General features: G+C 32.9%; 9 protein-coding genes and 1 non-coding gene across 18 annotated transcripts in view; 5 read left to right on the forward strand and 5 right to left on the reverse strand.

The window, feature by feature from the left end:
- LOC114167184 (GDSL esterase/lipase EXL3-like) overlaps positions 1-296 on the forward strand; it is a 2,806-nt gene extending 2,510 nt beyond the window's left edge. The window contains exon 5 of the mRNA XM_028052184.2: positions 19-296. Within this exon, the coding sequence (XP_027907985.1) occupies positions 19-212 (194 nt within the window). The 3' untranslated portion in view covers positions 213-296. The remainder of the gene's footprint in view (positions 1-18) is intronic.
- A 328-nt stretch (positions 297-624) lies between these two features.
- FSD3 (Fe superoxide dismutase 3) lies at positions 625-10,488 on the reverse strand. Of its 5 annotated transcripts, none has more exons than XM_028056565.2 (9): positions 10,244-10,484; positions 6,906-7,051; positions 6,032-6,112; positions 3,572-3,763; positions 1,792-1,963; positions 1,418-1,491; positions 1,311-1,337; positions 1,153-1,176; positions 625-1,075 (listed from the first exon to the last, which is right to left on the reverse strand). In XM_028056565.2, the coding sequence occupies exons 2-9, from the start codon at positions 7,020-7,022 to the stop codon at positions 950-952; spliced, it is 813 nt and encodes a 270-aa protein (XP_027912366.1). In that variant the 5' UTR covers positions 7,023-7,051; positions 10,244-10,484; the 3' UTR covers positions 625-949. The 5 variants fall into 5 exon arrangements, with proteins under 5 accessions (XP_027912366.1, XP_027912380.1, XP_027912373.1 ...); XM_028056579.2 differs by having other exon boundaries at positions 6,906-7,015; positions 10,244-10,483; XM_028056572.2 differs by having other exon boundaries at positions 6,032-6,109; positions 10,244-10,483.
- A 2,879-nt stretch (positions 10,489-13,367) lies between these two features.
- LOC114173504 (vacuolar protein sorting-associated protein 35A-like) lies at positions 13,368-24,350 on the forward strand. The gene is made up of 21 exons (XM_028057954.2): positions 13,368-13,664; positions 13,788-13,884; positions 14,019-14,142; positions 14,573-14,758; positions 15,182-15,269; positions 15,469-15,525; positions 15,635-15,724; positions 15,823-15,945; positions 16,779-16,913; positions 20,058-20,174; positions 20,461-20,700; positions 20,772-20,837; positions 21,005-21,094; positions 21,522-21,611; positions 21,883-21,972; positions 22,244-22,312; positions 22,395-22,475; positions 22,594-22,701; positions 22,790-22,893; positions 23,631-23,744; positions 23,831-24,350. Exons 1-21 carry the CDS (start codon positions 13,572-13,574, stop codon positions 24,051-24,053), a joined length of 2,385 nt encoding a protein of 794 aa, XP_027913755.2. The 5' UTR covers positions 13,368-13,571; the 3' UTR covers positions 24,054-24,350.
- Positions 24,351-25,716: 1,366 nt separating this feature from the next.
- On the reverse strand, positions 25,717-28,552 carry LOC114173408 (rac-like GTP-binding protein RHO1). 4 transcript variants are annotated; one of them, XM_028057778.2, is made up of 9 exons: positions 28,506-28,524; positions 28,352-28,412; positions 27,874-28,093; positions 27,488-27,575; positions 27,291-27,400; positions 27,047-27,110; positions 26,400-26,464; positions 26,255-26,320; positions 25,717-26,154 (listed from the first exon to the last, which is right to left on the reverse strand). In XM_028057778.2, the coding sequence occupies exons 3-9, from the start codon at positions 27,970-27,972 to the stop codon at positions 26,053-26,055; spliced, it is 594 nt and encodes a 197-aa protein (XP_027913579.1). In that variant the 5' UTR covers positions 27,973-28,093; positions 28,352-28,412; positions 28,506-28,524; the 3' UTR covers positions 25,717-26,052. The 4 variants fall into 4 exon arrangements, with proteins under 4 accessions (XP_027913579.1, XP_027913580.1, XP_085526271.1 ...); XM_028057779.2 differs by lacking the exon at positions 28,506-28,524 and adding an exon at positions 28,201-28,273 and having other exon boundaries at positions 28,352-28,427; XM_085670145.1 differs by having other exon boundaries at positions 28,352-28,552.
- A 3,095-nt stretch (positions 28,553-31,647) lies between these two features.
- Positions 31,648-35,323, reverse strand: LOC114173404 (3-dehydroquinate synthase). The gene is made up of 8 exons (XM_028057773.2): positions 34,924-35,323; positions 34,290-34,440; positions 34,036-34,203; positions 33,665-33,891; positions 32,895-33,018; positions 32,408-32,470; positions 32,154-32,297; positions 31,648-32,069 (listed from the first exon to the last, which is right to left on the reverse strand). The coding sequence occupies exons 1-8, from the start codon at positions 35,235-35,237 to the stop codon at positions 31,938-31,940; spliced, it is 1,323 nt and encodes a 440-aa protein (XP_027913574.2). The 5' UTR covers positions 35,238-35,323; the 3' UTR covers positions 31,648-31,937.
- A 1,295-nt stretch (positions 35,324-36,618) lies between these two features.
- Positions 36,619-39,904, forward strand: LOC114173406 (L10-interacting MYB domain-containing protein-like). Of its 2 annotated transcripts, none has more exons than XM_028057774.2 (3): positions 36,619-36,818; positions 37,335-37,858; positions 39,312-39,904. In XM_028057774.2, exons 2-3 carry the CDS (start codon positions 37,505-37,507, stop codon positions 39,864-39,866), a joined length of 909 nt encoding a protein of 302 aa, XP_027913575.1. In that variant the 5' UTR covers positions 36,619-36,818; positions 37,335-37,504; the 3' UTR covers positions 39,867-39,904. The 2 variants fall into 2 exon arrangements, with proteins under 2 accessions (XP_027913575.1, XP_027913576.1); XM_028057775.2 differs by having other exon boundaries at positions 36,656-36,818; positions 37,505-37,858.
- Positions 39,905-41,116: 1,212 nt separating this feature from the next.
- On the reverse strand, positions 41,117-45,078 carry LOC114173403 (pyridoxal-phosphate-dependent serine hydroxymethyltransferase, putative (DUF632)). The gene is made up of 4 exons (XM_028057772.2): positions 43,960-45,078; positions 43,520-43,725; positions 43,062-43,285; positions 41,117-42,103 (listed from the first exon to the last, which is right to left on the reverse strand). Exons 1-4 carry the CDS (start codon positions 44,684-44,686, stop codon positions 41,320-41,322), a joined length of 1,941 nt encoding a protein of 646 aa, XP_027913573.1. The 5' UTR covers positions 44,687-45,078; the 3' UTR covers positions 41,117-41,319.
- A 572-nt stretch (positions 45,079-45,650) lies between these two features.
- LOC114173407 (L-ascorbate peroxidase 3-like) lies at positions 45,651-47,968 on the forward strand. The gene is made up of 9 exons (XM_028057776.2): positions 45,651-45,946; positions 46,034-46,158; positions 46,571-46,620; positions 46,788-46,853; positions 46,950-46,998; positions 47,139-47,221; positions 47,318-47,397; positions 47,539-47,641; positions 47,734-47,968. Exons 1-9 carry the CDS (start codon positions 45,834-45,836, stop codon positions 47,905-47,907), a joined length of 843 nt encoding a protein of 280 aa, XP_027913577.1. The 5' UTR covers positions 45,651-45,833; the 3' UTR covers positions 47,908-47,968.
- Positions 47,969-52,688: 4,720 nt separating this feature from the next.
- Positions 52,689-52,762, forward strand: TRNAI-AAU (transfer RNA isoleucine (anticodon AAU)). Its single transcript has one exon. It is a non-coding gene; the product is annotated as a tRNA-Ile (tRNA).
- Positions 52,763-53,008: 246 nt separating this feature from the next.
- Positions 53,009-59,683, reverse strand: LOC114173550 (histidine kinase 1-like). The gene is made up of 13 exons (XM_028058020.2): positions 59,308-59,683; positions 58,899-59,141; positions 57,890-58,684; positions 57,464-57,711; positions 56,955-57,114; positions 56,727-56,853; positions 56,543-56,632; positions 55,746-55,940; positions 55,564-55,633; positions 55,339-55,381; positions 55,099-55,239; positions 53,775-54,935; positions 53,009-53,479 (listed from the first exon to the last, which is right to left on the reverse strand). The coding sequence occupies exons 1-13, from the start codon at positions 59,593-59,595 to the stop codon at positions 53,252-53,254; spliced, it is 3,789 nt and encodes a 1,262-aa protein (XP_027913821.1). The 5' UTR covers positions 59,596-59,683; the 3' UTR covers positions 53,009-53,251.
- Positions 59,684-63,069: the final 3,386 nt, after the last annotated feature.

Raw genomic sequence — 63,069 nt, forward strand, 5'->3', positions numbered from 1 at the left:
GGTTTTACAATGGTTTAGGTTTCGAAGTAGCAAACAAAGGATGCTGTGGCACAGGAAATTTTGAAGCAGGCATACTTTGCAACAGTTTAACCCCACACATATGTTCAAATACCAAAAACTACATTTTTTGGGATAGTTTCCATCCTACCCAAGAGGCATATAATGTGCTCTGTTCTCTGGTGTTGGATAACAAAATCAATGACTTCTTCTAAAGACAGTTTTGTTTTTTTTTTTTCTTTTTTAATTATTCCCATTCTTGAATTTTAAATTTTAATGAAGTTTTATTATTTACGGTTTTTCTTTTTCTTGTTCATGTGTTGTTTGTAACTTGGTTGCATGATGGAAGTTATACAAAACCTCATTAGAATTGGTTACATTTTGTTAAGAAAAAAAATTTAATCATTCTTTAGAATTTGAGAGGACAATACTTTGATTCAAATCTTTAATGTTGTATATGTAGAATTAATTAGTGACGGGATAAACAGCCATATTAAATTTGTAGCAGTTACAAATACCAAATAAATTGGTATTTGTAATGGTGAGGGTGCTTGAGTTTTTTTCTAATATTGTGGGGCTGCAAGAAACAATAGCCCTATCCGTAGTATAACTGTATATTGTGGTGCATTGTTTCAAGATTTAATAGCCTCTTGCCACATTGATTATAACATTCATACTTTCATACAATAAGACTATAATCAGTCCAAGATCATGCTTGTTTTTCTCTATTGTTATACACTGAAATACTTGCCTACTCTTAACTAGATCTCCCCCAACGGCAAGTTGTCCTCAATCCTAAACACTGCAAAATTTGACAACCAGAAAGACGCACATGGGGCACTATTAAATTTGTAAATGATGACTGAAACAAACTCATTCCTTCACCAACTCCACCTAGGAAGCCACATGGCCGTAGCTAATACCACTGTAATCATTAAGCATTTCAATATTTTCATGCAATAGGAATTTTTGGTTCTCCCAAGTTTACAAAAGCCTCTGCAAAAGTCAATCGGGCTGCTGCAGCTTCCCAAGATACAAGGTGGTTCAAAAATACATCCACATACTTTGCTCTATCATTCTGTTCAAAAGTCGCAATGATTGTTAAGTTTATACCTTTATGGAAAATATCAAATGATTTATGATGATTAAACATACCCTGTAATCCAAGTAGTATGCATGCTGCAGCAAAGAGAAAGAATTCAGTTAGTGATGACTATATAAAGGTTTTCATTAAGTAATTTGCAGGTGTAGTTTGAGTTGTTTGTTAGAGTAAGAGGAAGAGAGAGAGAGAGAGAGAGAGAGAGAGGGCATACCTCCCACAAATCCAAATTGATAAGTGGCTGCATGAGAAAATATGATTATATTCAATTACAATATTAAATCAAATAAATTTTATGGAGGAAAATGGAAATTAACTTACTATGTCATTCCACACAATTGGACAAATGGCATTTGAAGTTTTGACTATCTCCAGTCTTTTCTCTTCTCTTTTCACTAAACCAACCAATGAATATTAGCATCAATCACCAGCATAGTCAGAGCAATATATCAAACAATAAGGTTACATATAAAATAATATATAGTTCTACTCTACCTAACAAATCTTACATTGCAATTGTTCTTGAACTAAACCAGCTAGTGAGAAAAGACTAGTTACTACCTTAATCAGAGAACATTAAATATTCTCAATTAGAATTTAACAACCACTCAAGAGAAAACAGAATAGAGGCTCTAATTACAAGGAAAATTCAAGGATTTTTGGCATATTAAGAAGATAATATGGAATGAACTTACAAACTAGCCAAACCCAACCAGAACCAAATAATGTGAGGGCAGCTTCTACAAATTTCTCTCGAAAATTCGTAAATGATCCAAAATCCTTTTCGATCTGTTGAAGGAGACCTAGTTTGGGCATATCACCCCCTCCTGGTTGCATGGATTCCCAAAAGAAATCATGGTTCCAAACCTGTGTGGAAGGAGCAGAATTAATCACAGACAGCATTTAAATATGAAAGCACCTAGAAACCACAATTGTAATGTCATCATTACTACGGATGACTAGGCAAGATAAGCTTCATCACAAGATAGGACAGAGTACTCTCAATATCATGCCAACTATAGAAAATTCAAACAACCAAGTAAAATTGTGATAAATATTTAAAGAAATAAAAATTACAATCTAAAGAAGGGAAAATTATTTCATAAAGACAAGAACAAACGGAAATGGTACAGGAACCAACGGAACAAAGATTACTAATTTGTTCCATTCCCAGTTACATTTGTTTGTTTTCAAACTCAGATTGTTATATTAATACTTTTGTGGTGATACAAACTTGATATCTCTATTGCAGAGAGAGATATAGGGACAAACTTCCTATTTTACAGAATAGAACATTCACATACACTCTACTTCTTCATGGGACTGCACCTCCCAAAGACCCAAGGCATATTCTCTTGCAAATGATAAGATATCCCTCCCTCTTCACCTCTCTTCTTATTTACGGGCAACATGCTTTAATGAAACTATCTTACAAACAAAACTAACTAAAAGTATAACTAACAAATAGATAACTGAAGCATCTGCATTGCCTAACATACAGACTTTTAACATACGGTCTCTATGCGAGTCCTACGGACGACTCTAAGGCAGGTTTTCTGATCTTGACTAGGGCACATGACAAACTTCCAACAGTGTTCTCATCAATTGTACATCACCAAAAACACAACTTAGTATATCTACTCTTTTAGAGCCCTAAAATTTAATAGATAAAAAATATAAGCAAAAAAAAAAAAAAAAGATATGTAAGTAGAAAACTGGAGAGAAAACTCCAAATTTCACATTCTCAACAAATGCATGAAAAATTCATTTTTCTCTAGGCTGACATTAAAGGAACTATGTTAATTGGGTACCTGCCCTAAAAGTCATTGATGTTTTCTTAGTATTAATTGTCATGTTCAGTACCTATCCTATAGCAATAAACAAGTTACTTGTCAACATATTGACCCCAATCTTAAGTTCAAGCCATCCCTGCAACCACAGATATCCTAGTATGTCAGAATAATGAATCCCCCTTACAATTTTGAAGCTAAAAGATGAAATTGCAGTTTTTAAAGTGCAATAATAAAAATTTGCCTTAGTTTACATTTCATGAAGATTATTCACTCTCCCATTGAATACATGTAATCCCCCTTACATTATCACTCTTCATAGATATAATTCATATATAAGAGATACTTTTTGTTTACTTCTTTGAATAAAAATAACCCAGACTACATTACACTTGAGATTTAACAAAATTAATCTCAACTTCCCTCTTCAATTTTTCTTTTCCAGTCATATATATACCATTCATATACAAAGGATAAAAGGGAGTAAGCGTAATTTCTGAAGAAAGATGAGAGGTGAGTGTAAATTTGCAAATCTTGGAGGATGTTTAATATTGTGAACATTGTGTGTATCCTAATTTTCCTATATGATATAGAACGGAGCATTTTCAATAGTTTTACGAATAAGCATGCAATTTCAGAATTGATTTATTGTTCAAAGCCTATAAGCAATCAGTCTAACAAGTACCTCAGCTGCATTGTTGAATTCAGGGAAAGGATTTCCACTGTTGTATGTCACTTTGACTAGTTCATCCATGGTGTAACCATATAGTATATCATCCTTCTCTAACTGTTTGTTCAACCCTTCTATAAGACTCCGATGATATTCACCCCAATGCTTGTCAATTGTCTTCTTACTCATATGCGGCTCTAAGGCATCCTAAGAAATATTGAAGCACCAAAATAAAGTCAGAATTATCAATGTTGACACAAATGACCAATTAGTGGCTGCCTATGATGCATGAATGTGATGAGTATCAGATACAACAAGTATCTAACATAGCAATTTCCCTCATCTTGAAAAATATAAGATTCGATACATTCATATACATTTAAAGTAGGTATTTATGCATATATATAATTCACAAAATAAAATAAATGTTATCGTACTTTCTTTTAAGAAATCATATTAAAATTGACAATCATTATTAAATATTACCAAGTTAACTTATGAAACTCAAATGTATGTAGAACTTATAGTTTTATATGAACAAGTGGCGAGGGTGAGAGTTACTTCGATCAACATTTGTTATAGGAACACTTGTTCTTTAATTAAATGGTACTCAAGTATCAATTCCTAAAACTGAACTCACGGAATAAATCACAAATCACATATTTTATGTATGTTTAATATTTGGAAATATATAAAAATAAAAATGATGACATTTATATATACTAGTGGAATGTTATATATGAGGCTATTTTAGGAAAAAGGGTTTGGGGGCGTAGGATCCTTCTTACGGGCTGTCTTATTTCTCAAGGTTAATAAATAAGCTTTTGGATTAACAAAGCGAAAGCACACCTAGAGATAAGAGCATATAATTCACATAAAAGTACACAATAAATTTGATGTGGTTTGGCACTCTAGGCCTATATCCATGAATACTAAATAAAAATATTATTATTGAGCATACAATTTTTCAAGCAAAAAACTGTATAATTTCACATACATGACAAAATTGCAAACCTTATCGTACAACTTTTCTAAATATAATTAAAAACCTTCTCGTACAGTTTCTAGATAGAATTAAAAACCTTCTGGTACATTTTTTTTGGGACAAAATTGCAAACCCATGAATACCCAAGAGATTTATTAAGTTGAGGAGAAAACACCAAAATCAACTATTCCCTTTTATAATAGAAAATTTCTTATTTCTCTAAACTCTTTCCTCTGTAAAAAGGTGTGTTTCACATGGAGCAAATTTACAAGTACCTTTTTGCCATTTTATCCACAATAGATAACTCAAAAAATTAATTTAGATGTCAAATTATAGAGCCTAAGCAGGGAAGACGGTAAAGAGAGGAGAGGAGTACTATGAATAGTAAGATTTTATTGACATTGGTGGGTAATGACATGATACTAAAGACAAAACACTAATTCATTTATACTAGTGGCAGTGATAGGCCCATTATGCAAGTACACAGAAGGAAAGGGAGGAGGGGCGGAAGGAATAGGAGAATGGGAAAACGGATTCCAGAAACCACGCCAGCTCGTCTACAAAATGAAAGAAACACGTCCCAGCGCTGAGGGGAGTAGAAGAGAGAGAAGAGAGGCATAACAAAAAGGAAAGCTGGAAGGAGATTGGAGGGGGGAGGATATGAAAATCATGCAGATAGGGGAAGGTAACTGATGAGGGGGAAGTAAACTGTTTGGCCTGGCTAACTGAACAAACAGGTCTTCCTCAGGAAAAGGGTGTTGCATGGTCTACATTTCCTATTCTCCATTTCTGTAAGGAGCTGTGCTCCAACGATAACTGAAATCTGGAAAAATAGTCCTAAAAGTGAGAGACATTGAGAAATGTGTTATTTAGACAATACTGATGCTTTTTTTGTATTGAGAAAAAGGAATCAATATAATAAATACAAGAATTTGATATCCTCTAACAATGAATATATGATACAAAAATAAATAAAAACATTTCTAATAATACATATAAAATCTAGATATCTCGATTATATAGGATTCACTACTTATTTCTATAATCATAACAAGATCATATAACTACTCTAAAATATAAGATCCAATAAGACATGCATCTTTGTCCCAATAAACAAGATGGTTGTAATAAAAAGAAATGACCTAAGAGAAATAAGTTGTCACAATTTATTTCAAAATGGTAATTTAAATTTTAAAGTTCATTGAAAGTTGGATAATTGTATGTTTCTCCATAAACAAAAGTTCAATGTAATGCCATCCCTTTCCTAGTTTTTCTTTTTCTTGATCATTCCAATGGTTGAAGCTCAATGATAATTATAACTAGCACCTAGCTTGAGCACAAGTGAATATAACAATTAACCTACAAATGCAATTATTTCTCTGATAAGCTTGATGCTGAAATAGATGACTCAACTAATCCAAGCATATACGACAAAACAGTACACTTATTTCCAGACTAAATGGATTCAGACAACTAAGTGAATCACTTACAAGTTCATAAGGAGGGGTCTTCAAGCCGTAAAATGAAGTGATTTTTGAGGATCTGGGTGAGCCATCAAACCTCTTTTTCTGCTTAAAATGTAATGATGAAAACATGTCAGCACAAATAAGAAAAGGAAGTTGCCTTAGCGAATAAATCTCCTGTCAGGAATCAGGATTCAGGAATGATATAAAATCAATTTTAATCTATTAGAGAAGCCGACCATGGCTGATAATGAAACTCATTTAGCTTGCCCAAATACTTTAGAAGTAAACCTTCAATGATTCTTCACCAATTTTCAATGTTAAGGAATGATGATATACCAATAGTTACACCATGCAGTCATAAACCTTTTATACAAAAAACCATATAGAAACTGACAAAACACGTATTCTGCAGACAATCAAAACTTCAAAGTGTCACTGTTACCGACATTATGCCAATTAGTCATTTACTCATTTACTTTTTTTGTAGGATTAACATTCATATTTTTTTTTCCTTAAGAAAATGTTATGAATTTCAACACTGAAAACCCACCTAAAGGCAATGGAAACATTGCAAATCTAGGCCTTAATTTTGTAGCTTTATCGGTTTCAATCTCATGCCCTTTTCATGCAAAACATTAGGCTCACTCAATTCATTGATTTTTCACGCCTTCCACAAATATTAAATTAATTTCATTGTTTGTATGTAACTTCATTTATCAAAAGTAACAAAAAGACAAACATGACACCAAAAGGTTGACACAGAATTAATCTTAAGTGCAATGCACGTTCATGTTTAATTATATCCCCAGGAAAGATACCTTAAGAAATTACCATAATTTAAAAGGGGAACTAATCAGTAAGACAATGAAACAACAAAATATCAGTCCAAGAAAGTTACTCTGTGAAGAAGCTTTGGAATCTTGAACTTTCTAGATAAGTTTGCTGAAACGAGATGAGGGCTAGTAGAGATAGGATTGAAATAACAGGAAGCCATCGCTACTTTATTCCCTAGCATTTACATCAGAATATCAATTCATCGGTAAGCTGTGGATTATGTTCCAGAAAACAACAATTATAACCAAATATGTAGATTTAGTATAGCAACAATTTATTCTCACATCTGAGTTTTTCAAATTCTACATGAGAAACAATGCACTGAAGAACATAAAGTGATCACAGTATTTTCAAAACAAAACTGAGGCCAGCCTCCACCTAGAACATGCCTTTCCCACATAGAACAACAAATAGACAAAAAACTAAATTGAACAGAATTTGTCCCAAGGATTCACCTGGCATCAGTTATTAACTATGGATATTAACTTTCAGTTAAACCTAAAAACGTAATAGTCTAATAGTGCATCTTTCCTCTTGTATGTACAAAGGAGATACAACATAATTGCTACTGAAAAAGATTGTTTTGAACCAGTGTAATCGTTTACTCTTTTCTGTAAACACTCAGCCTGATAAGCTTCATATAAGGTGTGCCTCAGTGCATGAGGGCTGTGATTGCAACTGGAAATAGACTGGGCAATAATATCACTAGATCTCAGAATGTAAAACTGAAAACTGTTGTGATTTCACACAAAAACACAAACAAAGCATGTAACAATTTCATACATGATGAAATATCCCTAAAAGACAAGAACAACAGCACGGAGCTTTGAGATACGGTTGCGAAGCACGGTTAAAAGTGTTGACAAAACAGAAGGAATAGAGTCTGATACTGTAATCGTTTAGACATTTAAACAAGCATTTGTCACGCATGTGAACTTGGTATTTCAATGAGACAAAAGACAACGACCATTAGATTAAACCACAGTACAGTGTTGAAACATAGGCCAACTAGTCAAAACACTCTAAAGAGTTCCACCTCTCTTGCAATGCTAAACCATCCATTTTTACTACGAATGTATCTCATAATACTACCTAAATTTGAACTTCTCTAAGTCTGAGGTTGTAATCATTTAGACATTTCAACTAGCGCTTGCCAAGTTTATGAACTTAATATTTCAACAAGACAAAACACCATGTCCGTCAGATTAACCACCATTATAATGGTGAAACATAGGCCAGGGAGTCAAAGCACACCAAAGATTGCACCTTTCTTGGAATGCTAAACCACCCATTATGACTTAGCCCACCAAAGTAGCTAAGATTTTAACTAGTGAGTGTGGAGGCTAGGATTCAAAAATGAAATTAATAAAAAAGAGAGACATGACTTAGCCACAAAAAGTTTGAATTGTAAAAGCGATAGGTGGCATAAATTCAACATAGAGAGAGCAGAAGCAACGAAAAATACACGAGCATATAAAAAAAACTAAAAAAACATGAAAAACAAAAAAGACAACGTCTTGATGAAAACATTAAACCCAAATATAGGAAATTCAGAGAGAGCAAAGGGAAGTTACGAGAATTGCTGAGGGTGTTCGTGCTAAGGTGATGTCGGCATAAACTGGAAACTAAACCTTCTCAGAATGGTACAGTTGTTGTTTGCTCTTCTGGTGAACTATAGAAGATAATGTAACATCTACATTTTAAATAATTACCATTATTTATTTGATTTAATTAAGTTTTTATTAAGTTACTGACTTATTCACTCAATTCGTGTAGTTGATTCAATTTAATTTCTTTATTATTGAAAATCAATTCGTTAGTTGTTAAAAAAGGATAGCAATTTAGTCCTTAAAAGAATAAATAACATGAATTAGTTATTGAATAAAAAAAAAAGTCTAATAATTTATGTTTGGCAAAACTATTTTGTTTATTTTAATAACTAATTTATCACTAAATTGAGAACGAACTTGTTAAGTTATAATATTTCAACATAAATGTTAAGCTATAACATTTCACTCTGCATCGTACTAGAGAATTTCTTACAAGGCAAATCATTAGTAAAATAGAAAATTATGTAATCTAGATATATTTTACTACAATGAAATCATTATAATGAATTTTGTGAAATAAAGTAGTGCATATAATAGACAAAGTTAAACACTATATAAGAATAAAAACCCATAACACCATTGTCTTAAGGTTTTGGGGTTAAAAGTGGTATCAAATGTGTTATGTGTAAGACAAATGTTATATATATAGAACTACAATCTCTCAAATAACCATAACCTATATATGTGAAATATATATATATATATATATATATATATATATATATATATAATTCCAACAGTGGTATCAGAGCCGATGGTTCAAAGTGATTGACTTCATAACCATAACAAAAAAGGGTATGACCACATATATGAAAACTCATAACACCATAAAATTTTGGGGTTAAAAGTGTTGTCAAATGTCTTATATGTGTAAGACAAATGTTATATATATAGAACTACAATCTCTCAAATAACCATAACCCATATATGAAAAAATATATATAACCCATCAGGATGGCTTTAATGAATTGATTAAATGTGAAGGAAGTTTAGAAGTGGAGGATGTTGGAGATAGGGTGTGGAAAAAACTATAGGAAGCAGGAATTATTTTGACGTTTGTTTGATTTTTCAATATGGTTCATTGTTGTAAATATCTTGAGTAATAACTTGGAACTTTGACTATAATTTTTTTAACGATTATTGTGTAATTTTTAATGTAGCAATCTTCAGTAAGATGATATGTCATACCATAACCTCTTATTTTCTAATGCTAACTGTTGTATGGGTATTTTAATCATGATGTTTGGAAGCTTGTTCTCAGAAAAAGTGCTATCATTGGCCATAAAAGCTACCATTAGTAGCACAATGATGTCCACTGTCATCTAAGCTTTCTGTTAGTTTTATTAAGCTATTCTAGCTATATAAGTTTGTTAGTGAGTCATAGCCCTGTTGCTATACAGAGATTTTTTAGTATTTTATAATACCAATCACAGCCAAACTGTTCTGTTTTGTGTATTCTTTATCAGCATTACCATCACCTAAGATGTTATTGTAATTTATATAGTCTGCTAAGCGGCCTAACATGAAATATTTGAATGGGAAAAGGATTAGAATACTATATTGGGACTGTGAATATACTCTCATTTAAATTTAGTTTAAAACAAAATCAACTACCTCGTGAACTTCAAAATCAAACAGAAAGAACTCCGGAATCAAACAGCAGTAACAAAGTAGAATGTACTAACTACTACTTCAGGTCCAACAACATAATTTTAGCAACACATAAGTTGACACACCGATCCAAAACACAACATAGAGCAAGAAATAGATAGAGAAAAAGAAAGAAACTTACCCCGAGAGAAGAAACAAGAATGAGATATCTTTAGTTAGTGTGATGGAAAATAAAAGAAGCAGAAGGACAGTGAGGATTGGGTTTGAATGGGTGTGCTGGCTTCTGAAGGCCCTCGAGAGTGAGTTAATAAGTATTTGAATTGGAATGCGAAGAGAGACAGAAGAAAAAAAAAAGAGGAACGGGAATAATGTAATGAACTAATGGCCAGATAAGGTAATCAACACAACACCTATTCGGGTTTCATCGGATAATAATACGTATTTGAACCATGCGAAGTGTTTTAGGTATTTATGTTGTCGTTTTGTCCTTCTTTTTCTATTTTACTGTTGTCGTTTATGTGGCCCAAACAAAGCTGGGGTACATGCACTTTCTTACCTTTGCATAAGCCATCTTCCTTTGTGTTTTGCTTTCTTTCCCTTTTACAAGATAAAGAATTACACTTTTTAAAAAATATAATTATTTAATCACGTTTTTTTTTAAAACATCTTAATTTTAATTAATATTTGACCTTTAATTACATCAACATAGTATGTATTTTTTTAAAGAAAAATATCAATGATTATGATTGGTAAAATTTACTGAATTCATTTCTTTCTATTTTATAAATGATAACATATGTAATACTGTTTTATGTTGATATAGAGTATGTGCAAATGCCAACAAATTTCAAAAGCCAAAAGTATTATGTACATATTTAAGGTACAGCTCATTTGCATCATACTACATGGTATGTAGAGCATCTTTCGTATAGCTCATAAATTTTGATTTACTTTGTCATGAATTTTATTTTATTTGTTATGAATCTCACTATTTCACTTTTTTTTTAAAATAACTTCGTGTTTATTTTCTCTTCAAAACAAATATTTAATGATGTTTTATTTTAATATCAATATAAAATTATTAACCTTTAGGTTTAGGACTACTAATTTGGACAATCCACTTGAATAAGTTCGCATCAACCAGTCTCGATCGTCAACCCAGGTTAAATTGTCTCAGTCGTCGGTTCGGGTCAATCAGTCTTGGTTGTCGGTCCACCTCGATCGTCGGTTCGACCCGACTAGTCTCTACCATTAGCCCCGACCAACTCGTCTTGATTGATGGTCTGACTTGACCTGTATCGGCCAATGACCCGGCCTAGCCCGTCTCAGTCGTTAGTCCAACACAACACGGTACGCCATGATTGTAAACTCAACCCAACATGGCCTAACTCGGTTGTGGGCTCGAGTCAGTTAGTCTCAATCGTCATCCTAGCCCAACATCGTACGACGCGATCGTCTGACCGGCCTGTCTATGTTGTTAGTATGGTTTGGCTCGTCTCGATTGTGGGCTCAGGCCAGTCTATCTCGACTATCAGTATGGGTTGGCTCATCTAGGTTGTCAACCCAAGATGTGTTGTCTTGAATGTCGGCCACGAACGACCCGTCTATAAATTATCGCCTATGTGGCTCAAATTACTAGCTGAGTAACAATAATCCCATCCTGCACTCATCACCAATACACCCTACAACTAAAAGGACATAATAGCATTACACCTTAGGAACACTACCTTTAGCATCACAATTATATGTAATAAGCATTTTAACATACAAAAATTCAAGAAGAACCTATAAACAAATTCATGAAACATAAAGAAAGCACAATGCAACACATAATAAATAAGTGGTTCGAGTTAATGTCAAAATTGAATAAAACAAACAAAAAGCTCTACAACCAAGCTATGGATTTGAGTCTTAAATATAAAATTCAAACCAATGAGTTTCATAGGTGACATGTGGATTTTTTTTCACAACCTATGGATTTGGTTCCATAATGCATAATTCAAACCAGTGAGTTACACATCTCATAATTTACAAACAAGCAATCACAATTCAATTCATCCAAACTTAACCAAACAAAAGGTTACCCACTATAATTTTTGCATTGTCATCTAAATTTCATCCTAAGTCAAACATGTATACATTAATCAAACCATTTAACATATCTACAACCATTATTTAACTAGAGTCATCGAAGTGGGTCAAAACCCATGGGGCAACTCGGTTCACCATGGGTTTGGGTTGAAATTTTTTCACAAATGTCAATACAGATCAATTTTTGACCCGGTTCACCAAGAATCCAGTTCACTCGGTTATTTAAATTAGTTATTTGGAATTTCTTTGACAATTATGAATATTATGCATTATATTTTTATTTGAATTTATGGTTAAAAATGATGTTAAATATTAAATATTTAGTTTGTAAACACTCACAAATATTCATGAATATTAATAAAATATGTGGGTACTACATAATGAATACTGCGTGGACGTGAGTACGATAAGATACGAATGAACTATTACATATATCCTACCCAACACCCTTGATATCCTAATCGACGATTTTTAAATGTGAAATATCATCTAAGTGGTCATGCGGGTTAAATAAATGACACATGTACTTTTTAAGATTTATTTTATTTTAAAAAGTAACTAATACAATCAAATCAATGTCATTTGTTCTTCTATTAGAAATTACATATAATATGTTTTTCTATTTTTTCTTATTTAACACTTAAACACAAAGATGATACACATATATTGAAAAATTTTCATTTCTTTCAATTTTATTGTCAAATAATATATATATATATATATATATATATATATAAATGAAAAAAAATATAACACTTAATTAAATAAAGACAACATCGTTTACATCATATTATTAATTCGGTCAAACACACAAAATTAAAAGATATTACAAAGGCATAATAATGGCAGGTAAAAGATAAGGTAAATAAATACATTATCTTTGATCATATTTTGTATTTAAATTTTAGAACTACAATATTTTATTTTTACATAGGAATCTGATGATCTACAAGTTAAACTATGATACACTCAACAAAAACTTATGGTTATGCAGAGTGTATGAATTATTGTTGCTAATTGTTTGATACGTGAATGTGAATAAAAAAAACTCTAATAAATGTACAGTTTAAGAAACAAATGAAGAAATTATTTACATTTCGGTAAACATTAACAAAAGAAAAAGTGACCTTTTTGGTAGGTAAAAAATAAAAAAGTGATTGAGAAAGTTGTAGGGGCAAATGAAATGAATATGGATGAAGTGCGTGAGAATGAAATTGGTGAGTGAAAGCATAGCGATTAAGGGTGAAATAGGAATAGTGGAGGTTAAGAGGAGGCATATTGTCCATTCTGAACGTAAATCCCAAGCAGAGACCAGCACGACGAGCAAAACAAGTTGGTTGGACCGGTAGTTAGAGAGAGAGAGAGAGGAATCAAGGCGAAATTACACGGAGAGAGAGAGAGAGGGAAAGTGAGAGAAAATGATGTTAGACGGAACCGAAGATGAAGAGAAGTTTCTCGCCGCCGGAATCGCCGGTCTTCAGCAGAACTCCTTCTACATGCACCGTGCATTGGTAACTCCTCCGTTAAACCCTAACCGCTATCTTTTTCTTCTCTTCCACCGCGCACGATCACGCTAATTCTGATTCGCTGTCTAAATTCCTAATTCATTCCGATCCAATTTCGATTGGTCGCAGGATTCCAATAATCTCCGGGACGCTTTGAAGTATTCGGCTCAGATGCTCTCCGAGCTCAGGACTTCCAAGCTTTCTCCTCACAAGTACTACGAACTATGTGCGTTCTTCTCGGATCCACCGTTACCTTGTTTTTTGTTTTTGTTTTTGTTTTCCGTTGGATCCTTTACCTAACTGCTTCTGTGCTTGTGATTGCTAATTTGCATCTCTTTTTCTCTGAATTCGGTGTTTTAGATATGCGCGCCTTTGATCAGTTACGGAAACTTGAAATGTTCTTCGAGGAAGAGACTCGTCGCGGTTGCTCCATTATTGATCTTTATGAACTCGTCCAGCACGCCGGAAACATTTTGCCTCGATTGTGAGTGAGAGTGTTGCGGAATCCATTTTTTCTTCTTATATTATTTTTTTATTATACACCGTTTATGATAGGAAAATCTTCCCGAATGTTTGCGTGTAATCTTGCTTATAAAATGTGATTGTAAATCATTTTATCTTATGTTTTGTATGTGGAGCAATGCACGATCATGCTGATATTTTTAATTCCTGCTAATGGCGTGTAATTGAGATTGACGTCTATTAGTTCGTCACGACTCGTGGGGAAGATTTTTTGGTTTGTTTAAAAATCAATTGTGTAACTCTGCTCATTGATAACTTGGTGGTTTTGAACCTCATGGTTTGCTCTAATTTTTTGTGGGATTGTTTTGAGCTTTTGCAGTGGTTATGTGTTCACTCTTTTGAGTTTAACATGCTTCTTACTTGTGAGCTGTTAATTTTATGATCACAATCAGGTATCTCCTCTGTACAGTAGGATCAGTATACATCAAGTCCAAGGAAGCTCCTGCAAAGGATGTTCTTAAGGATCTTGTGGAGATGTGTCGTGGTATTCAACACCCTGTTCGTGGACTCTTTCTAAGGAGTTACCTTTCTCAAGTTAGTAGGGATAAATTGCCAGATATTGGTTCAGAGTACGAAGGGTAAGTAATGCAAGACTTTTTGCGCTCCGCTCCTTTCATAGGCACGATTATTTCACTGAGGTTCCTTAATTGAGTTAGATTTGAAGTTTCAATGAACTGAGCCAGTAGCAGTGAACATTTGGAAGATAATTGATGGCAGCCTGAGTATCACCATTTCTCTATCAGGGCTACCAACGTTACCATTATACCATTTTACTTTTGCAATTTAATGCATGATGTCAACTCATGGAGTCTTTAGAATAATTGAGCCTCCTTTTTTCTTAACATTTGTTTTTATTGTTCATCTTTTGATTTCTGCTGTCCTTTTCTGATTCACCTTGTGACTTGTGTGTCTGCCCTGTCATGTGGCAGTGACAATAATCTTAAAGCTGCTCCAATTTCAAATTGAGCTTGATGCAGTAATGCCTAATTTGACAACTGCAGGGATGCGGATACTGTAGCAGATGCTGTAGAATTTGTACTTCAAAATTTCACTGAAATGAACAAACTTTGGGTGCGGATGCAACATCAGGTTGGTTGAATTGTCTCTGCACATCATTACAACACTCATGTTCAGACATGCATGTTGTCTCAGTAGTTGCACGTCATGAGGGTAAAATATATCACGAGGGCATGATTTCTGGTCATGCAGGTGTAGTAATGCATGTGAATCTTTCATACTCTTAGCTGACCCTGAGTTGAGGCTTGCTGTCGGGCTTTCTGGTCTGCAGGGGCCTGCCCGGGAGAAGGAGAAACGAGAAAAGGAAAGGAGCGAGTTGCGTGATCTTGTAATACCTGAAGCCTGTAACTGTTTTGCTTCACTGCAGTGGGGTTGTATACACGATGAAATGCTTATAGAAGGCTTCTATTGCTTTTTTGTCCTTGATATATTATTAGGTTGGGAAGAATCTTCATGTTCTCAGTCAGATTGAGGGTGTTGACCTTGATATGTACAAAGACGCCGTGCTTCCCAGAGTACTGGAGCAGGTATAATTGGTCTATTGTTTCTGTTTCTGATAATCAAAGGTATTGTTTGCTTTCTAACCAGAAGATATGATTGATTTTCCTCAATTATCTTTGGACAGGTTGTGAATTGCAAAGATGAGTTGGCTCAGTTCTACTTGATGGATTGCATAATTCAAGTCTTCCCCGATGAGTATCACTTGCAAACTCTTGATGTGTTGTTGGGTGCTTACCCTCAACTTCAGGTTAGTGAACTTGCACATTTATCTGTATTACTTCTGGAGGATTCCGTGTTTATATGTTTTCTCTCCTTCCAAAACATGAAAGTTCAGATTAGTGAACTTGCACTAATATATAATATTATTTCATTGTGAAGAATCACCAATAGAACATGAAGATATTAATCAAATGAAAAATAGGAAGTAAATATCTATATAATGATTAACAGTTAGCACATCATCTTAGTTGTTAAACTGTTGCACAAGTTTCTGCCAGGTGTAATACTTGTAAAGTTACAACTCAAGAAAGGAGATTTATTTGTTGTCTCCAAAATTTCCCTATAGAATATGATTTTAATTATAAACTTGCGTTAGTTCTAAGCTAGCCTACATATATATGGTCGTATTTATTTACTAATAATGTTACAGTCACCAGTGCATTTTAAAATATATCTTTTTGAGATTTGTAATTTTCTGATTCAAGGTACAAAGGTACTATAAGTTGTTTCAATAAATTAGCATCTCCTTTTTTTGTGTTCTAGTTGGTGTATCATACGCTGAACAATAAAGTGGCCATGTGTGTCAGGGTTATCGATCTATGTTGAATGCCAAGGTTTTATTAGTAAAGTGAGCATGTGTGTCAGGGAGATCAATCTATGTTGAATGCTAAGGTTTTATTAGCTAAGCATACAATTGTTTCCACACTGGATTAATTGATAAGCACACACTTGACAGTGTCTATTGTATCTTTTGCTTAACTATAAAAATTGCATCCAAAATATCCATGACAATCTATGCTGCAAATATGCAGGTATCACCACTCATTAGCTTTCTGTTTTTTTCCCCGCTGTATCTTTCAGGCATCAGTTGATATCAAGACAGTGCTGTCTCAGTTAATGGAGAGGCTTTCAAATTATGCTGCTTCAAGTGCAGAGGTGTTGCCAGAGTTTTTGCAAGTGGAAGCATTTTCGAAATTAAGCAATGCCATTGGCAAGGTATTCTTTCCCATTCCTTTTATCTTGGATATTTTAGCCATGTAGTGCAAATATATGTATCTCTATATTGTTTTGCTGCCACAAAGTCATGGTTTGTCCAATATTTGCAACCAACACGATTTAGTGCACAGTAGTTAATTGCACTATAGCGGATTAGCCTTGTACAGATATGGGATTCAAATAGCGGATTGGTTTTCAATAGTAGCCATTTCAGCTGCAGTAGCAGTTTTTTTGTATGTTATGGTGGTGCTAACAGGATATGGCCCTTCAATAGAACGTCGGTGTTTTGAATAACAGAAGTCAAATACAAGTTTCCTAGTTAGGAATCAATCACCAATCACCATCTTCTAAATCATAGTCTTTATCGTTTTCACTATTATTACAATAATAGATTTCATTTAGAAATTGAAATTCCATAAATAGTTGCCCCCAAACTCCAATGTGTATGCCCAGGGGGACTTTTATTTGGGATCTACGCATAGTGCTTCCATCCATCTGCTATGAGTCCTATTTGGTCAGCTACACGCCCGAAGGCCACTATACTACCGCAGCCCCTCTAGTGCTTGGGGATGGGGATGCCTGCTTAGCTACGCATCAATGGTGGTACTATTTAAAACCTTGTTTTCTCTCCTGGAACACTGTTGTTCAGGTTTTTCAAGTAAATATTCCACACAAGTTTGCGAGTATTTACCTCCATTCTTTTCACAGTTAATATTTTTATTTTTATGCATTCTGTTCTTTATTCTTTCTTTCTACTTCCCTGATGACATATTCTGCCAATTTTATCTAATTTGTTACTTATTTTTTTAATAGTTTCATCATTCATCTTTTGACTTAATATCTTAGTCCTTATTGCCCCTAGATTGGTGGTGATTGTGTTTCAAATGTGACTTATTATTTATCATCCATTTCTTTAATTTTTGGTAATTTTGTTTTATTTTGAGAATTTATACGTGTAGTATGACTGTTCAGTTTGCATTATAACTATTTTGAGTATTTGTACATGTAGTGTAACTATTTTTGGCTTCCCTCTATCCCGCAGTTGTGTTTTCCATAGTTGGACTCCACATGCCACTATTTTGATATAAAGTTCACATAATTTATTTTTGGGTTAAATATGTTTTTGATCCCTGAATTTTTAGTGAAAATTGGATTTAGTTCCTCTTCGAAACTTTGAACCAATTTTGTCCCTCATCTTTAAAAAGTGGGTGAATTTAATCCTTTTAACCAAGTTTTGTTAAGTTTATTTGACATTTTAAACGCATTTCTAAGTAAACATTGAAGCGAAAATGAGTTAAACGATGTAAAAAACTCAAATACTATCATGAAATACATTTAAAACGTCAAATAAATTTAAAAAAATTTGGTTAAAAGGACTAAATACATGTATTTCCAAAGCTGAGGGACTAAATTAATCCAAAGTTTTGAGGATGGACTATTTCCAATTTCCACCAAAAGTTAAAGGACCAAAAACATATTTAACTTTTTTTTTTATTATTATCTTTTATGTGTGGTTAAGTGATGAATGATAAAGTTCTTAAAATACAGACCAAATCTCCGACAGGAAGAATATATTTGAAAGGATTAAGCTGTATTATATAGCATTTAAAGTAATGGTCATCGCACTTCCCTCTATCCTTCCGTGCTGTTTTCTAGAGTTGACTGCTACACGCCACTACTTGAGATTCATAGCTATGATTTAACTACCGACTGACTGTAAGCTAATTGATAGATTTGATATAAAGTAGACATTAAGTTTTAAGGTTCATAACTAAGATTTAACTAGACTTACTTCAGGCTAATTGATACACTTGATACGAAGTAAACATAAAGTTTTTGGTTTTTATTATTATCTCTGTATCTGGGGTTCATAAGTGATGAATGATAACGGTATTAGTGAAGTAGCCAAGTCTCCAAAAGGCAAAATAAATTTGAAAGGATTAATACAAATACAGTGTCACTTGTTAATCATATTTAAACATTGTTGAAATTATACAGAAGTAGAGATGGAGGAAAAGAGAGAAAAAACTCTAAATAATAATGCAAGTTTAGAATATTTTAATTTCAATGGTTTTATGCAAAAGCAATGTACTAATCCTTAAATTACTAATATTAGACTCATTTATCCTAACACAGAACATAAGATATTATAAAATATGGAATCTATTCCTAGGAGGTTATATAAAACGTGTTAGCATATTTTATGACATAATAATGATAGGATGAGATGTTTTTCTTGATATTCTAAAGCAAAAGCAATGTACTAATCCTTAAATTACTAGTATTAGACTCATTTATCCTAACTAATTAAGGGAACATATCATAAGATATAATAAAATATGGAATCTATTCCTAGGAGGTTAATTAAAATGTGTTCGCATATTTTGTGACATAATAATGATAGGATGAGATGTTTTTCTTGATATTGTAAACAGGATATAAGTGGTGGTAGGTGATAATGTTTGTGAATGGGGATGGAATCAGAGCATTTATGTTTAGAGGTGAGTTGAGTTGAGAGTTGGCTAACAACAATATCATGGGGTCAGGTTGTGTCCAGGACTAGAGATGATGGGTTAGTCCATGTCTAGAATTGGAGATGAGCCAGATCACTTTAGGTAAAATAATAGGGGGATAATACAAGAGCCTAAACCAATGCAAGAGCATAGATAACCATCCCAAAGACTACCTAGAAACAATTCAAAATTGTCACTGTCAAACTTGATAGGGGGTGGGAGAGAGAATGTTAGATTTAATCATTGACCACTAAATTGCAGCCAAGGTAGCTAAACAGCCATGGAAAGGGTGGAAATAGGTTCAAGGTGATCTATAAAGTAGAGTGGATTGTGAGGCAGGACACTAATGACAATTAGAGATGACAAAGTAGGCCAAACCGTTGGCCAGGTTGGTATTTTCAGCCCGCTTTGGCCAGCTAGCCCATTTATTTTTAATTAAAAATTAAAATAAAAATGCCTTATTTTTCATTTGGCACTTGAATATTGAAACTGTTGTATTTTTCATACTTTTTGATTTGGATGTTCTTGACGAGAAAAGTGTATTTTACGTCCTTCCCATATTTTTGTTATACAATGTTTTTGTTTCTATGCTCATGGGTTGTGAAATATGATGCCTTCATTTGTTATGTAGGTGATAGAGGCACAACCTGACATGCCCACTGTTGGAGTTGTAACTTTGTATTCATCACTTCTCACCTTCACGCTTCATGTTCACCCCGATCGCCTTGATTATGCTGATCAAGTCTTGGTATGTTGCTTTTCATACTGTTTGCACACATTCATGTTTTCTTTTCTATTCATAAATTATTCTTACCCGAATGTACCCATCGGCATTATTTATTTCATAGTTCATGGTAATGCACCAATACTTTAAAAGAAAAATACAATTTTGGTAGAAATTTATGATAAAATAATTGCATTTAGTGTGTGTACATTCGATTGAATTTGTGGCAACATTAGTTCTTTTCATTTAAGGAAGCAAACTTATTCCTGTGTTTTGTAAGATCTGTGCACTGACTGTATGTACTTATTAGGGAGCATGTGTGAAAAAACTATCTGGCAAAGGGAAAATTGAGGACAACAAGGCAACTAAGCAGATTGTTGCTCTATTAAGTGCTCCACTAGAGAAATATAACGATATTATGACTGCATTAAAGCTTTCAAACTATCCTCGCGTAATGGAATACCTTGATATTCCAACTACTAAGGTCATGGCAACTGTTATTATTCAAAGCATTATGAAAAATGGAACACACATTTCTACATCAGAAAAGGTATGTTATATTTTACCTGTCTGTTTTTTTGGTGCGACTTCTTGTTATAACATAACTTGATTTGCTTGTAGGTTGATGCATTGTTTGGACTGATAAAGGGTCTCATCAAGGATTCTGATGGGGTTCCTAAAGATGAGGTCACTTCAGTACCATAACTAGTCTCATTTTGCTATTTTTTTTTACAATGCCTATTTGACCTCTCCCATTAAGGTTGCTTTTATAATACATTTATATGTTCCCACAAATGTAAAAAGCTAAAATAATCCTTATTTTTGTGATCCTTACTCCTTATTCCCTCCCCTAGCTTGATGAAGACGATTTCAAAGAGGAGCAGAATTCTGTTGCCCGTCTGATCCAAATGCTTTATAATGAGGATCCAGAAGAAATGTTTAAGGTTAATTACTCATATTTATGTGTTCTGATGATCATAATTTTTTTTGTACTTGTTTTTCTGCTGGAAATTTTAGCTTTCAAACTCCAGTTAGTAATTTTAGGCGGCTCCACTTTTTACTTACCAGTACTTCCCATACTGAAGCTGCAGATGAATATTACCCAAGCAGTTATTAAAAAATAAATCTTTGACGAGCACTAAACTGAACTTGTTATCTTGGGATATTGCTTTATCATTTTAATTGGTCATGTAAATATTTCTCAACTTATCAGTGATTTTAATATTTCTAACATGAGCATAATATTGTTTGATATTTTTCCTGTGACTGCAAGCTACATTGTTGACCCCCTATATAGATGGTAGGAGTTTGTGTTTATTTTATGAGTTCAATGTTTAATTTATCTAACAATTATTGTGCACTAAATCGCAGATCATTGATACTGTGAGGAAGCACATACTGACTGGAGGACCATCACGTCTGCCTTTCACTGTTCCACCTCTTGTTTTTTCTTCTTTAAAGGTTTGTGTGACCTTTTTTTAACAGTTGCTTGCCTTTATTTGTGCTATTTTGCTTACATAATGATGAACTGATAGTGCTGGACATCGAAGCCTTAATCACCTACTTCTCTTTTACTTCATGCTTTCTTGATGTTGCTGCTGTTCCGTGTTCCTGTTTTATCTTCAATGTTAATGACAATCGCCGTCTGCCACTACGTTATTTGCTGCTTATATTTTTAGTAAAGAAAAGAATAGTAGAGTTTATGCAGTGTATGTTACTTTACTGTCTACAGTTGGTCAGACAGTTGCAAGGTCAAGAAGAAAATCCTTTTGGAGATGATGCCTCAGTAACACCAAAGAAAATTTTTCAGCTTTTAAATCAGGTAACGCATTTTTTTCCTTACAAAAAGGACGTGGGTTTTTATTTTCTTTTTAATGGTGATTTATGCCAGCATATTTTTTTTTTAATGATGATTGAATATTTAATAATATAGAGATCGTGACTATTTGTTGTTGAAGCAACTGATAATCGTAACAGTTTGTATTTGCGAGATATCTCTGTTTTCAGTTTGTGTTCAATACTTTGCATGTATTTTTAAAGGTTATGAACAGTTAACGGGTAAATTTATTTGATGTTACATTTATCTTCCTCAGACCATCGAGACCTTGTCAGGTGTCCTGGCACCAGAATTAGCATTGCAGTTGTACTTGCAATGTGCTGAGGTAATGGAATGTATTTCGTTGTTATCAAAAACGATATGACCAAACTCTATTTGCTAATTCTTGCTTCTGTTCTTGAATTGAGGCTGCAAATGACTGTGATTTGGAACCTGTTGCTTACGAATTTTTTACCCAAGCTTATATTCTATATGAAGAAGAAATTTCTGTAAGTACCCCCTTCTAGTTTTCTGCTTCCCTCCCTGGGATCTGGTGGAGGAGTGCATACGTTGACAAAATGTATTGGTTAGCCGTGCTCAACTATGTGTTTGTTTTTTCAATATTAGGATTCCAGAGCACAGGTCACAGCTATCCATTTAATAATAGGAACTCTTCAAAGGATGCATGTCTTTGGTGTTGAAAACAGGGATACTTTAACTCACAAGGCCACAGGGGTAATTATTCAATTCCATTATGCACACTAGTGCTCAGTATATACTTTTATACTAAATCCTCATTTTTTGGTGCCTTCTCATCGGACAGTATTCTGCAAAGCTTTTAAAGAAGCCAGATCAATGCAGAGCTGTATATGCATGCTCACATCTGTTTTGGGTTGATGATCATGATAACATGAAAGATGGAGAGAGGTTTGTTTTCTGGACATGAGATCTTAGACTTCTAAAGAATTGTTTCTCTGCTTGAACAGAAATACCTGGTGAATTTTAATTGTTTGCATGTCCAAATAATGAATCCCGTTGTAGTATTGTAGTATAACTATCCAGTATCCAGTACATTGTAGATGTTTTTAAATACGTGAGAAAAAAAAAGAAGCAAATTTTAAAAATATTAAGATTGCACTATCGGTTCTAAAGTAAACTTTTAGATTTGGAAATAGTTTAATTAATGAATTATTATTGTAACTATGATTTGCAAATATTTTTCTGTACTTATTGTTGATTGAAGAAAAATTAGGATAGACTAAACTAATCGAGAAAACTAAAAGTCATCTTTGATTGGATAACTAGTTAAAGAGAAAAGAAATATATTGATTTGATATAAAAGCTCAAAACGTATTATAAAATGAAGACAAAGTGTAGCTGCATAAGATAGTAAGTATAAAGGATAACTGTGTTCAAGATTAAACCCTCTATAATATAGGAGTGTTTTAGAGGAGAGTGAGAATGATTTTGTCCTATGCTGGGCTCTCTTACGGGAGTGAACATATTTAAATTGACCCCGGAGAACATTATAAGTGGGAAAAGCATCGTGGCGATAGAAAATAGATGTAGGATATTTTGAAAAAGAAATTTGGGAATTTATTTCTTAATTTATTTTATCATGATTCTTACTGCTTTGGTTATATTCGAATTTAATTTTGAACCAGGGTCCTATTATGTCTTAAACGGGCTTTACGAATTGCAAATGCTGCCCAACAAATGTCAAATGCAGCTCGAGGTAACACGGGATCAGTAATGCTCTTCATTGAGATATTAAACAAGTAAGTTAACCTCTAGTCAACATGGCTTCTGATTGGTTCGCAACATATAAAATGGAAGGAACAATGACTGTGTCTGTATTTTTTAGGTATCTTTACTTCTTTGAGAAGGGAAACCTACAAGTCACCGTTGCTGCTATACAGGGCCTAATCGAGTTAATTATGAACGAAATGCAGAGTGATACCACGACTTCAGATCCAGCTGCCGATGCTTTCTTAGCCAGTACTATGCGATATATAGAGTTCCAGAAACAAAAAGGTGGTACAGTGGGCGAGAAGTATGAAGCCCTCAAGGTTTCACACGCAGGATGAACGATACCCTTCATCTTGTCATGTTAGCTTTTGAAGAAACCTGTTTTTGTGCTGCTCAAGCAACTGTTTTCAATTCTCTTTGGATTTCATCTCCACAATCACAAGTTTGTGCCTTCCTCATCTGTGCTGACAGCAAAACTACTTGGTCATTGAGTTAGAACACCGATTCACCGTGTAACTAATCAGACTGAACCACTGTTGCTAGATCTTTCTTCTTTTATTAAATTTTACAATAGTTAAGAGAAATTATTTGTAGTACAGTTCCTATTTAAATCCATAAAGTGTGCGCAAAGTTTACTCGGTCGGACTCGTTGATTTGCCATGCCAGACGAAATTTCTATAGATGATTTATGTTTTTTAATTTTAAAAATAGTAAAAAACGCATCTTTCAAATAATTATTAGAGGTTATCAAATGAGTTTCAATTTTTAAAAAAGGAAACAATAATTGATTAGTGAATTGTTAGACCGGAATGGACTGTTCAATGTTTTTCGATGCTCTGTAGATGTAATGTCATCATATATAATCCCGGTACTTACCCCTTAATCATATTTTTAATATTTATTAATTTGAAGTTAAATTTCCTTAAACTTTGAGGGGGTAATATAAATGCTTACATATGTATAGTTTTGAAATATAAGAAACCTTTACAGCTGAAATTATGAATGCAGCTGTAAGAAGCATATGAACACACGTTTTGGCAAAAGCTAAATATCGGGCTAGGGACGAGTACCACAGGTGCGATGTTTTAAAAACGGATTATTAATAAAGGATAAAACATGATTAGGATTTAATATTTCTATCTTTTAATGCTTCGTTTCATATTTTATCTTAGTAGGGTAATGCACAAATGTTTTTGTTCGTTGTTTCCGGTCTCACAAATAAATATTCATGGCATTTGATCGCGGTTTACGTTGTACTTCATAATTTTTATTTAGAGTTTCTATTACTAACAGCGCAAGACCATAGTGTTTTGGCGAAAACAATTGTCAAGTCGAGTCTAACATACAACTGTCTTGCGAAAATTATAGTTCTTTACATGCAAACATAAGCCATCATTGTACATTAGCAAAATCCATTCTTAGCGACTTAAAAAGTCATTATTATGAAAGAAGTTAACAATAAACTCCAATAAAATTCTTTTAACACTGCTATTATCATTGACGGAAATTTAGAGAAAATTAAAAAAAATTACAAGTCTCATTTCTTGAATTCAACAAATCTCAAATTTATAATTTTAACACATTTTACTCCTCTCGTGAATTAATAAATACATAAAGCAACAAATATCTGACTTCTTGTAACGAATGATTTTTCTTTTTCGTGAAGTGGATCAAAAAGTCACGAGGTTGACTGTAATCTGAGTTTTATGCAAATTGATTTGCTATATTCATAACCTACTAAAACACCTTTTAATTAAGGTCAGGCCAAAGCCCAGCAATTTGCACTAACATAGAAAAATGTGCAGAAACTCGTGTCTAAAAAAAAAGAAGTAATAAATATTAAGTGAACGAAGAAAAATCTATTACTATTTGACGTTTGTTTTTCGCAGAACTTAGAATTTGTGATGGAGACAACTTCCATAAATATAACGCGAGGAAACTGCTTCAGTCAAAGTATTTAATCCGACCAAATGACTACTAAGAATCAACTAAAAACCTGAATGAAGCCTTGAATCGAAATATATATTATAATTTAAATATATATCAATCAAACAAAGTCGTTATCCTAACTGGGATATTCCAGTCTATTAATACATAAATAAAAAGGGAAGTTATAAGAAAAAGGTGGGAAGCATGGAATGCAAATTTGACTATTAGAGTTGACAATAATTCAAAGAAAGTAAAGAGCATTAAAGCACCTTATGCTTCAAGGAGATCTAGAGTATTTGTCTGAGGAACACCCACATAAACTCCAACTTCTTCAATAGCAAAGAAATGATAAAAAGAAAGAAGGGGAGGGTAATACAGGTAGGTAGTCAAATGTTAACACCTAGTGAATCACAATATCGAACAAGCCTTTTGTCCTTTACCCTTCTTTTTCTTCTGCTTAGGTGGTTGAAGGACAACTCTTATGGCTGCATCAAACACTGACTTCACGTTCTACAATACATGCCACCAATGAATTTAACCAACATGTCAAAAGTTAACCAGTGATTTAGATTAAAAAGAAAAAAGTAATGCACTTAACTCAACCATTTACCTCCTGTGTTTTTGAACTGCATTCAATGTAAGCTGGTGCATTGATCAGCTTCCTAAGCTCTTCCCCCTTTAAGATAATGCACATGTCAGATTTAATTAATTGAAATCACTAAACAAGATTCCAGAGCACCATAATCAGTATTCACCTGAGCTGCGGTAATAGGCACGGCACCAGGATGGTCTTGGCAGAACTGCTTATCATCCCGAAGATCTATCCCGTTACAAACCAAAAAATAACAATGAATGGACTCTTAGTTGACAAAAACCATGAATACAACATGCAACAATGGAGAAACTAAAACACAACCATTTGTCACCTCAATAGAACAACTTAGGCAATGAACCTAACTGGAAGATTATTTGAAAATTGTAAGACATATTTAGAGGTAGGGCATGCCTTTCTAAGTATACAAGGCATGAATAAAACTAAAACTAACAACCTACCAGAAACATCAACAAAAATTTGATCCTAATGGGAGTATCAACTACGTTGGGAAAACATTGGAGATGAAAATCAAAAGAAAAATGAGAATAAAATGCACCAGAACTCCAGCCGCTTCTGGCCAAAAAGAAAACAAGAAATCTGATTCAGCAGTTCACTAAGATCATGGAGAATTTCTAAGATGCTGTACTAGTATCTAAAGTCAATATTTATGAAACATGAAATCCATTGGGTTAAGTTTATATATTTCATTGTAACACAAACCAGAATAAATGAAATCAATAGATAAGCCTCATGGGAGCATCTGATGAATGACAATAGCAGTATCAAATTTTACACAAACAAACATACCAAGTTTTGTGCCAACCAGAATTATGGGGACACCAGGTGCATAATGCTTCAACTCTGGAATCCACTGAAAGTGAAAACAACACATTCATTTTATCATCCATTTTTTTATAAAATGAAACAGTTCCTTAATGTAAACAAGATCCATAGATTACCGGCCATACAGAAACCTTGTATTGTTCTCAAAATAAATGACAAGAAATACACCCAAAACACAGGAGAATGAAAAGAAATACACTCAAAATACCTTTTTAGAGACATTTTCATAACTGGCCTTGCTTATGAGAGAGAAGGCCAGAATGAAAACATCGGCCCCACGGTAACTCAAAGGTCTTAATCTGTTGTAGTCCTCTTGTCCTGCTCCACAAATAACCCAATAAATCCAGAGAAAACTTTCTACAGTATCACAAATGTCACAGAAACATAATCACACAACAGCATTACCGGCAGTATCCCACAAACCCAGATTCACAATGCTACCATTGACAACCACATTTGCACTGAAATTGTCGAAAACAGTCGGCACATAATCCTGTTTCCACGTAAAACAAACCAAGCGAGAAAAAGAAGAAGACATTAAATGCTTGTCTCTTCCAGAAAACACAAATACAACAATATCAATTTGCTAACCAAACTTGATATAATAAAGCACCCATTTTAATTTCGCAAATGCCGTTTGTTGGCTTGTGAAACATGTCCCATCACTTCCCGAAATGCAGATGACAAGAAAAATGTAACTGAATTTCTTCAATTAGCGGAACTGAACAACCACCCAGACCCGAAAGTTAACGTTTGAAATGCGAAAAAAGAGAAAGGAGAAAGAAACTAACGGTGGGGAAAGTGTTGCTGGTGTAGGAAATAAGCAAACAGGTTTTGCCCACGGCACCGTCCCCAACAGTGACGCACTTGATGAACCTAGAAGCGCTCATCTTTTTAACTCGGAGAAAAGAAAAGAGACACGAAAAGCCTCAGATCTTCACCTGAGGACCCGATCACACACCCCCTCCAATTTCTTCTTCTTCTTTTTCTTCTTCTGTCTCAATTACACATCTGCGGCAACAAAAAAGTAAATGAAAAAAAAACACATACACACACACAGAGAAGAAGAAGACAAAGAATGAGGAGAAGAAGCGAAAACGGAGAAAGAAAGAACAAACCCTAATTGCGAAAATGCGGAAAGAGATAGAGAGGGAGAAAGCAGGGAATGGAAAAAGGAAAAATGAGGAAACCCTAAGAAAGAGACAGACCCTGTTGTGAGAGTGAGAGGAGAAGGCATTGACGAAGGGGAGAGAGAGAGAAAGGAGAAACCTTTTTGGCCCGCGAGATTTTCCTGTTGAACCGTTCATGCAACACAACACACAGCACAACACTACATAACAAACAAACTCTATTCTTATTAACCCCTCTTTTCTATTCCTTTGTTTAAAAATAAATTTTCACTCAGACAAATTCGGATCCTTACTGCATCAATTCATGCTCACCCATTCATGCTTCTTCATCACCTTTTCTCTCTTTCTTTTTCTTTTCGTTGCTCTTACATCTTCAATTTCACTGTGTTTTAACGCAAATTCGGGGCTTCATTATTCCAATTAAAGCATGTTCATTCAGCTTTGGACAGTCCAAAATTATACACATTTTTACACTGTCAAAGTTTCAAACTTTATTTACATTTTCAGATTATTCACAGAGTAACTTTCTGTAAAACAAATATCACTAAAACAACTTCAGCTGTTCAATTATGGAAATGTTAAACAACTGTTTTGTAGTGTGAGAGAAATGTAATAATAATAATAATAATAATAATAATAATAATAATAATAATAATAATAATAATAATAATAATAATACATTATTGTTTATTTCATCTTTGAGATTAAAAGCTATGGTATGGTAACACCTTCTCATTTTTTCAAACACTATGTTTTCAACAACCTAATTTGTTCTTTTTTCTTTTTCAACAATGTGAATATATCTATTTTTTTGGTATAACATACCTAGCATGCTGTGAAACTCTACACTCAAACCAAACATTATTGCTTGATTATGATGTGACGAATGTGAAGTGTCAACCAAAAAATTGATCTTTATCATTAATTGATAATTGACACAACACTTGTATTTCAAATTTTTTCTTGTTTTCTCTGTTGGGTTTTCAAATACTTCCAAATCAGATAATGGACCTTTCATGGTGGTTCCTCTACCTCAATATATATCATTCTCATAATTTTCTTTTTAAATATTTCAAGTGGCCCTAGTTCTATTTGCACATGCATGGAAAAGCTATCCAAATTGATCATCAAATCAAAGGGAAATATTTTCCTTTCAATTAACAAAGTAAAATCAGTGTTGTTTTGTCAATACAAGTCTTCTCATTCTTAATTTTTCATCTTTTCTTTTAGAAGTTGTATCATGCCTAGTGTAAGCCAAACATAAGAAGATCTTATGAAGCAATTAATCTGCTATATACTATGGAAGATTAATCAGATCAATGAAAGTTTAATACTCAATTATAATTTACATGTGAGCTTGACAAGTTATGATTCTAAATTCACCAAAAAAGATAAAAAAAAAAGATAGGATATGTTAAGAATTTAATTGGAATGCAATATTAGGATTCGGACTCTCACTTAAATTATCATCATGCGTAATCAGAATGTTGAACATTTTTTCCACAAAACACCCATAATTCCTTCGATTTTTTGGGTTTGGAAAAGTATGGATTTTCAAAAAAATTAATCTTATGATATGTTGAGAATCTTTTATGATAGTCATCCGTGTTTAAGAGTATTTTAATGTCTGAAATTGGATCGGACGACCTTTACGTAAAGATTATATCATTTCAAATTTTTATGAAATATAATATGCTCACTAAATGATAAAAATAATAAATTAATTCAAACTTCTACAATGAAAGATATTCAAAGAATATGAGTACATTCTGTTATACATCAGATAAAATAATTGATTAACATTAAATCATGCAAAATAATAAAAGTTGCATTCAGATATTATTACGTGAGAAATCACAAAATTCAGAAATAATAAAATGAATAACTATAAAGTTTAAAATAAGATAGGAGTTTCTTAAGATTCTAAACCAAAAATAATACTTATTTCTTATTTTTTATTTATTTAAAAAAGACATGTTTAAACTAATTTATAATTAATTAATTGTATATTAACTAGTTTATAACTTATTTGCTTATTTAACAAAGCCTACAAGATTATTTGACTAAAACATAATCATTTCATAAACAAAATTATTTTGCTAAATTTCAACCATTTTCGATCATGGTTTAAAATAGTGTTTGATCTTATAGTTCGTTAGTATATTTACCTTTAATATTTATACATTTCACATTATCGTTTCCTATTATACTATTAATTTGTAAAGTTTTCCTTTAATATTACTTTACCTCTCTTGTTTATATATAATTTCAAATTCATTGACTGGTTTAATAATTGATATTGCTAAACAGTGTACTAAATCTGTTTAACAAGTTCTACTACAAGTTATTAAAAAAAAAACACTGAATTAGTTTATCAGGTAAATATCAAGAATATAAATGTGTGTGCACGTTTGTGATTAACATGAGCTACAAGAAGGTACGTTAACTTCACATTAAACTCGATTTTTACAATGACAATGAAAGTTATTGTGATATTAGACATTCTATAACATTTTTTGAATAATTCAAAAATTTACGGAATCTACAATTGAAATCACTTACCCACTTCTAAATTTTACCCAACTACATTTTTCAATTGTTGCTTATACGACCTGACCTTAGTGAAATAGATTTTTGTTCAATTTGTCTCACATTCTCCTTAACAGAGTTAATTAAATTTTAGTTTCTGGACATTTTTTTAATTTTAGTTCTTATCTTTAACTATTGAAGTATTGGTTTAAATATAGATCTTTTTTAAATATCGAAACATTAAATCTTATGTTGGAAGGAAAATTTTAAGATTAAGAAATATTCCAAGATAGTTAAACCATTAAAAAATTGCATGTATACATTCTTTGCTATTTATGCAGACTTAGACTGTATTGTTTGCATCCTTTTAGCTTTTATGAGTATCTAAATTCACATTTGGATTTTGTACACAAACTATTTGGTTCATCAGGCAATAAATTTTACATGAGCTAGACAGATTTTTTTTTTGGCGATAATAAGCAATTATAGTTGTGAAGAATGACAAAAAAAATAATATTATTCCTCTGTTTTTATCATTTTACATCTCTGTTTTTATCATTTTACATTTGCATACATCATAGTTCTTTACTTTAAATATTATTTGGTTTATTCATCTACAGACGCATGAAAATTATAACTGTACATTTCTAAGCTCCATGGAGTATTTTGCACATCTATCATGTTCAGGTTGTTAACTTTAACCATACCATCTCTCCTTAAAACAGAGACAGATATATTCAACCATTGTTCTGAGCAATGAAGATGATGAGAAAAATATGATATGATCAAATAATAATTATTGATAATGCCTCAATCTCTAATAATAAATCCGTAATATACTCTTACTTACATGATATATTCTACCATTATTGTTCTGGGCAACAAAAATATGAGAAAGATCTGATATGCTCAAATAATAATTATTGGTCAGGCCTCAATTTCAAATAATAACTCCGTAACATACTCTTGCTTACATGATATATTCTACCATTATTGTTCTGGGCAACAAAAATGATGAGAAAAATATGATATGCTCAAATAATCATTATTGATCATGCCTCAATTTCTAATAATACAACTTCGTGATAAACTCTTGCTTACATGGTGGGGAACATGGTCTGCATCCAAAGTACACAACAAACATACAAAAGGACTTGGGTTGTATAAAGAAGCCATAGAAAGATGGAACAAAAAGATTAGGATTTACAGAATGCACGAAGCGTATCATCTAGGGCCTTTCTGTCATAATCCCCTGTGAATACACAATTGCCAAGAGGACCCTTTAGAAGAATAAGCCTGAGCAACCCATCTGCTACCTTCTTATCAACCTGATATACCAAAATAAATTAAGTAAAAAGCTCTCTGATAAGAACAAATTGAACATTAAAAGGGTAGCGACTATCAGCTCTTACCGCCATCACAGATTTAAACATGTCCACAGTCATTATCTCAGGAGGGGCTGTGGGTAACTTAGACTGTTTTAAAATGTCTCCAACTCGCTTCACAAGAGATTCATCAATCCAACCTAGGCGATATGACATGTCAACAGCCATTACCTGTGTGCATTTGAATGCAGATTCCTCAATATAAACTTCCTTTAGTATTAATCACAAATATAAGTATAATTCATGCTATTATATTGTTACAAAAAAAAAAAAAAAAATACCGTGCCAGCTGCAACAGCCTCTCCATGAAGCCACTGCCCATAGCCAACCCCATTTTCTATAGCCTAAAATAAGAATGAGAGTTAAAATCAAAGAGGAAAATGCAGAAACAACATTTTTGGGAATAGATATAATGCCACGTTTGCATAGAAAATAAACATAGTTATGTTTTAACCATTATATTTTAAAATCTATAGTGTGTAACATTCTTCATGTTCTATCCTTTGTAAAAACTTAAATTCCTTGTTTGAAACAACTGCACCTACCGATTTGGAGCATTGTACACCATCTGAATAGCTAAAATCCCAAACAACACGTGTTCATTTATTCCTTATTTTCTCATTATTTTTACAGTTTTATAATTGCTTATCAACACATTAATTTATAACCCAGGTCATAAATATTGTCAGGAGTGTAAAAAATCTACGGAAATTTTTCACAATTTTACAACCTAAAATAAGATAATATCAGTCACAGGCAATCACTCACATGACCAAATGTATGACCCAAGTTCAATGTTGCCCTCAGTCCACTTTCCTTCTCATCTAAGGACACAACCTCGGCCTTGTTTTCACAAGATCGCTTTATAGCATATGCCAATGCACTAGGATCTCTGCAGTGGATGACTTTAACTTGTAAAAAATGGAATAAAAGAAAGGCACTTTGAAAGCAGTTAGACAACATTTAGATAAAAAAAATAGACCAAAGCAACATGAAAATATGAGACCCCAATAAGCTGTGATGCACAGGTAACCAAAAACAGTATCATCGAACATATGAGCATTAGTAACTTTGGTGTATTGTTTTTTTAGATATCCATTGACTTCACAATATTTGCCAACCTCAATTATTACTTAGGGACTTGAGAAAGGAGGAACACATGGACCTTGAAGAGGGATAGGATAATCATATCAAATGTAAGTAATACTATTTCATTTTAATTTATTTTTACTTAAATATGAAAACACATCATATTTAATATTTAGTCAAGTCATTCTTGTATCTTAAAATTCTCAATGAAACTATTGTATTGTATCACATCACATTACTGAATCCGGACCTGTGTAACATAACCAATACATAATGACAAGCCACAAAACTCAAAGTTAGGGATACTTTTTTCTCCAGCAAAAAAGAAAACATATTTTAAGATAAATTCCCCAGAAAACTAGCTATTATGACCTATAAGATGTTTCACCTATCATTACAAGCTTCGAAATGGAAATGGAATAGAACAAAATACTTAGTTAAAAATTTACCTAGCCAGTAATGCGTGCATATTTTTCTCTTGCCACTCAAAAAACTCTGCATCCCTAATGAGGCCATACTTAATGACCTCAGCAAGCCCTGATGCCAGTTCCCTATCTGGTAATGTATTCAATGTGTCCGTGTCTATAAGCACACACTGAGGTTGGTAAAAGGCACCGATCAGATTCTTTCCAAGGCGATGATTTATCCCAGTTTTGCCACCAACTGAAGAATCAACCTGGAAACATAATACACAACCCAATGAACAAGGGAATGAGATAACATAGACAGTGGAGATTAGAACTTATCAACATTAGACAGAACTACACGAAGGCCTAATAAAGACATATCATGAAAAGAAATTTCAAGTGCAGCAAATGACCTGTGCCATCACTGTCGTAGGAATCTGAATAAAATTAACACCACGTAGGAATGCAGAGGCAGCAAAGCCACACATATCACCAATAACACCACCACCAAGGGCAACAAACGTACACCGCCGGTCGAGTCGTGACTCAATGGCCTTGTCAAAGACTTTCATAAGAGTATCCTATCAGTTGAACACACAAACATTTCTTATGCAATTCCCAAACTTGGCAACAAACACCACAGCCAATTCAAACGCACGAGACTTACCATGTCCTTGTACTGCTCACCGTCAGGTAAAATTACACTCTCCACAGAAACATTTGGGTTTCCCCTTGTCAAAGCATCAACAACCTTGTCTAGATAAAGTGGTGCAACCGTTTTGTTAGTTACAACTAGGACCTTCTTCCCATGCACATGCCTAATACAACAGTGGGAAAAGTTCAGAATATATTAAACAAGAAAAAAAAAAATCCACGTTTTATCAAACACTTCAAGGTTTAATTAGCCATTTCTCCCTTTTACTTTGTCTCACCTTTACATTTCAGTCTCTCTATACAAAAAATTCTAAATTTTAATCTCTACACAATATTTTTTTCTTTTTATGTTTAAGTCCCTGTTAGTTCTCTGGTGGTGTAAGACCTTCACAACAAAACGGTATAAACACTAAAACATAAACTAATAATCAATATAAAAAAAATGGAAAAGTAAAGGAAAAAAAAAAAACGATTAAACAGACCGAAGACCGAACTTTGATTGTTGGAAGTAAGACACAACACAATATATTACACATTACACAATTAATTGAAAATTGAGAAAGTGTAAAACAAAACACACACGTATTGGAAACACTTTAGGAAAAATTAAACAGTAAGTGAATTGACGAAGGAAGCATTATAATTACCTCTGAAGATAGTCGGGTTGGTCTAGTAACCCGGATCCGATGTAAATGGGATAGCTCCGATTACCCAAATCAACTTCGACGGTGGTGGGAAGAATGGGTTCGGATTTCGCAGCGGAGGGATCCATGACTGGAGAGGAGGTGGCGCATATCCTTGAGTTGCGAGCGGTGGAAACAGAGTGTGAAGGAAAATGATTAGATTTGAAGCGTAAATGGTTGTTGTTGTTGGTGGAATAGAAGAAGAAGGATGGTTTGGAGATTGGAGTTTGCTGTTTGGTGCGGAGAGAAAGAGAGAAATTGGTGGCTGCTGAAGCCATTTGGGAATGAGGAATTGAAAAGGTTGGTGAGTGAAGAAGACAACAACAATAACATGCTTTCTCTCTTCAACACAAACACCATTTCAGGGTTAGGTGGAACTTTTTCAAGTGCATGTTTGGTAGAGATAAAAATAAAGTATAATGTTTTTTTTTTTTTAAATAAATTAAGCCAAAAACTTCTTAAATCATAATAATTCATAATGCGTTTATTTTTCAATTAGTTAGCATATTGAGAATATATATATATATATATATATATATATATATATATATATATATATATATATATATATATATATATATATGATATTCATTCTGGCCTTGTTCATTTACAATGAATAGAAAACTTAGTTATCTAAAGATATATGTGCTTATATCTATTTAAATTTCGTTATGTACATGGAAGTAACTTTCTTAATAGGTACATGTTTTTGTCATCGACTATTTTTTCTCATCTCGAAATTTTCCAGCGGAGAGCTTTAACACACTATTTATCTTTTTTAGTTTATTAATTATTTTAAATTTTCTATGATTCACATGCTTTAACTAGTTTTTAATTATAATTTATTAAAGCTATTAGTAATGCATTCACATAAAAATCAGATATAATTAAGAATTAAATGTCGATGTATAAATACATAATAATATAACATAAAAATTAAAGTTATTATTACATAGTATGAAATTAAATATATATTTTTCAAATACGAACAAAAAAGTTACTCATTTTCATCTCTATCAATAATATTATTGAAAATAATAATAACCATAAAATAAAACAAAAACATCAATAATAATAATAATAATAATAATAATAATAATAAATAAATAATTAAATAAACCATATTTATCCCCACATTAAGAAGTTAAGTAGAATAAATAGGTACGTAGTATTTGGTTAGAGATTAAGATATTTTTTCTTACAGTACCTTTTTTTGTCATTATAAGAACCGACAAAAACACAGGTTCTTTTACAATGTATTTACATTTTTATTCTATTAAAATAATATAATTTTATGATTTTAATATAATTTTAAATTATATTATTTTTACACGTAATTAATTGAATAATATAATTTAATATATAATTCTACAGAAATAGTATTAAAAATTATGTGAAATCATTTTTCAAAAAATATTTAATTCTTTTAGAATAAAAAGAACTATTCAATTATTTATTTTATTAAATAAATATATTATTATTATTTGTTTATTAAGAGGTAAAACTATCCATAGTCACAAACAAAAGGACATTTATCAAGTTATTGTAGATATAACTTATTAATTTAGACTTACCAATTTTATACCATAAACATTTTAATTTTATACATTTTATACCATAAACATTTTAATAAATCGTAACTTCTGCTAAAGAAACATGTGCAGTGATAATCTAAAATATTTTTTATAACTAGAAGTAATCAACAAAGTTTACTTTTTGCCAAACCTTGATTAAAATTTTGTTCTTAGGCAGACTAGGTTGTTCTCAGTATTCTCTGTTCTTCTTCCCCTGTTTCAAGGAATAAATTGTGTAATCTCATCGAAGGGTCAATCTTCTTTGAGAGATCTGGTTTTCTCAAGGTAAATTTTCCTTCTCTCCTCTGCTTTAGGGTTTTCAAAAAGGTTTAACAAAATTCAATTAGAGAATTTACAATTGAATCGCAACATAAATGCCTAAACTGAGATACATATGTTTTTTCTGAGTCTGAATGAAATAAAGTTTATACCTTTACTCTTTTATGCTGTTTGCAAGCTTGCAATCGCACAGTGGATCGTACTAATTTTTGGGTCTTCTTTGATTTGTGTGTCCTCCTCTTACCATAATGTGTGCTTACAATGCTGCCCATTTCATCAGTACCATTCTCAATTGTAATTGGTTGGTTATGCATTTTTTGTATTATGCATTTTTAATTATTGCTAGCGATATTCAACTAGAATCTTAAGTCCAGACGATATAATTCACAATTTGTTTGGAATTGTGTCAAAGACCCACATTGCGGCTAAAATTACAGTGTATTTGTTGTATTGCATCGGGTTACTTGAATCTCATAAATTTAATGTCAAAACAATGAAAGAAGCTTCTTCTATTTGCTACAGAATTGACTCATGTTCTTCGCTTGAGGAGGGAAATCAAACACGGAAACAATGTGTGGCGTATAATTGGATGTCCTTTCTTGCAGTGTGAATGCAGTTCTAAATACCTACAAACTCTTGTTATGTGTACTGTGTTGCCACTTTATCAAACACTTATGTACAGTAAACTATAGATGGCAGGCCAATTTACGAGATCAAGAAGACTAGAAACTCAGCAGCAGGAACAGTCGAGGGCTAGGTGGACGACATCACTAACTAAGATACTTGCCACACTGATGGTTGACCAAGTACATAAAGGGAATAAACATAACAATTTATTCAATAAGAAAGCATGGAAATATATTTGTGATGAGTTTTACAGCAAAACAGGTCTGAAATGGGACAAGGAACAGCTCAAAAACCGATATTCGGTCTTGAGGCGGCAGTATACTATTGTAAAGTCCATTCTTGATCAAAGTGACTTTAGTTGGGATGAATCCACAGGATCTATAACAGCCAATGATGAAATTTGGGCGGAATACATCAAGGTATGTTCCTTCATCTTTTGTTTTGTTTTTAACAAAACATCAAAGTATGGTGCTGCTGAAAGAAGAAACTTTGAACATATTGTCATTTTGTATGCTGTTTGGTTTAAAGAAAGGGAGTAGAGGGGTGGGATTTATTGTATGGTCTAGGACCATGTGCCATGGTTTTGATCAATCTTCATGTGACACATATTTGAGTTTTATTGATTTCGTTAATTGAAAAACTTGGCTGCATGTTATAGAGAGATTGGCTGAGACTTTGGATACGTGGTGGTTTTAAACTATAGAGTAATTTCTCGTGGAGGAACAACTTGTTTGATTTATAAGAGAAGGAGAGGGAAACTAAAATAATTTACTATTATAACGGTTCAAATTGGATGGAAAGTTCTTTGAATTGAGACAAATTCACTACTCACTATTAGATCCTTTTATGACAGCACAGTTGTTCCTTGGAGGCTAAGAAACAGATGGAACAATGCTATAGAGTATATTAAGAGTATACGTTTCAGACTTTTGCACAATTTTAGGAAGGGAAATAGGTTTGCTGATAACCTAGCTAATTCTGGTGTACCTCCATGTATTGCTTATTACTTTTGTTGTGATAGATGCAGTCTTCCACATTTTGTATTCTTTTAGGGGGGTTTGGTTTGGTCCCCCACTTTTGTATTTCTTTCTTTTTCAATGTATTAAAAATGCTGTAAACCTCTTGGTATTCAAATTTCTATGGATAGGAAAGAACTATAACTCAAATGTTCATCTTAAGGATAATTTAATTAGCATGGTTTATAAACATTAGAGGGGAGACAAAAACAGGGAGGTGAGGGGATTTTCCTTCTCTTATCCTTTCCCGATATTTGAACCAAACAAGCTCTTAATGAGTTTCAACATTCAAGAATGCTTTGTATGAAAAATCTGTTTCCAATTTTTTTTTCCTACCAAGGTGAAGATAGAGTTTTGTATGGATAGCTTATCCGAGATTAATTTAAAATTCTCCAAAAGTTTGATTTTCATTGTAATGATAAAATATGGAACAAGTAATGTTAACAACTTGAAAATGTTGTGGCTTAATTTCTCTCTCCATTGAAACCCTGTAGCTTTTTTTATGAACGCTGCATTCTTTATTGTAGGGTGAAATATTAAAATTCATGTGGAATTCACAAAACATGTATGGCTGGGATTATTTTGGTGAAACTACATTTTTTTTTTGTTTAAAGCCCTTAGGAAACTAATAAAAAAAAAGCATTAGTTTTCTAAAACAAGTTTAACTAAACACACAATAATAGAAAATGAGGCTAACTTGGCTTTCATGAGGATGTTTAAAAGAATGTGTTTATATTACCATCATTTTTTGTAGTTTCAATTATAACCTGCAGCATCTTTTCTCTGGATAGGGATTCCATTGAACACAGACTTGTGTTCTATAAAATAGTTCTAGATTAACTCTTAGAAATTGCAGAAACATCCAGATGCTGAGACTGTCAAAACCGGTGGGTGCCCAATCTTTAAAGAACTTTGCACAATATTCTCTGAGCCAGCAACCAATGGCAAACATGAATATGTAGCTGCATCTGAGGGTGAACATACTTCTGTAACTCCTTGTCTAGAGCCATTGAACACGCACCATGAGGAGTCCTCATCAGAATCTCAGGACGAGGAAGATGCTAATGATCCTCAAACAGTTCAACCTACTACACCTACTGGAATTTCTAAGCGCAAAAGAGGACGTAAAGGAATTGATGAAGCTATTGCAGATGCCATGTTTGAGATGGCGTCTGCTTCAAAGATGAGGGCAGCTGCCATAGAGCAACAAATTGCTAGATTTAGCATGGCTGACTGTATTAGGGACTTAGATTTGATGCAAGGTGTTGATCAACAACTATATTTTGCTGCTCTTGATCTGTTCAACAAACCTAATGCTAGGGAGATATTTTTGTCCCTCAAAAAGGATAAACGTTTAACTTGGTTGCGTGGTAAGTGTTCTGTTGCATCCAATTTATCTTGTGCAGAATGAAAAAAGAGAAAAAAAAAAAAAAATCTTAGTCAGAGTTTGATCCCTTTCTGTTAAATTATTTGCAAGCTTTGATTATATAATCTCATACATACAATAGTACTTCCGGAATTGTTAATGTTAAAACCAGTATTAATGTGTATTATTAATGTTTGCACGCGGGAGTGGATTCAGTCACTTTTTTTTAGAAAAAATCTCATAATTTTAGTTCGTTCATTTTCATCTGTTTTTTTTTTTTATTTTTTGAAAATTGAAGTGAATCATTCAAGATATGAAAATGAACTAAAGTTACATAAATTTTTCCTCAAAAGGTCACCCTTCCCTTTGCACACACCTATGATGTTTTCAAAACTTTTAAATTGGACCATTAAACTTGAAAAAAGTTTAAATTGGTAATTATCAAAAGAATTTTAAACATATAATCACTTGTTTATTGGGACTATTTTAGTAAATTGATTTCTTTTCTTAAAATATACGCAAAGTTTAATTTGATAAGTTTTTTTTTAAACAAGATCCCAATAAATCTTGTAAGAATTTAGTAATGTATATTTCTCATCTACGAGTTTTTTACAAATTATAACTTTTTATTTTATGAAATTGTACTTGGTATAAGTTAGGAAATATAATAATTAGAAATGTATTAAATATATCAATCAAGTCACATCAAGTAATAATTATATGTCAATAAATATAAAAAAAATTATGTAAAAGTTTAGATGAGTGTGTGTGTGCGCTAAGATATCTTACATTGTTTGAACAAATTCTATCTTGGTGAATTGATTTTGATGGTTGCTTAATAGTTTGATGGGTCAAACGTTGCTAGTACAATTTTAAATGTATGTCACCAAAGCCACAGAATCAGTTGAACAACATATTAAGCACAGTTCAGTGAAATCTGACAAGCACAGAACTAACTACCACATCCAGCAACATGCGTAACATTACATTTAGCATTTCCTAAACATAATTATTAAAAAAAAGAAATACTTACGAATATAATTCAAATTTTCAGTGATTCCAATGTTGAAGGATTCTATGAAAAGGAGAAAAAAAAAGTAGAAGTGTTTTATTATACTATAGAGTTTAGTCTGCGGTCCTCGTACCAAATTAAATTCAATTCCGCACATAATTCTTGCAGGAAACGTGACAGGAGCAGAGATTCTGTATTTTTGTTGAATGCATAGACAAGACACTTTCCCAAAGTTAAGAAGAGGAATCAAACCTTAAAAAAAAGGTACAACTTGGCCACAAAATTCTGAGTCTTCAAATCTTCAATTTTTTCTCGACTATATATATTATCATATTAACAGTACACAATGAAACCAAGTAAAACCCATCGTAATAAATGCTTGCGGATTGAGGAATCTACACCAATAGTCTCCATAACAGGTGGTATGAGGTATCATGATTCATGATATCAGATTCATCTATACACGACATATGAACTAGAATTCTCCTACGCCAATATTCTCTTCACGTCATGCTCCTGTTCAGCAACTTTGGCTTTGTTGTATACAGATTCAAAAACCTCCATGCAAACACTTGAAAACCCCACAATCCCTTGAAACACATGAGGGCAACCCATTTGCAAGTTGTTCAGCGTCATTGCCCTAGTCACACTCACTGCCTTCTCGTACTTGTTCTTCTCTTCTTCTGCCTTTGCTCTCAAAGCTTCCACCTTGGCACGCTTCTGGGTCACCGAGTCCTTGTTTCGCATTGAACCAGAGGATTCTGGCATGGAGTATGGACCATACTTGCACTCCAACGACCGAAGCTGAACCACCTTCTTCTCAAGCTCTTTGAACGCGCAATCTGACTTCTTCTTCTGTTTATACTCCTCTGCCTGTTGCTCCACTATGGCATGAATAACCGTCAACAAGCTTTTTATTCCTTCGGATGCTACATTGTCTGGAATGCGATCAACAGCAAGGTGCCATTCTTCACAGAGGGAGTATATCTTTGACTCCTCCGGGGTTCTGCTTAGAGGGTTTTTGCTGAACTGGAAAAGGGTGAGTCTTAGCCAACCTGTGAGGGATTGGATGTAATCGCGGTGAGCCTTGAAGAGGTTGCAGAAAGATTGGTGCCATTGCTGAACTTCAAGCTCCAGCTGAAGAGTTGATTGCCTGTGAATCTCAGAAGTGGGGTTGTTTGATGGTACGGTGTTGAGGTACTCTAGCTGCTGAACTATGTGCTTTTGAACTTGATGACACTCGTACATGCTTCTCCACATGCACATTAATCTGCCAACATAACAAACACAATGCTGAGAAAGCCTTCTTATTCTGATAAACTTCACTAGTACATATATTTTTTTCTCTAATAAATGTTTTTGATTGTTGAATGTTGTTGAATTGTAATGTCAGTTATGTCACTGTTGATAGAAATCCTAGCAGACAGGGATAGTGCTACACATTATTCTGTAAGCAAATCAGAAGCAACAGTGTTTGTGCAAGGACAACAAGCATTCCGGATGAAAGCAAACAAAATGGCGAAGGATGATTTGTATTTTAGATCGTTTGGCAGTTCCCAGCAGAGAGTATACCTCGATTTCAACCTTTCTCGAATTTGTGTTGTTTGTACAGGTTGCCAAAGTAAAAAGGATATCATGATTTTATGAACAGAAAACCCAGATGAGAATCATCATGCGGGGACCATAACATCCCATCCATTGGTACATAATCATTCCAATTGAAAGTCATGTGAGAAACTATATGGTACAAAGTACGCCACAATAATGTCTAGTCCAAGATATGTATAGAGGGTTTAGAAGCGATAAGCACTGATCCAAAGGAAACACCCACGATCAAAAATGATATTTTGGGTTGTACGAATTGTACTCGTCTCAGTCAAGGGCAAAACTACATCAGTGAAAACTATAAAGCAGTCAAAAGCAATATTTTCTACTGTCACTGATGCTCTATGCCTACGCATGTATATATTCTGACTCAGTTTGTAACTCAGTCCCTTGAAGGAAAAGGGTGCTCCCACGGCTTATTCATGCCTCTTCGCTTTTCCCATTCCTACCAGCAAGCTAAGACCCCAAAAGGGTCCCTCCCAACAGAACGAAAATGCTTCCCTTACTTTAAGATTCAGTATCTTATTTGCTACTGAGCTAGTGTTTTTCACTATTGCAGGATAGCTTTTTCCTTTAGCTCGTTATGTATAAAATTAAAGAGGATTCTGAAATGAGAGACTTACCCTTTGACAAGCTCAATGAGTTGAGGGTACAGCTCCACCTCCCTCAGTTTGATTATTTCAGCAGATGTAGTATCAATGGCCTGAGAAGCAACCATCATTTGTGATTCTAATTTCTCCACTTCTTTCTTTGTCTTCTCTGCCTTCACATAATCAGCTCTCTTCATCTCCACCTTCCTTAGCAGTGCCAGCTTCTTCTCATGCTCCATCTTTATAGTCTTCGCATTCTTTTACCAACAAAACCAAATATTAGAAAAGTTAAACAACGATTAAAGGGAATTGTCAATTATCTATGAATATGAACAATAAGCATAGCATCGATAGAACATTAGTTGTAAAGAACAAGATTTCTTCACCAGACCCGCATCAAATCTTATGTTCTCAAAAGAGAAATAAATAACCTATAACTTTTTCCCTTTTCTTTTTCTTTTATTATTACCATCCGCAAAAGAGTAACACACCTTGACCTCTTGAAACAACTTCTTCTCCCATGCATATAGCCTCTCCACGGTGGAGCCATGCCCAACACCTCCACCTCCATTAGCCCCAAAAGTACCAACAGAAACAGGAGTTCCCTCGGCCAGTTTTCCAAACCCATTCAGCTTCGGACTCGAACCCCAAGTCCACAATGACGGACTCAAATTCCACCCATAGCTGTGCACTTTACCTACCACCACCAAGTGAAAACATAACCCTTCAGAATCCAAAATGCTGAAGAAAAACAAAAACTTGAACTACATAGAGAAGTCAAATAAAACCATAAACAAAAGGGTTAATTCAACATGCAAGGGGTTCATTTCCAGTTACCACAAGCAAATCTCAAGAGATTCGCACTCCAGAAAAGGAGTTAGCACTTAAGACCCCTGAAATTGTCACATGCAATGATGAAAATGAGGCTTACACGCTTTACTGTTATCAGAAAACCCAGAGTTTGAAACTTCAAGGATCAAAGAAACATGAGAACCAGCATCAGCGGCTTTGAGAAAATAATCATCAAGCTCTTTGATAACTTCAACAAGATCCTTAGTACTGTTCCTCGAAACAACCATTGCAAGCTCGCTGGGTGTCTCCTTGGAAAACCCGCTCACCACTGACGGCGGAGCCGTCACGCTCGCCGCCGCCATCACTACCACTTCTGATCCGGTAGTGGTTGTAGCCTCCCACTCCTCCTCCGTCACCGACCGGGAAGCCATCGCCGGCGCAGCCGGCATAAACGGGTCCCAGAAATCCCAGGCGGAGGAAGGCACCGGAGGCGGCGGGGGAGGCGGCGGGGGTAGAGCAGGCGAGGAGGTAGTGTCCGAAGTCCACGTGTAAGAGCTCGGACTCATCGGCGGCGGAGGAGGCGGCGGCGGCATCGGGGTGGGAGTTCGAGGCGGCGGCGGCGGGAGAATGGGCTGAGGGCGCGGCGGAAGGTGGTGATGGTGATGGTTGAGGTGGTGGAGAACCGTAGTTTCAGCATTTGCGAACTGAAAGAGTGCTGAACCAGTGGCACGAAGCGAACGAATGTACATAGCATGTGCCGCAGAAAAAGCGTGTCTGGCTTGCACGAACTGCTTCATGTAACGCTTCCTGGCTTTGCAACGCGACACCGTTTCCTCCCTCTCAATCCTCGACTGGCAGCAACCCATCTTCTCCTTTTGTTGTTCGGTGAAGAGAATGAGTAAAGGGTGGTTTGTGTGTGCTCAAAAAACTGTGGTGGTGGTGGTGGTGGTTCTGCAAAAGTTCCCTATTTTAATGCCTATAACTCTGGCTTTGGGTGGGAAGTGCCAAAGGTACTTTATTTTTGGGTCAAAACTAAAGAACCTCCATTTAAAGGCATTCCTCTCTGGGACACTTGAACTTGGTTCAGAATCTAAAGTAGAGAAGACTGAGAAGAAGAGAGATAATGCAGTTTAGGAATGTGGTTGTGTTGAAGATGGTGCATTGGGTTTTCTCTCTCTATACTATAGTGGGGTGGAGGAGGAGCAGCAATGGAGAGAAAGAGAAGTAGCACACAGACAGACAATGGCTTTGGGCAGAGAGCCTGCAATTAAAAAAAGACAGTGAATTTTTTTGTTTGGTGTTTGAATTTAGGTGGACCAAAATGCCCCCTCTCATGGCCTATAAGGTAAATTTTCTTTTCTCTTTGCATAATAACATAACATGAAGTAACATGCATGATGCAGAGCACGACATACCCGAAGGGCCACTGCCAGATCAGATCAGATGCACTTCTGGGATATCCTTCAGTGAGGGCTTTTTAGATTCAAGAGTACTGATATACCAATATTTTTAAAATTATGTAAAATTCTAAATGAATCTGGTGTTAAAGAAAAAGTTTTATGTTTTACCATCAATAAATAATAAAAATATATCCAAAAGAACAAGTTCAAAGTATAAAAGTGTCTCAGTAACATTTATATTAGATCCAAAAGTCATTTTAGTAATATAGTATATGAAGAATGATTTTAGTAAGAAAGCAACATTTTTCTAATTCACGAAATTAACCTTATTGGCTGTTGTTGGAACTGAATGTTCTGGTTGTGAAGGAAACAAATTAGTGACGACAAAACAAATTCTTTCTCTCTCGCTGCAGCAAAGTAATCAAAGGAACGAAATCCCTTCCTTGGTATTGCAGCATCAGCTTCATGTTCATTCTGTTATCTCTCGCTTCATATAAAAACCCTTCACATGCAAAATCCTTTCTGCACTTGCACCTTCCGTTTCATAATCCTCTCTCTCTCAAACCAAAACGCACGAAGTTGCGTTGCATCTGAAATTTAACTCGACGGTGCAATGGCGAAGGCTATAGCTGATGCTGAGTATGTGAAGGAAATTGAGAAGGCTCGTCGTGACCTTCGCGCTCTTATCTCTAGCAGAAACTGTGCCCCTCTCATGCTTCGATTAGCGTATGTTAATTATAATTTGTAGCTACTTTCATTTCTTTATCTCCATTGTTGTATATTTGATGGAGCAAATTTGTATCTTATTTGTAGGTGGCATGATGCTGGTACCTATGATGTTAAGACAGGAACAGGAGGCCCCAATGGTTCTATCAGGAATGCACCAGAGTTGAATCACGCAGCAAACAAGGGGCTGCAAACAGCAGTTCTGTTCTGTGGTGAGTTTTCTTCCATCTGAAATCAATTTTTCTTTTACAGGCAAATTTGTCCACAAATTACAAAAATTGGTCAGAAAATAATTACTGTAGAATCGTGAGAACTTCACATGATTTCTAAATGAATGTTTGAAAAATTGAAGTTTTAAAAGAATCATGACGATGACGACTTCAATGTTATAAAATCGTGATGATTCTTGACAACTTCACTTTTTCATAAATTCATGCAAAAGTCGAGTGGAGTTCTCACAAGTCATGAGTTCACACTCTTGAAGCAGTCGTTATTTTATAACTTGCCCAATTTCATAATTTTTAGACAAATTTGATTCAGATATGTAAAAAGACCCTGAAATTACCAAGTCATCTTTTTGTATCACTTTATAGTTCTCACTGCTGTGGTTTCTTTGTACAACAGAGGAAGTGAAGGCCAAACATCCAAAAGTTTCATATGCTGACCTTTACCAGGTTATAATTCTAGTTTTGGCATGTAGTTTCTCTAATAATAAGCACATTTTTTTACCATAATTTGTAACACATTAATATCAGTTAAGTAAAAAATCATAAAAATTCTGTAAGTTCTCACATGTAACAGATTAATTAACTTGCACGCATTGGATTATTTTGTATTTCAGCTAGCTGGTGTTGTTGCAGTAGAGATCACAGGGGGACCAACTATCGACTTTGTTCCAGGAAGAAAGGTATATATATATATATAATTCACCAGTTTTGTTTAGTCTCATGTTTTTCGATTTTCTTTGTTTTAACTTGATATTTACTGTAACTTTCTTTACTAGGATTCATTGGAATCTCCAGCAGAAGGGCGTCTTCCAGATGCCAAACAAGGTGAATCACTGTGTTGTCTATTTTGTCTGCAGTTTTCTGTCATTTAGCAGATAAAAATATATTGAAGACATCATTGATAAAGGTATTGTGTAGTGAATTTTGAGTTCTAGTAATTGAGAATATATATGGAAGAATTTCAGGTGCATCGCATTTAAGAGAAATCTTTTATCGCATGGGGCTAAGTGACAGAGACATTGTGGCTCTATCTGGAGGTCACACTTTGGTAAAAACTATGTTAAATGAATCCAAAAGTTCTTCAATTAGTGAATAGTTAAAGTGCAAAATTTAATCATTTTCATTAATATTATTCATTGATAAGGGAAAGGCACATAGAGATCGTTCTGACTTTGAAGGGCAGTGGACAAAGGACCCTTTGAAGTTTGATAACTCATATTTTGTGTAAGATGTTCTTTACTTGCATGATCTACTGATATAGTTTCTGCTAATTTATTTAAAATGAAAAAAAAAAAAAATTGAAGTTGCTGATATATATATATATATATATATATATATATATATATATATATATAACTCTGACAGAGAATTACTGAAAGGGGAATCAAAAGATTTATTGAAACTTCCCACTGACAAGGCTCTAGTTGAAGATCCTATCTTTCGCAAGTATGTTGAACTGTATGCAAAGGTAGCAGACAAATCAAAGTGTTGGAAATTAACGTTTTACTGTGATTATATAGAGTGAACTTTTGCTAAAAAAATGGTTTTGAATTGTACTAGGATGAGGATGCTTTTTTCAAAGATTATGCAACCTCGCACAAAAAACTCTCAGAGCTTGGCTTCATTTTGAAGAATCACCGTTCCATATTAGCCAAGGGAATTATAGGATTTGGTATTGCCTTAACTGCAGTGATCTTGGGTTACTTACATGAACTAAACAAACCAACCAATTGAAGAATATATATATATATATACATATATATATATATATATATATATATATATAAACTTAAATTCATGTATGATATAGTTCCCAGTACACGACACATGGCTGGTTTTCGTATGTCTTAAAAATAAAAATGTTTGAATTGTAATGAGAAATCTGTATTGTAGTGTTATAACTAAACCATAAATTTGGTATTGAAAAGTCATATATAAAGTAATTCATAATTAATTAATAATGTTCTTTTTTTTTTGTCAATTACAATGATGGTACCAAGAGTTAAATGTAAAATTTCGTGTAAATTATATAAAATTTCTATTATTATTAGGTAAACCTTACGTTAGTGGGATAAAATAATAATGTAACTCAACTATAAATTGCAAGATCTTTTTAACAAAATAATTGCTATTGGTACTAATGAAAAACAAATCATCTTAATATAGATAGTGTGGTACATAGTCTCCCTACCAATAAAACTTTTTAAATCAAACTACAGAAGAGAGTAATTAAGTTTAATCAAGACATTTAAAGATTAGGTTTAATTGTAATAAGAATATTATTTAAATTTAACTCGTTTATTTAAATGAGGCGAATTTTAGCTAAGCTTAGTTTACTTACAAATTTTGGAACCTGGAATTTCAACCACTCAGCTTGTTAATTATAACCAGTTTATTTTGTTTTTATTAATCTCAAATATTAACCCATCTCATGCTTTGTTAGTTAATGAGTTATTAACTTGTTCACGTGATTTTGCTTTGTCATTAATACTTATTCAGTATGAGATATAAATGTGATTTATTATTTATTGAAGTGCTGTTTAAATAGATTAAGTGTCTATTTTTTTTTTTTTGTAAAGATCAAACCGTATTATTTTTTATGAGAATATATATAAAATAATTAATGATACTTAAAATGTTTAAAACATCAAATGTTTTAAAATAAAAAACGTTAAAACAACAGTTTATTTTATAAGGAAGTAGATATATTTATGTATTTTTTATTTATTAAAGAAACGCTTTTGGCTTTCAAAATTGCCTTATATTTGTTGATTTTTTAAAGTAAATGAAACGTATGAAAACACGATGACAATTTTAATTTTTTTGCAAATTTGTATTTGAAGTTTTATTTTAATAATTTAAAAAAAAAATTATAATGATTACATATCTCCTTCAACCCAAGTATACTTTACCTACTTAACTCATCAATCGAATGATCAAATAAATAATGAATGAAACTAAAAGTTTGTAATAAAAAAAATTCTTTACTGACGGAATAACAAAAAAAATTATGTGGTAGCAAAAATAGTAGTTGCAAATTAATTAGTGGTCGAATCGAAAGTTAATCACTAAATGATCACCGATCGTTAATCTATCGTTAGAAAAGGTTGTCACCTTCTACTGTGAGAACCAATTTAACTATCAAAATTCGATGGCTAAGTTCTTGTAAAAATAAAATAAAATAAATTAGCGACTTTTTTTTTCCCTAATATAAAATAAAAATTATTAAATTTAAAAAACTTTTAATTAGCGTTAATTCAATATATATATATATATATATATATATATATATATATATATATATAAGATAGTATAGCGCTACTTTTTTTTATTACTAATAGATAATTTTTTTTAATTAAAATATTTTTTAGTGACTAAAACGGTTTCAGAAAATAGAAACGTTTAAATATTTAATTATGTTAAATAACAATCAAGTTAGATATATAATGCAGTAAAGAGTGGTATAAAAATTAAAAGTGTAAATATTACATTATCCAATATAAAAACAAAACGAAAATAGTTTTAAATAAATATACAAATTTTGAAGTTGCACAATTAAAATTATAACTAATGATATATGATCTACTATTACTAAAATATCTCCTACATCATCTTCATTATCAGAAAGATTTGAAGGTGCTGCCATGAAATTTTTAATTGATCAAAATAAGTTTCATTTATTTATTTTGTTTGTTCGTCTTGTTGGCACATATTTCATATGATTTTTCATCATGCTCCATCTTTTGTTGAAGTGCCTTATATATCCTCTCATGGTACTATAATAAGCACCTTCAGTAATGTTTGAAGTGAATCTTGTCCTTGGGATGGAAACAAACGACCACAAATTTCCTTTCCTTTGTTCACCAAATAAAACAGTTCTTGTTCTTGTCCTGCAACGAAGGAACAAATTAATACTTTGCTTGCAATCAGCATCAACATCATTATCTTCTTTTCTCTCTCAATATGTGTTCAGAAATCCTTCACGGGCATGCAAAAATAAGCACCGAATACTCTCCCACAACCCTTCCCCAAATTAAACAATTCAAAACCTGCATTTGTTAGGAATTTAAATGTGAGTCTAAGTTCATATCGGTTAAAAAAATAAGAAAGTAGAACATTATATAAAAATAAAACCATAAAACCTAATATTGTCTTAAAGTTCTGGATTAAAAGTGGTGTTAATATTTTATGTGATTAAACTCAGATTTTATTAGTGTTTATTTTTTTTTTTTCCAGTGAAATCTTCTCTGAAAATTTATCCATCCAACTAAATTTGACAATGGTGAAACCTGATGTCGACGAGGAGTAGTATCCGAAAGAAACAGAGAAGGCTCGACGTGAACTTCATGAACACTAATAAATGCGTCTCTTTCATGCTTCGCTTAGCGTAAACGTCGCTACTTTACTGTTTTCATTTCTTTCTAATTCTCATGCTCATAAATTAGTAGATATATATATAGTTCTAGTCCAGAATAGGACTCAATATATAGTGTCAGACAATTTCTGTGATATATATCATGCAAGTTTTTGGAAAAGAAAATCACTATTACCATTCAATTATACCTATCATGAAAATTATAGTTGGAAGTGTAATAAATTCATAATAATTTTTGGGTCTGTCTTCATTAATTTTGAAACTTATGATTTAATTGCTTAATGACGCACAGTTGGAACGATGCAGAAGGAAGAACAGGAGGCTCCAACGGTTATAAACAAGAGTTGAAACTCGACACAAATAAGGGATAAAGCAGTTATGTGGTTAATTTTCTTCTCATTCCTTCCTCTGCCTCAAATTAATGCTCGAACGAGGACAAAAATTAAGCGTGATGAGTGACATATTAGGTTGGAAGAAGATTGAAATGAAAGAAAGTGTTACTTTACTCTGTAGATATATGAACATGTTGATAATTTTATATTAATATGGGAAAAGTTTTGTTTGGTTCGGTTTCAATCGACTTACTATCAAATTGGCTAGTTCAATCCGGCTCAACTCATTACGAATTGATCAATTAGTGAGTTAATTTAATTCGATTCATTTATTAGTGAGCCAAAAAATTTGAATATGATCCGGTCCACTACAGGTTAATAGTTTAGACGGATTAGTTCACTGATTCACTTAATTAAAAAATATATTTTTCTAGTCTAAAAAAATAAATTATTATTATGATTAAAATCTAAATTAACTTCAATAGAATCTAAATATATTTCAAAATGATGTTAAACTCCAAATACAAACCAAAATCACGAAAATATAATTTATCAAAGTATTGGCTAAAATAAATAACCTAACCTGATCCAAATACAAAACTAAATATAATAAAAACACATTTATCAACTGCTTAGATCGGATAAAAAATTAACTCATACTAAAATTTGTAAATAAATCTCAACCCAACCCGATCCAAATCTATAATGAACCAGATTAACTCGCATATTCTAATCCATTTTAAAAGAATCACCGTGTTTAATATGTTTATATAATGTACTATTTTATTTGTTAGGACTCACACGAGTTCCCACGAGAAGGATATCTCTTAAACGGTGAAGAAGGTAATAATATCAGGTTGGTTTGAGTATATGTTTTGTAATGATTTTAACGTTTTTCCTTATTTTGTTTAGGTGTAATTAACTTTTACAGCGTTTATTTGTTTTCAATGAAGTCTTTATCTGTTGAATATTTTAAATATTTATACTTCTTTTTATCGAACTTAAATTTTAATTTTTTAGTAATAGAGTTATTTACTCGTGAGATTTTGTAGTTAGTATATAAATTATATTTAATTTAAAATTAATGAATAACTTTTATCGTCATATTTATGCGACTTTCACGTTATTATCTGTAGCATGTTTCAATACTTCCATATCATTACCTATAAGCATATGAGAGAGTGTCATTGTTACCATCATTGATGGAATAGTTTTTATTCTTAAATACATTTTCAATGAAAATAATATATAGTTCCCAAGGCACATTTAATTTCATTACTATTAACTTTAATTAATAAGGGTGAGACACATAAAGATCATTCTGAAATTGAAGGTCAATGGACAAAGGAGGTTTTGAAGTTTACTAGCTCCTATTTCGTATAAGATGTTTAATTTGACAATTGTTTGTTTATTTAAAAAACATTATAAAAAATTAAAATTTCTCGTAACACCAAACCGGGAACTATTGAGTAAGGATGCATCATCTTTACTCAAGAGGAAGAAACTTCAATTAAAGAAATGATTCACAATTTGGGTTAATTTTCTTCTGCATCATCTTCTTCTTTTAATAGATATAATTTGCGAACTTCAGAAGTCTACAACTTCAACATATAATGAACATTTTTTCATTCTTTTTGACCCATCTACTTAATTTGCTGGGTTTTACTTTTGTTTTCCTTAACAATCGTTTTGCTCAACCATATAAAAAAAGTTAAATAAAACAATAACGAGGAGAGTTAAATAAAATATAATATCAATCCTCTTTCATTTATGGGTGATATTATTAAATTCTTTATAGTTCAGCAACTGGCCTATTAGCTCAGCTGGTTAGAGCGTCGTGCTAATAACGCGAAGGTCGCAGGTTCGAGACCTGCATGGGCCAATTTAAATTAACTTTTTCATTTTTGGAAAGGATATTAAAAGTTTCACTTATTTATAAACTGCAAAGATATTTAGTCTAATATTAGCTCAGTTGGTTACATACTTGTACTAATAATCTAATGGCCACAGGTTCGAATCCTACTTGGATCAATTCAATTGTTTTTTTCATTTTATGGCAAAAATATTATAATTTTGGTGCATATTTATAAACTGCAAATATATCAGAGCTCTGTACTCAAAATAAAAATTCAGCCAACATTGGTTTGCTTATTCAATCGGATAGTAGTTGATAATTGGGTAAACATAATGTTTTTTCTTCCGCACAGTGCAGACCTCTATGCACACACCATAGAATAATATGGACTACGTAGAGTGAAAGTAAGAGTAGGGAAAATTGGATTACATGTCAAACTATGATTTTTTCTTTTTTTCTTATGTTTATACGAGGTAAACTTCTATACATTTGTAGGCTCCTTTGTTAGTTTGGACCTTATGAGAGTGTTGAAGATGTTGTTTTAGTGAGTGAAAGAATGGTGGACACCATCATTTTGAAATCAATTGGCTTTGTTAAGTAAGCATCCATGCCCACCTCCAAGCATTTGGCTTCATCACAGGACATTGCATGTGCTGTAAGAGCAACAATGGGAATGTGAAAGCTTGTTCCCACTTCTGATTTCCTGATTTCTTTTGTTGCCTCATACCCATCCATCTTTGGCATCTGTTTCCACAAACAACCACAGAATCAGAATATCAGTGCTCATATTCACTAGCTGTAGAAAGAAGATAAATGCTATCATTACATATAAATTTACATTTGATTTAAGAGTCCAGATTTTCTACTGGTTTTTTTTATAATATACACTAATGTTAGTAAATTTATCTATGTATTTTGAAAACACAGCAGATGGTCATTTTAGAAAAACTCAGCTGAGAATCCAAATTCTTGGTGGTTTAATTGCACTTTCAATTTTCTTACTGTCATTATTTATGTGAATTTGGTCCATCATATATACCTGACAATCCATTAGGATCAAGTCATAGGGACGGCTAGACAGAATCTCTGTTTGAGATCTTGTGTTTCTATCTTTCTGGAGTGATTCCCTTCTGCAATCTTCAGCATTGAACATGCAATTGAGAGCTTCTACTGCCTGTTGTCCATCACCTACAGCAACTACATCAGCTCCCATTTTCTCAAGCATTATAGTTGCAACCCTTTGAAGTACTGGTGTATCTTCTGCAAGCAAAATCTTTAGGCCCTCAAGAGATTTCTTTCCATCTACTGATTTACTGGTGACCCTGTGTGTTTCACCACATTCAGAATCTTCATCCTGATCTGCTGTTGAAATGGATGGTGATTCTTTGGTGGACAGTGATTTAGGTTGGTGTTCTGCAGAATCATGATTTGGGCTGGGACTAGAAGATTCTTCTTTCCTCAAATCATTTTCCTCCATATAGTCATTTTCATTGGTTAATCTAACTAGGCAGTTATTCATATGATATGCTGATGATAGATGAGATTTTTCTACCTTCTCAACTGGTTTATCTCCATTAGCACTAGCAGGATTAGAACCAGCTATATCAGATATGTCAGAATCATCGGAACTAGCAGCATCAAAATGAGTGGAATCAATCTCAAGAAATTCATGCAAATCTCCCTCTTTCATTGTGGTCCTTGGTACAATCATGTTTTTCTTTTGTAGCTCAAAATTTCTCTCCTTCATAACAGATTCCAAAATATGTATCATTTTTCCCTTGTAAAGGGGTTTATTGACCATCAATAAATGCCCTTTCCTTCGGAGCTCCATCTTTACGTTATTGGAAGTGTCATGATTCAGCATCCATAGAAACTTTGCTCTACCAAAGTACCTGTGAAGGAAGTTAAGTTGTTCCTTCCATATATCTGTGCTCAAGTCAAGTAATCCAATGTCAACAACAATCACAAAAACTGGGTTCCTCATATCTCGTATGTTCAGTAGTTTAGTCTTCAATTCCTCTTTTGCTGGATAGTGTGCATCAAAGTCAGTATTATGGACTGAACTTCTTGCATGAAATAGTTCCCTCAAAATTTGAGTTAGTCCATTCCAGTCACATGCTTCCATTGTGCACACCCCGTTTTTCTGAAGCCACTTCGATGTAATTAATCTACCCATGTTGCCATGTAATCCAAGCAGTACCTACATTAACACTTCTTGTTAGGTTCTGCAGTCACTTCAAACCTGTTTATAATCCTTTCAGTGATTTTCATGCAATAGTGCATAGTCTATAACACAATCATGCACACAAGTATGTAATATTTGTTGTTTCAAATTATTGACCCAGAAGATTGATTCTACTCACCACTAAGCCAGTGTCTGTCAAATCTACTGCACACTGTTGTTCTGTGACATCCATGGGCGCACTGAGAAGCAAGCATAATCGCATCAGTGTTCCTGCGCCCTCTTTTTTTACTACTTTGATGTCCCCACCCATCTTGTTAACCTAGTGACGAGATCAAAGGAAATTATATTCATGTCTCAATCGTTCATTCTGATTTTCAAATGATAAGTGTAATTCTGATTTTCATTATGAAAGACTTACCAAGTTTCTGACAATGCAAAGACCAAGACCAGTGCCTCCATGCCTGAAACGAGTAAAAGTTTCAGAATTCCGTAAATCTTGATGCCATAAAAGGTTTTTAATTTTAAACCTTTGGATAGAAGTTTCATATTAATTTTAGTTTAATGACAGTGTTGTAATAATATCATTTGCTAGATAAAAGGTAAATTTTTATTCTTGTCATTGTTGAAAATTTAAATTCCTTACAGTCTAGTAGTTGATGGATCAGCTTGCTCAAAGCTTTCAAACACGGAATCCCATTTGCTTGGATCAATACCTATATCACACAGACAAAGAAAATCAATCACTGTGATTTGTTTATCCTTAAATTGATTTTATTGTTGCACCAAAGGGACGGTTCTGTGTAGTTTTTGTAGACAGGTTCATACCACAGCCTGTGTCCTCAACTTCAAACCAAAGTATTACTTTGTTGTCTTTCATAGATGTTTTTTTTGAATGATTTGCATTTGGTTTCTCTCTGCACTTCTGTAAACTCCATAATTTCTTCTGGTCAAGAGGAGAATTTGGACTTCCAACGGAAGAATTTGGGCTTTCACTCCATCCCCGCAGAACAATATGACCCGCTGCAACACATTTGAAAGAGTTCAGATTAATTTCTAACACAACTTTATTGGTTCAAAGCAATAGACTCTTTTAAAATTCTTCTGAATTTTGGGGTGACATGCTAATGAATGTGGTCAAAACTTTAATATCCCAACTAAAACTAAAACTTTAAAAGTTTATCAGTGAATAAAATCTAAGATCTTCTCTCAGTACTTAGTTAAAGAAATTTAAATAAAGTTCATTATAGAATGAAGGAAGGAATAGAGTTTACATAACCCTAAATGATTGACAACTTACATAATGAAGGTGTTAACTACAAAACAACTAAAAACTAACTCTCATATTGTAGTCCAGTCATTATGTAGTACTCCTCACAAGAGAAACACGCCTGAAAAGAAGAAGCCTTTTATCACCTTCAAACCTTATGCTTCAGGAAAAACAATGGAACTCACCAATGTTCAAGTTTGAGACAAAATTTTAGGGGTTAACATGGACATCATTTCCAATAAACCAATTTTAAAGTTTTGCAAGACGTTTTATTTCATGCTGCTAAACCTCTTTATATATTTTTTTTTCATTACCACTACAGTAACAAAACTAGAACATTAAAGTGTTGACTTACATGGAGTAAACTTGATTGAATTGTTGATCAGATTTGCAAATATTTGAACCACCCTTGCAGAATCACCCCGAACTATCTTTGGCATATCATCTGCAGGATAATAGTTATAGGCTACATGCTTTAAAACCTTGTTAAAAGAACTTCTAATCAATTACTTTTCACTAAACCAAAATGATAATCATACCAGACAAGTCTAGAACAGTCTCCACATTGTGGTTAATGCACTGGACAGAAAACATATCTACAAGCCCTTCAAGTTCTCTTCCTAAATCAAATTCTGCATCTTCTAGGACCAGTTTTCCAGATTCCACCTAAAGTATTTATAGTGTTAGGAGACTTTTGGCAGCAGTGAAGAGGTAAAGGGAATTATTTTTTAATTATTGTCGAACAAAATGTTTGGCTAATGTATCACCTTACTCAGATCCAAGATGTTGTTAAGAAGACGGAGCAGAGCAGTTGAGCATTTTCTTATTTGAGTCACGGTTGAATATTGTTCATTTGTGAGACAGTCATCAGATATGAGAATGTCAAGCAACCCAATTACTGCTGCCATAGGTGTCCTCAGTTCATGACTGTTATTCACCAAAATATAGCAACCATGAAGCACATTTTGAATGCTCAATGGAAAGATAACCTCAGACTTTTAAACCAAATCAAAGGATAGGCCATTCTAATAGCTTGAGTACAGTATCATAAATAGAAAGGATCTAGTTTATAGTAATAACCAATCAACATGTTTCAGAACACAATAAGTTTTAGCAGTACATGAAATATATAAATTTGGTGGTCTAAGATTAATTCCTTATTGGCTGTTTGGGGATAAAATTGTTTATTTTTTCTCTAAAACATAAACTTAGATCATATATTGGATAAAGAAAGCTTTTCTTTTATGTTTTTGAGAACTTTACTTGAAAAACAAACCTCATGTTTGCAAGGAATTGACTCTTGTAATTGCTTGATGCCTCTGCTTTTCTTCTTGCTTCCAGTTGACTTATCAGTTCTGCTCTTAGATTCATTTCCTTTGATACTCCGTTTGTCAATATCAGAATGCAAACACACCCAATGACTAAAATACATAATGATGCAGATATCAGAATAACCAGCGTTTTGAAGGCTCTTTCATCAACCTGTCCCATGATATACTTTCTTGGTATGATAATCACACCAACCTGTACAAAATTTAAATCATAGACACTCAGAAAGTATAATAGGATAGCTGGTTACTGAAAACAGAAATGAAATAAAGGCAGAAACTTTTCCTCCAATGTTTCACTTCACCATATCATGAAAAGTAATGTTATTTGCAAGATAAAATGCAAGAAACAGGTGAAGTATCTTCATACTTACCAAAGGGAGTCTCTTCAAATTTAGAAAGAAGGAGTCAATATAATATCTCTGGTGGCCTAGCTTGACATTTTCTACATGAATCTCGTGACTTGGAGGAAAATTGTTCCCATAAGTTCTCTGTAACCACTCAGCTCCCTGTCGAATGACATCGTCTTCACAGTCAACTGCCATCTTAAGCTTAGGCTTTGTTGAATTTGCCAGAAGAGGCGCATTTGTGGAAGTTGCAAGCAAATAACCCTCTTGTGAAGTCAAGTACATATGGCCACTATGCATCTCAACAAGCTCTCTCATTAACTGTCCTACACTATAAAGTGCAGTTGTGACCCCCACAACAGCCATAATGGTCTCATTAGAAGAATCCCAAACTGGCAATGCTGCTGAAAGCAGTGGTGAATCTGTGAACTTGCTCACTGCAACATGCCACGAAGCTACACCATCAGGTACCTGGGAAAGGCCTGCTATGTTGATCAAGTCTTCAGGAGCAATTTTCATAGCTTTTCCAATCTTTTCACCACTCACAGGGTCAAGTGGCTCACGGTACCAGATTGCAGAATAGTTTCCACGAGGGGCTTTATCATCCCATGCTTGATGTGTTGAAACGGAATTGGCCTCCTTGGAGTTGCTGACTCCCATAGAGTAGTTTGAAAGATCAGAATATATGTAAAATGTGTTGTTGTCCTTCAGATCTCTGTGGAATGCTTGCACAAATCCATTCTTGTAGTTGATGGTTATAGAGTTTAGAGCTTTCCGACTTGCAAATAAAGCCCATGTTACAGCCCTCATCGCTTCATACAGCTGCTAGAGTTGCAATATAAACAACACATAATTGGTTAATATGGGAAGTGTTAATATATAATCAAACACAACAACACAGAAAGAAAAACAAGAATCAACTCAAATAGCATTATTGGTTTTAACTTGATATGCAGTGATCATCAGAATAATAGTACATGATTCAGCTATTGAATATAACTTTGTTTTATTGAACCGTGAGTGTCTTAGATTCAACCTCAACTTGTTCTGCTTGAGTCGCAGGGTTGCTGTGACGTCTTATCACATACTGAGACAGTTTGACCTGAGCTGTAGTAATTTCAGAAGTAGCGTTCAAAATTCTCCACATCCTCAAAACCGGGCGTTGCAGAAGTTCATAACGCAAACCATATGCCAAACTGTTAAGTGATTTTGTTGTATAAATCTTCGTGAAATGCCATGTCAGTATAGTGAGAAGCCCTATCAAGATCGCTAGCATGACCTGCATGAAAACAAAATTGTGGTCAGTTATCAGAACAAGGTTGTCTAATAATCTAGAAGCTGTTTTCTACACAACCATACGTAATTTCAAACATAAGTAAGAAACAAACAAGAACATGTTTCTTCATATGTTAGAGACAAAAAATAGAACGAGAAAAAACACTGACCATGATTGCTAGTCGAACCACAAAGACGCTATAGTACGATGAGAGACAGGGACTATTAGCATACTGGAATTCTTCTTTTTCCACATCTCTGTGGAAAAGTCTTCGACCTTTTGGGGTGGTGCTTTTGTTCCATGAATCGGTAGAACCGCATAATTTATGAAACAAGTATCTGCACCTGCTAGCCATTGGCATGGTTAAAGCTGATGAACATTCAGAAGTTTCTGAATAGGCTTCGTCTTTGTTTTCTGCCATAACTAAACTCCCTCTTCCTGCACAAGCCATGAGCATATAAAGTACCACATCGGAGAGATTCCAACTTGATTGTGTTTATGTTGGTATGAGTGTGAGACAGAGAAGCCTCTCTGCGTGTTGTTTAGTCTTCAATATATAGTGAGTGTGAGTAACATTACCTTGATGAAATTTATTAATAACATAATAACACAACCTTTAATTTAACATTAAGATTAAGCATTGTTTTATTTATCTTCATAATAATGCATTCATATTAGACATACATTCAGAATTTTAAAGCATTCCATTAGTGAACTGTAGTAAGGAAAAGGTGCTAAGAGATTCAACTTCTCCCAGACAAAAAACAAATATATATACAAAAAACAAACTTTATAAATGTATGATTAATTTTATTTTAAATCTCAACTATTGATTAATTTTTTAATAAAAAAATTATATTTTGCTCATTATTTTAATTTCTTAGATAATAAAATTTTTAATTTGAAAATGACTAAAGTTTAGACAAGTGAAAGGGAAAATATGTCAAGCTACACTTTTATATATTTTTTTGGTGATAATAAAAGCAACTTGACAAAACTATTTGCTATCAATTTGACTTCTTTTTTTATTAACAAATCTAAAATTCATGCCTTCCAACACACTCGCACTGAACAACTCTTAAAAAGCACTGCACTCGGTTGTTTCCACCAATTATGCGATTAAGTAACCAAAATATGAAACACTTGCATTGTCTATATATTGTGTAAGTAATGGTTTATGATTTTATAATAAAACCATTTCCAAAATGTGATCTTGCTAATAAAAGCACTAAAATAAATTGTTATTATATAAACTTAACTACTAAATGAAAAATTATGGATAGTACTTTAACAACTCAGTACAAATAATTTAAAGGGTTAAATATGTTTTTGTCCCTCAAATTTAAGTGAAATTTGAAATTAGTCACTTTTTAAAATTTTTGACCAATTTAGTCATTCATCCTTAAAAATGTGTAAATTTAGTCATTTTAACCAAATTTTGTTAAATTTATTGATGTTTCAAGTGCGTTTCATGATATTATTTGAATTGTTTAGACCGTTTGATACATTTTCGCTTTAATATTAACTCAAATATTATCATAAAATGCGTTTAAAATGTCAAATAAACTTAACAAAATTTGGTAAGAATGACTAAATCCACACATTTCTAAAAATAAATGACTAAATTGATATAAAATTTCGAAGATGAACTAATTCTAAAATTCACATAAATTGAGGGACAAAAACATATTTAACCCTAATTTAAATTATATTTAAGCTTAACTAAAGGCTATAATACGTTTTTAATAATCAATATTATAGAAGTTGTCAATATTGTGAATGGAAAAGGTAAAACTTAATCATCATTTATGGGAACTGCATAAGCAAATCAATGTTAGTAACCATTAGAAGTAGATGTTCACTTCATCAATGCTTAATCATTAAGGATTAAAAAAATAATATTTTTAGGTGATTAACTGTACTTCCTTATAAAAAATAGTTCTTGACAAAAAAACATAGACACGTATAGCAATAACATAGTTATCTAAAAAATCTTAGGTAGAAAATATATTGATACTCATAATGTTAACTATAAAAAAAAAATAATGAATAAAAAAACATAAAGGTTAAAGTTGGTTTGTGACACGTCTAAAAGATAGCATAAATGTGATAATTACATCTTAATCTAGAACACGAGAGTAGAGTAAATATCTTAAAGAAGAAAACGAAAGGGATAAAGTTTAATAACCCCATGTAGAGGAAACTAAAAAGTGTTTTCATGTCTTTTCATGATAGGTAACAACTCATTTACACTACTTTAACCTGAGTTTAGGGTCTCATTTAATTTTGTGTACTTTAAACTAGTTTAGGGTCTTATTTAAATTCATAAAATTAATTTACAAATAATATTTTTCAAAACTTATAATAATTACATTAGTCATATTCTTAGTGGAGGTAAGATTTACACAATTTAAAAATATGATTCTATTACATGCAAAGCAAATTCTTTAGTAAAACCATAATATATATATATATATATATATATATATATATATATATATATATATATATATATATATATTAATCTCAGATACGAGTTAGATTTGGAATTAGCTTCATAGTTATTAATTGAAGTAAAGAGTGATCAAATAGAATAATTTTTGAAGTTTAATTAAATTTCAATTTTTTGATAAATGTAAGTATTATCAATTAAGTTTTGAATAATTTTGTATTGAGTATTTAAAAATTTATACTTTTTAACTTTGACTTATCTTGTATTTTTTTATGTTAACTCGAAGACATAATTCTTATCTTATTCTCGTTAGCATACTTAATTGTCTCCATATATTAAGAAATATAAAGTTATATAATTAATAAAAAAAATTAGATTTTTTTATAAAACACATAGATTTTTTACCAAGATATATTTTTTTTGGATAGAGTAGAATTTCTATAAATAAAATTTATTTTTGAAGTATTTAATACTAATGAATTCCGAACTTAGTTCTTAATATTGCAATAATTAATCTAGATGATTAGAACTATTTGTTTGATTTATTAGATGATTTTATTACAAGAAATTGAGATGAGAAAGCAACTCTTAATGTTAAACCACATAATTCATAATGCAATTAGAATGATAAATAATGAAAAAAAAAAGTAATTAATGTTAATTATAGATACTATTGGTTTTGTTGTGTCATTTCGCACTTGTTTGACAATGCCACCACCTCCTTCTCTTCCACCAATACTTGCTAACCACAAAGATCAACAAATTTCCTCATTTAGGTACTATCATATTCGTATTTTTACATGATTTCACAGTGTTTTAAAACATAGATTATTTTTATTTTTCAAGTTTTTTCCTTCAACAATTTAATAAAACTTCTCATTAGTATTACATTATTTATTATAGTGAAATTTATGCTATGTAAACTATGTAAACTTTAGTAAATTGAGAAATTAAGTTTTAGAGTTCAATGTGAAGTATCGAACCATGAAAGTAGATTCAATTTGTTGTTGATGAGTGAAAACATTTTGCTGATTTCATGCATATGCAATGATGTAGAAACAATGTGATTATTTAAATATATTTGGTGAAATAACATTAGAGATATGCATAGGATCATTGTGGAAAAGATTGCCCCATATATGAGAGAGATTTTAATTAGCCTCCAAGGGTTTCAAAACCACACATTTTGGTAGAAAGTAAAGTAATTGTTTTCCCTTTCGAATATAATAATAAAAGTTAAGTAGACTAACTTGCTCTTACAAAAACACATTGAAAGTGCAAATCACCGACTATTGACCAAGCTCGTATCCATGATGATCATCATGTACAGAAAGTATTGAATTAATTAGGGTTAAATATTTGTTTGTCCTTAAATTTTTTCTAAAAGTTAAAATTAATCATTCTTTAAAATTTTGGTTTAATTTAGTTATTTTAACCAAATTTTATTAAATTTATTTAACGTTTCAACACTTTTTTTTT

The sequence above is a fragment of the Vigna unguiculata genome, chromosome 2 (assembly GCF_037176805.1).
Source record: "Vigna unguiculata cultivar grain cowpea cultivar isolate G323 ecotype 2 chromosome 2, ASM3717680v1, whole genome shotgun sequence".
In the NCBI taxonomy this organism is placed as follows: domain Eukaryota; kingdom Viridiplantae; phylum Streptophyta; class Magnoliopsida; order Fabales; family Fabaceae; genus Vigna; species Vigna unguiculata.

Coding starts and splice junctions, on each gene's coding strand:
- FSD3 (XM_028056565.2), bottom strand. CDS start 7,022: ATGCTAGGGAATAAAGTAGCGATGGCTTCCTGTTATTTCAATCCTATC. Junction 1,177..1,310: donor TCAATTTGGATTTGTGGGAG/GTATGCCCTCTC, acceptor TCTTTGCTGCAG/CATGCATACTACTTGGATTA. Junction 1,076..1,152: donor CATACTACTTGGATTACAGG/GTATGTTTAATC, acceptor ACTTTTGAACAG/AATGATAGAGCAAAGTATGT.
- LOC114173504 (XM_028057954.2), top strand. CDS start 13,572: ATGATGTTAGACGGAACCGAAGATGAAGAGAAGTTTCTCGCCGCCGGA. Junction 14,759..15,181: donor ATTGGTTCAGAGTACGAAGG/GTAAGTAATGCA, acceptor TGACAACTGCAG/GGATGCGGATACTGTAGCAG. Junction 20,175..20,460: donor ATTATGCTGATCAAGTCTTG/GTATGTTGCTTT, acceptor TGTACTTATTAG/GGAGCATGTGTGAAAAAACT.
- LOC114173408 (XM_085670145.1), bottom strand. CDS start 27,972: ATGAGCGCTTCTAGGTTCATCAAGTGCGTCACTGTTGGGGACGGTGCC. Junction 27,111..27,290: donor ATGAAAATGTCTCTAAAAAG/GTATTTTGAGTG, acceptor TTTCACTTTCAG/TGGATTCCAGAGTTGAAGCA. Junction 26,465..27,046: donor TCTGGTTGGCACAAAACTTG/GTATGTTTGTTT, acceptor GTAACGGGATAG/ATCTTCGGGATGATAAGCAG.
- LOC114173404 (XM_028057773.2), bottom strand. CDS start 35,237: ATGGCTTCAGCAGCCACCAATTTCTCTCTTTCTCTCCGCACCAAACAG. Junction 34,204..34,289: donor GTGAGCAGTACAAGGACATG/GTAAGTCTCGTG, acceptor TTCAACTGATAG/GATACTCTTATGAAAGTCTT. Junction 33,892..34,035: donor CTACGACAGTGATGGCACAG/GTCATTTGCTGC, acceptor TTATGTTTCCAG/GTTGATTCTTCAGTTGGTGG.
- LOC114173406 (XM_028057774.2), top strand. CDS start 37,505: ATGGCAGGCCAATTTACGAGATCAAGAAGACTAGAAACTCAGCAGCAG. Junction 37,859..39,311: donor TTTGGGCGGAATACATCAAG/GTATGTTCCTTC, acceptor TAGAAATTGCAG/AAACATCCAGATGCTGAGAC.
- LOC114173403 (XM_028057772.2), bottom strand. CDS start 44,686: ATGGGTTGCTGCCAGTCGAGGATTGAGAGGGAGGAAACGGTGTCGCGT. Junction 43,726..43,959: donor TTCTGATAACAGTAAAGCGT/GTAAGCCTCATT, acceptor TGGTGGTGGTAG/GTAAAGTGCACAGCTATGGG. Junction 43,286..43,519: donor AGTTGTTTCAAGAGGTCAAG/GTGTGTTACTCT, acceptor TGTTGGTAAAAG/AATGCGAAGACTATAAAGAT.
- LOC114173407 (XM_028057776.2), top strand. CDS start 45,834: ATGGCGAAGGCTATAGCTGATGCTGAGTATGTGAAGGAAATTGAGAAG. Junction 46,854..46,949: donor ACTTTGTTCCAGGAAGAAAG/GTATATATATAT, acceptor TTTCTTTACTAG/GATTCATTGGAATCTCCAGC. Junction 47,222..47,317: donor TATCTGGAGGTCACACTTTG/GTAAAAACTATG, acceptor TTCATTGATAAG/GGAAAGGCACATAGAGATCG.
- LOC114173550 (XM_028058020.2), bottom strand. CDS start 59,595: ATGCTCATGGCTTGTGCAGGAAGAGGGAGTTTAGTTATGGCAGAAAAC. Junction 57,712..57,889: donor ATTTGAAGAGACTCCCTTTG/GTAAGTATGAAG, acceptor AATTTTGTACAG/GTTGGTGTGATTATCATACC. Junction 56,633..56,726: donor GACTGTTCTAGACTTGTCTG/GTATGATTATCA, acceptor ATTATCCTGCAG/ATGATATGCCAAAGATAGTT.